The 72,089-nt window shown below is 43.5% G+C and overlaps 1 protein-coding gene across 1 annotated transcript; it reads left to right on the forward strand.

The window, feature by feature from the left end:
• Positions 1-29,112: 29,112 nt before the first annotated feature.
• TRMT9B (tRNA methyltransferase 9B (putative)) lies at positions 29,113-47,261 on the forward strand. Its single transcript, XM_068971808.1, has 3 exons — positions 29,113-29,266; positions 38,200-38,373; positions 45,268-47,261. Exons 1-3 carry the CDS (start codon positions 29,113-29,115, stop codon positions 46,299-46,301), a joined length of 1,362 nt encoding a protein of 453 aa, XP_068827909.1. The 3' UTR covers positions 46,302-47,261.
• The last annotated feature ends 24,828 nt before the right edge of the window (positions 47,262-72,089 follow it).

Below are 72,089 nucleotides of genomic sequence, written 5' to 3' on the forward strand. Positions count from 1 at the left end.
TTCTGCATGGTGTGTGGGTAATTGTGGATACATGACATGTTGCATGTGGCAAAACCCATAGTACACAATTATACAAAGTGTGAAGTCTACTACCTACTATGGACACTTAGTAATAATAATGCATCATGATTTGCTCATCAGTTGTAACCAAAGTTCCACACCAATGCAAGATGTTAATTTTCAAATTACCTAAATATTAAAAAATATATATTAATAGGTACTTCATGTGCTAGAGAAGAAAATGTAGAGAATGTTACCTTCAGTAGGCCAGGTAATGGCATGTCAGGGAACATGGCTCAATGCAGGGAAATTAATAAATGAGAGCATTTCTGTCATTCCAGTCCCAGCTGAAACATTTTATAAGCAGCACTTACCCTAGGCACTGACACTTCACCCAAGCTCTTAGGAGATGAGGAAGATGTACTCAGTGAGACTTCTGAGCAAACTACTTCTTGCCATCCAGTTGAATATGGGTTAAAGACTAGGACCAGAGCCCAGAGAATCCACTGACAGGCCTGAAACCAGAGAAAAGGTCGCTTTTGAAGCAGTCAAGGCCATTCATCATCAAGGCCCTCCAACCTTCTATCATTAATTTTTCCCTCCTGCAGACACTGCCAGGATTCTCCAGGCTGGCTTTCCTCTCCAGGAAGCTCTTGAGACTTTGCATCTAGTTGGCAGAAATGCAAACCTACCTTTTCTTGTTTCGCAAGCCAAGAATGTTATATTTCCCACATGACCATGAAAAATTGGGCCAGACGATCCGCCATTCCCTTAAAAAAGCTACACAGACACACGTGCACATCCATATGTATGCAGAAGATGTATAAACCTCCAAGTGGAATGTTCAGCCAGATATTTTTAAAGTCATTTATGTTAGATAATCTGTCTATTTTACTTGTTAAACCTTAGGCCTTTTGAGATGCAGTGGAAGTATGTGCATACAGGAGAGGTTTATTCTCATTAAGATGATTATATTTTGGATATGTTGATGGTTTTATGTATAACATACCACTTTAGGATGATAGCAAATGTTCAGAAAGCAGAAGTTACTAGGAATCCCACTACAAGTGCTGTTAAAAACAGAAAACGGTATTGTAGGCAAGGTACACCCTGTGGACTCAACTGTCAAGTTACAAACTTTTAACCCCATAGTTTGATGCTCTGAATGATTCCCAGGGTTTTGCGTATTATGATTTGTCCATTAAAAAAAAGGAAATTGAAGGATAATGGAATAATTTTTTAAATGAAGGAAAACTATGTATTTTGACACAGACATTTTTATTACAGGTAATAGTAATCATTAAAGCATTGATTCAAGTTATTGAATACTTTGTGTATCAATTAATTTAGTTAAAGCTGTGACTACCTTAGTTAGAGCTTGGATTTGTTTATTTAAACGAGACCAGAGTGTGGCAGGGTAGACCCCTGCCCTTGCAGAATTAGTATAGGAGGATTTTAGTCATTCAGAAACATAATTATATAGTTTTCTTTTACTTACGCATTGGCTCTCAAGTATTTGTAACGGCGTGCATTCTCACTGTGACCCAGAGCTTAAATAAACCTCACTCCACAGCTGACATTTTCCTCGCCTGACCATGCCAACATCATGTCTTCCCTCGCCGTCCTTACATCCTTCAGCCATTTCCTTTCAAGCCTTCTTTAGCACCCTGAACCCTTCGCTTGAGCAGCACTGAACGGAGGCTTCATGCTGGACAGATGACCAGTGGCTTCAGAAAGAATATATTCTAGTCCACATACTAACAGTGAGTTCCCCAAAATGACCATCCTGTGGAACTCAACCATAGTTTCTCTCCAGGATGGTGTTTCTCTGAAACCGAGCGATGGAAACAGGTTGGCAGGATGACCCAAGAGGCCTTGGTGATGGAGTGTGTCAGATGGCAGCCAGGCTGCGATGGGTTGAGACGAGACTGGAGGACAAGCAGACAGGTGGGATTCATGGACCCCTCTTGAAAAGGGAGGAGGAAGACGAGAGTAAAGCTTGAGAGCAGAGGCAGGGCCTGGCAGGGCTTGCCTTGTGTGTGGCTTTGTGTTTCTGTTTAAGCAGAGGGGGCTCTGTGTGTCTGCTAGCCGAGGAGAGGAGGCCACGGGCAAGAGCCAAAGGCCGGGACAGAAAGAGTGGTGAATGCGGCTGATGTCCCCGTAAAGACGGGATCCATGGAGGAGAGAGGCCAGCCTTGGCGAGGAGTCTGAGGATTCTGAAACAAAAGGGATGCATGAGACTGGAGCACAAAGAGGGAAATGGAAGAGGTTTGCACTTTCTTAGTGAAGTCGGAGCAGAGTTAGCCTGAAAAGGCACTGTTTTGTCAATATCCCTGACTGGCCAGGGAATTAAGATCCTGATGTAAACAATCAAAGTGAAAGCTTTGATTTCACATCCATTTGCCCCCATCTGATCCTAGTTTTTCATGCATGAGCTGTGCAACATCTCCTTTTCTAACAGTTTAGGAGGCCATCAAACAAAGATCTGGTGAGCAAAGTACACTACTGCTTGGCCCTTCTAAGGAAAAGGCTACTTTTAAAAACTCAAGTCATTATTGTCCTTTTTGAGTTGTTATTTAAAAACTATTTATCAAAAACATTATATTCTATCTTTATTTTTCAATATTTCACCTGTCCACGTCATTGGAATTGTACATCTTGGGGGGCTTCCCAGGTGGCTCAGTGGTAAAGAATCCGCCTGCAAAGCAGGGGCCGCAGGAGACGCGGGTTCAATCCGTGGGCCGGGAAGATGCCCTGGAGGAGGAAAGGACCACCCATTCCAGTATTTGTGCCTGCAGAATCCCATGGACAGAGGAGCCTGGCAGGCTACAGTCCATGGGGTCACAAAGGGTCGGACTCCACTGAGTACGAGTGAGTGAGTTCCAGTTCATGACAGACACATCATCGCCTTTCCTGGTAAAATACGTGTGCATGTCACAAAATAGACAGTGTCTTAGCATGGGCTGGCATGACCACGTACCACAGACAGGGTGGCTTAAACAACAGAAATATGTTTTCCCACAAGGCTCCAGCTGGTCTGGTTTCTGGCGAGAGCTCCCTTCTTGCTGGCTTGCAGACAGCCACCTTTGCCCTGTGTCATTTCATGACCTTCCTTCCGTGTGCACGTGGAGAGAGACCTCTCTGGTGTCTCTTACCCTGCTGGATCAGGACCATACTCTTATGACTTAATTTCATCTTAATTACCGTCTGATAGGCCCTCTCCAAATACAGCCACATGGAGAGTCAGAGCTTTAACATGTGAATCCTGCAGATGTGGACACTCAGTCCATGAGGATGCCCCCCTGGATTCCATTAAGTGCTTATCACCATCACCAAGATAAATTGCCACCTTGCCATCAGTGCTTTGTGTTAAATCTTCTGTCTTACTTTTTAATTTAGAATCAAACTGTATTTTTTTAAGTAAATTATGATGAAACTGTGAAGGATACAAACAGTATTTATAGTTTTCAATTAGAAATAATAAACAGAGTTTCCTTATAGGCTTACTGCTGAAGAAACCAACATTGTCATAAAATGGAATATGAAAACTGAAAAAATTAAACTTTCCAGAACAGTCTGGTTTATTCTGGGCACAGACTTAATAACTCTTGCTGCTAGGAGAAGTACAATTTACTGCCATAGGAAAGCTGAAAATGTCAAACATATTGTTATAAAATACAATGCAAGTTGCCTGCAAATTAGACCTCTTTTTTTTTCAGCTGGCATATTTCCTCCTTCTGTGCAGCTTTTATTTCTGTGGCCCTTACTTTGAATTGAATGCCTCAGTGTGTGATGTAAACATTCAAAACCCGTCACGCACTGGCTGGTTTTAGAGGTGAGGGCTGCTGCTGACAACAGAGGGCATTGCAAGGTCTGAGCTATTAAGAAGGAGCTCAGCAGAAATGAGACAGAACTAGCACTGATATGAACACACAGCCAGGAGCTGAGGTCAGCGAGCTCTGGGTAAAAAAAAACAACAAAGTTTGACCATCAGAGGACCAGCGCCCAAGGACTGAGCAGGAGGCCAGTAAGCCTTTCTTAGCTTCCAGTTCATAACCCAGAACCAACACAGTGCAGATGTCATCAAACTGGTTCATCTAAAACTCACGCCTCTAATGACCCAAATGTTTTTTTCTTCCTATTTTAGGTAGATTTCCAACAGGTTTAGTTGTTTGATCTCTCTTAAACTCCAAGCTAATGAAGAGCAGCAAATTAGAAAGGAGAAGAGAGAGAGTGAAAAGTGACTGCCCACAGCAGTGCAGGGCAGAGAAACAGTCAAGACGCCACTCAGCGTAAATGCAGACGCTATGTTAGCATCGCTGGATGCTGGAGAGCACTGCTGCTCTATTATGAAAGGGAAAGGGAAAGTCGATCAGTCGTGTCCTACAGTCCATGGAATTCCCCAGGCCAGAATACCGGAGTGGGTAGCCTTTCTCTTCTCCAGGGGAATCTTCCCAACCCAGCGATCGAACCCAGATCTCCCGCATTGCAGGCGGATTCTTTACCAGCTGAGCCACAAGGGAAGCCCAAGAATACTGGAGTGGGTAGCCTATCCCTTCTCCAGAGGATCTTCCTGACCCAGGAATCCAACCAAGGTCTCCTGCACTGCAGGCGGATTCTTTACAAATGCATTACGTAGGCTCTTTAGAAAGACAGAACGGAATTCCCTAGTGGTCCAGTGGTTAGGACTCCACGCTTTCACTGCTGAGGGCATGGGTTCAATCCCTGGTCAGGGAACTAAATTGTGGGGAAGCTGTGGGGAATGGCCAAAAAGAAAAAAGGCATAAAAAGTATGTGGCATATTTGAAATATTCCCCCAGAAGTGATTAAATAAACAATACCTTGGTAACAAAAAGGGTCAACCTCAGCTGCTTCTAATGTTCAACTATGTGACCCAGTTTTGTTTTTTTTTAAATTAAAATTGGTCTAAATTTTGAGTTTAGTTCAGTTCAGTCTCAGTTGTGTCCGACTCTTTGAGACTGCATGGACTGCAGCACACCAGGCTTCTCTGTCCATCACCAACTCCCAGAGCTTACTCAAACTGATGTCCATCAAGTCAGTGATGCCATCCAACCAACCATCTCATCCTCTGTCATCCCCTTCTCCTGCCTTCAATCTTTCCCATCATTAGGGTCTTTTCCAATGAGTCAGTTCTCATCAGGTGGCCAAAGTATTGGAGTTTCAGTTTCAGCATCAGTCCTTTCAATGCACATTCAGGACTGATTTCCTTTAGGTTGGACTGGTTGGATCTCCTTGTAGTCCAAGGGACTCTCCAGAGGCTTTTCCAACACCACAGTTCAAAAGCATCAGTTCTTCAGTGCTCAGCTTTCTTTATAGTCCCACTCTCACATCCATATGTGACCACTGGAAAAACCATACCTTTGACTAGATGGACCTTTGTTGGCAAAGTAATGTCTCTGCATTTTAGTATGCTATCTAGGTTGGTCATAGCTTTTCTTTCAAGGAGCAAGCGTTGTTTATTTTCATGGCTCAGTCACCATCTGCAGTGATTTTGGAGCCCAAGAAAATAAAGTCTGTCACTGTTTCCATTGTTTCCCTATCTATTTGCCATGAAGTGATGGGACCGGATACCATGATCTTAGTTTCTTGAATATTGAGTTTTAAGCCAGTTTTTTCACTCTCCTCTTTCACTTTCATCAAAAGACTCTCTAGTTCCTCTTTACTTTTGGCCATAAGAGTGGTGCCATCTGCATATCTGAGGTTATTGATATTTCTCCCGGCAGTCTTGATTCTAGTTTGTGCTTCCTCCAGCCCAGCATTTTACATGATGTACTCTGCACATAAGTTAAAAAAGCAGGGTGACAATATACAGCCTTGACATACACCTTTCCCAATTTGGAACCAGTCTGTTGTTGAATGTCCAATTCTAACTGTTTTTCTTGACCTGCATACAGATTTCTCAGGAGGCAGGTAAGGTGGTCTGGTATTCTCATCTCTTTGAGAATTTTTGACAGTTTGTTGTAATCCACACAGTCAAAGGCTTTGACGTAGTCAATAAAGCAGAAATAGATGTTTTTCTGGAACTCTCTTGCTTTTTCGATGACCCTTGGCAATTTGATCTCTGGTTCCTCTGCCTTTCTAAATCCAGCTTGAACATCTGGAAGTTCTCAGTTTAAAAACTGTTGAAGCCTTGCTTGGAGAATTTTGAGCATTACTTGGCTAGTGTGTGAGATGAGTGCAATTGTGCAGTAGTTTGAACATTCTTTGGCATTCATTGCCTTTCTTTGGGATTGGAATGAAAACTGACCTTTTCCAGTCCTGTGGCCACTGCTGAGTTTTCCAAATTTGCTGACATATTGAGTGCAGCACTTTCACATCATCATGTTTTAGGACTTGAAACAGCTCAGCTGGAATTCCATCACCTCCACTAGTATTGCTCGTAGTGATGCTTCCTAAGGCCCACTTAACTTCAGACTCCAGGATGTCTGGCTCTAGGTGAGTGATCACACCATTGTGGTTATCTGGGCCATTAAGATCTTTTTTCTATACTTCTTCTGTATATTTTTACCACCTTTTCTTAATATCTTCTGCTTCTGTTTTGAGTTCAGTACCTGTCTATTTAACACAGGACTTCGCAGACCAGTACAGGAGCTGGCTGGCACATGCTCATACCACCACCCTCCCAGAGGAGGAGCAAAGCAGACGCAGGAGACCAGAGAGGCTAGGCTTCTAGAAACAGGTCCCGTTGGAGGTGGGAGGAGCCTGTGTGCCCTGGAGTTGGCCCAAAGGGAGGTGCGTGGCAGGGGAGGGACAGCTGACCACCTCATTTCTCCAGCTCAGAGGAGCAAAAAATAGAGGTTACAATATTACTTGTTCACCTTTTTCAGTGTCCCTTTTAAGTTTTACATTATGAGATTATAATTCAAAGGTATTTTAGGATCAGGTAGCATAATACTACTGGCTAATACTTCTGAGGTATGGGAAGTGTAAGTGACAAGATATTAGGTAGCATGAAAATTAATTTTTTCACAGTACACAGAAGAATTGGGTTGAAGCAGAAATGTTCTGTGGATTTCATGTGCAAATTCTGTTTAACTCTAGGGCCCAATGTAAATCACTTCCTATATTTGTTTTCTCTCTGAAATAATCATCTAAAGGTATGCCCAGGGCCCCAAAATCTTGTCAGTTAAATTAAATACTAATGTGTTAGGCAAAAGCCAACAAGACTTTTGTTGGCAAAAACCAGGAAGGGTGGCCCAAAACGCCATCTGAGACTTTAGGAAAACATGTTCCATGATGGCACAGACAGCGGCAGAGTGAAAACTTAGGAATTGAGGGCTTCAAAAGCAGGTTCTTAACTCCTGCTCCATCTTAGCACTTCCACACACACACAGGCCTTCCACAGACCTCAGGAAGCCAGAGGGACAATGACAAACATTTGCGTACCCCAGCAGTTCTTCCTGTGGAGTTGACATTAAAATAACTTCCTCTGTTGGCATGTGACCAATTCAGGCTCTCTCCATTTAGATTATTTCGAACATTTTGCCCCTACTGACCTAAACCTTCCTAATTAAAGCAGCTTGTTAACACTCATGATTTCTAGGGAAGGCAAATTCTCCTGAATTTTCCATGTTTCTTGTTAAGAATGAAAGCTGTCCCTCCCACAGTAGAATTACAATCACTAATCAACTTAGAAAGCCAGATCAATACTGAACACATTTTTAGAACACTGTCTTTCTAAAATAGAAAGTAGTGAATGTCCATATGAATGCAATAACTGCTGCTGCTAAGTCGCTTCAGTCGTGTCCAACTCTGTGCGACTCCATAGACGGCAGCCCACCAGGCTCCGGCGTCCCTGGGATTCTCCAGGCAAGAACACTGGAGTGGTTGCCATTTCCTTCTCCAATGCATGAAAGTGAAAAGTGAAAGTGAAGTCGCTCAGTCGTATCCGACTCTCAGTGACCCCATGGACTGCAGCTTACCAGGCTCCTCCATCCATAGGATTTTCCAGGCAAGAGTACTGGAGTGGGGTGCAATAACCTTCTCCATGCAATACCTGGGAGTACGCTATTAGCAGATGATGGATTTCTTTTAAAGCACTGTTGCAAGTTTGACCATTGTCACTGCCATTGTCAGGCTGAATGAATTTGGGATACAGTTTCTAAAAAGAGACACCACCATAGATGAATTTCCGTTTCAAATGAGATGCTACCCAGGTCATAAAAGATACTCATGCTAAGGGACTATACAGGTCTGCAGAATTATGTGCCTTTCCTGGGATGTGGCCTGTTTTATAAAGACGAGGTCAGAAGGGGACAAAAGTGGGCAGAGATTCCTGATTTCTATTCCTTTAATCTAGAAAGCCATGGGCTTCTTCTTCGGAATTTCCGGAAAAGAAGAATTTTCCTTCTTAAACAAACACTGATCCTTTAGCAATTTCTGATGTATTTGTCATAAAGAGCTACTGCAGTGCTCTTAATTACTAGAATCTCTTCATGTTCTCTACTCTGAGATCTGGGTATTTATGGCATGCAGGGTGAGAGGAATCCTGTCAGGGAATCGTCACCAGGAACCCTGGTAATGTTCTGATGTGAGACCTAGAGTCCCTGTTGCCGGGATGTTTCGTCGCCCCCTCTGGGAGGGATCAACCCTCAGGGTGAGGAGCCGAGGCAGCCCAGGGGGTTCAGCTCTGAGTCGCTCACAGGAGGCACCAGCAAGACACCCCCACCTCTCCGCAGGTATTTTTCAATGCAACAATGTCCGCTAATTACGAGAAGAGCCGAGCTGTGATGAACAGAGGACATGCCGTGTATTAACTACTCTGGCCTGGCCTGAGCAGCGTCACAGAGAGATGCAACTGACCTGCCATTCTTCAGAAGCTGTTGCAGAGGCATCTCCTCCTCAGACACCTGCAAGAGCTGGAGTCCCTTCCCCTTCACGGTGACACCCAGCCTTCCATCCTGGGCTGAGACACAGCTGCCTGCTTCTGCATTCACACAGCTTGTGAGTCCACTGTCCTGTTTTGTGTTACTTATATATATAAATACATACACGTACACACATATATATACATATGGAGGAGAGAGAGAGAATTATTTGAGATCCCGGCTTCCTCACTGATAGTGAGCCTCCCTGATGATCAGTCACTACAACACTGCTCGGTTTTCTTCCAGGAATGAAAACTATGTTTTCTTACTCATATACACTTTATACACATACATATTGTATTTCACCTCTGTGAACAAAAATGTAGAAACAGTTTTCTCTGGGTCTCTGTGACTTCATCTTAGATATAAAACAACAACAAGCAGATTCACTCTGTCCACTTTTGTAGACCTGTGCTGTCGTTAACGGAGAAGGCAATGGCACCCCACTCTAGTCCTCTTGCCTGGAAAATCCCATGGACGGAGGAGCCTGGTGGGCTACAGTCCATGGGGTCGCTAGAGAGTCAGACACCGACTTCACTTTCACTTTTCACTTTCATGCATTGGAGAAGGAAATGGCAACCCACTCCAGTGTTCTTGCCTGGAGAATCCCAGGGGCGGGGGAGCCTGGTGGGCTGCTGTCTATGGGGTCACGCAGAGTCAGACACAACTGAAGCGATTTAGCAGCAGCAGCAGCTGTCCTTAAACAGACCAGTCTGTTCTTTCCCTGTCCTTGAACTTTTGACTCTGTGATGTCTTTTGCATAAGCCTGTTTTTCCTCTGTCTCACTGTTTCTAAAGTAGCGTTAGACCGACCTTTATGTTGCACTGTTCTCCATCACACAGAACAGTAAAGAGAGAATGGTTATAGCAGTTGCACACTACTTTGTACTGCACCATTATTCCATTTCCTTCCCAATCCGTTGCATGGACTGTTTTCCAGTTCCATTCATGGATCACTATCCCAGATCGTTCTGTGGACCATTTTCGGGTTCCTTCTGCGGATCATTATTCTGGTTCATTCTCACGGCTCCGTGGATGCAGGGCTCCCTCCCGTAAGCCTGTGCCCCGTTGCTCAGAGTCGGGCTGGTGCATTCTGAGCTGTCTGATCCGTTTAAATGTCAGGGAAAGAGAAGAGCTGGCTGCTCTGACCTGGTCTCTGTTGAGCTATTGCAATGTGTTCCGAGTATCAAATGTTTCATGCAGCTTTCAATATTAACACTGTTCCGCAGATTAGGGCCTTAAAGATATCCAGGCAAGTTTAAAAAGTATGAGCTACAGAAAATTAGAATTTCATCCAGACCTGGAAATAGGAATTGGCACCAAAGCTTTTTATTCAACTGTCAGTCACTTCACATTTTGCCAGGCTCCGTCTATGGAAAGGATACACCTGAGGACAGTGATGAGAAGAAATTCGAGTCTGGGATAGACTCTCAAGGCTTGAAAGTTCTCTTGTGCTCTTGGGATGGTAAAGCACTCTTCTATCTGAAGAATCAGAGTCTTAAATGAAGGAAGGCACTTCACAAATGATCTCTACCTTTTTATATTGAAGATGAAGTCACAGATACCCAGAGAGGCTAAGTGACTTGCCAAGGTCACACAGCAGTGACAGCATGAGCCTAAGTGGTCACCAATACAGTTATTTTTTCATCACATCAAAATTCCCCGAGTTCTCCTTTGGAAGTCTTTTATTTGTGAAGTGTAACGTACTGGTGTTTCGGTTTTCAAACTGTGCATTTTATCGGCTGAATGGATGTAACGGAAGAGCACCCTCGTATGCGTCCCCTCTGCTCTCACACCGCTTCACTGTGGTCCCCAGACGTGGAGCTTTCCCACACATCAGGCACCTCCGCTGCACCAGATGGGTATCCTACAATTTAACTCAATCCTGACACCACCCGCCTGAGACAGACGCGGATACACAAGATAAGGGCTCAGTGCCACAAGACTGCCACCCTCCCTCCCACCACACACACTTCAGATGCCACTGGGGGAGGTTGTCATCCATGCTCTGACTGACTGGTTATCAACTGGTGGTTCCCATGACCCCCTACTCAGATTAATTTGTTGAAGTGGCTCACAGAACTCAGGAAAACATTTTCTTACTGGGTTACCAGCTTGTCTCTCAAAAGGTATAACTCAGGGAGAGCCAGATGGTCGACATGCACAGGGCAAGATATGCACCTTTCAAGGCCCCAAGCTTCTGCCCCTTGGAGCTTAGACCGTGACACCCTCCTGACACATGGACGGGTTTCTGTCCACCAGCACCGAAGCTCTCCAAATCCTATCCTCTGGGGTTCTTACGGAGGAGTGATTGATTAAATCCTTGGCCCTTGGTGTCTGAACTCTCTGGAGGTCTGAGGCATAGGCCTCTAGGTCCAACTCTCTAATCACATGGTCCCCCAGGCAACCAGCCTCATCCTTAGGGACTTTCCAAAGGTCACCTCATTAACGGAAACTCTGGTGTGGTTGAAAGGGGCTTGTTATTTATTAATAACAAAAGACACCCATTTCACCTTTATGCTCTGGAACTATTTCAGGAACTGAGAAAAAAACACATAACAAAAGATGCCTCTAAGGCTTTCATATAGGAAATTATAAGGGTTTAGAAGCTCTGGGCCAGGAACAGTGGTGAATACATATTTCTTAGCATAAATCACAATATCACATTGACTGACTACTTACAGATAACATGCCCTAAAAGTACAAGAAAAATATGGAGGAACCCCCGCTGAGTAAAATCATTAAGCAAGAGAATGGCGGGGTGGGGGGGGCGAGGGGGCCGGGGAGGACATAAAATGGATACTGCTACAATTTCAGAAAGAGGCTGGCAAATTCCAGCTACTTATTTTCCCCCTGGAGATATCTGCATGTATATTTATATATTATAAGCACATTTTCATGACTAGAATTATTCTGGTTTTTTATATTCAAATTAAATATTTCCTATTCATTCATCCAACGAAGATGATATGGGTGCCTGTTCTGTGCCAAACTGTGGTTCACCCTGCATTCACAGGGTGTATAGCTCAGTGAACCAAAAACAACTGATTCCATGGTGCTTACAAACTAGTTAAAGCAGATAGGCAATAAGCAACTGTAGCAGGTTGTTGAAATGGAACACACTCTCTTGTTTTCATTTCTTGCGCAGAAGTGCAGGAATACAGTACTATTGGTCAATATGCTGTCAGGAAGACAGAAACCTCACCAGTTACATTAACGGAGAGAATTTAATGTAAGGAGATATTAAATGTAAGGTTAAACAGATATTAGAGGATCAAAAGTCATAGGGGCAGGACGGTAAAAGCAACTGAGTTGCCACCCTGCATTGGGGGAATCAAGAAAAGCAAGTGGGCTTTTCAGAACCTGGAGTTTTAGAGGAGGGGCTCCTAGAGCAGCAAGCAGACCCCGGGGCCTAGAGAGGGTCTATGGGGGTAGGACCCAGACTCTGGGAAGCCAGCACTGGCCAGCTAGAGCTGTTTCCTCAAGAGCCCAGACAGGGGCCCCTGAGGGTCTGGGAGCAGATCTCCTGGCCTGGGCGCTGCCTGGCATGGAGGGGTCTCTCAGGGGTAAGCAAAGGGCTGAGGTTTGGAGAGTGGAAAAGAGCTGGGACTGACTGCTCCCAGAAACAAATGGTCTGCCAGGGCACAGGGCTGTTGCCGGGTGACACTCGCAGGAACAGGAAGCAACCCGAAAGGGGCTGGTCCCCCTCCTTCCTCTCACCTCCAGGACTCGCTTTGGTGCACTGTGTCCTGGGTGCAAAGCCACTTGGCAAGGAAGAAGTGTTGTCTGCAGAGCCCTCACGCCCACAACACAGCTTGTGGAGAAGGAGGTGCAGGGCCCACAAAGTCACAACAGGCATGGTCCCAAAGACATGAGGGGGCAGTTAGCCTCACGGGCTGAAGCTACTTGCTACAATACCCAAGCAGGTCATGCAGGAGGACGGGCAGAAGTCCATTAAAACTTCCCATTTTAGCCATTTTTAAGTGTGCAGACAGTGGCCTAAGTGCCTTCACATTCCTGTGCAACCAACTTCGAGAAGATTTTCCTCTTCCTAAGCTGAAACTCCCTCTCCATGAAACTGTAACTCCCCCTCTCGCTCTCCCAAATCCCACAGGCCCCATCTCGACCCCCACTCCAGTCTCTGTCTCTATGAATCTGACTGCTCTAGGGAGCTCACAGAAGCGGATCACCCAGGATTTGTCCTTCTGTGTCTGGCTTATATCACTTGACATAATGTCTTCAAGGTTCACCCACGTTGCAGCACAGGTCAGATTTCTGTTCCTTTTTAAGGCTGGATACTGTGAAATTTGTGCTTACCGGGTGGTGCTAGCAGTAAAGAACCCGCCTGCCAATGCAGGAGATTCAGGACATGCAGGTTCGATCCCTGGGTCGGGAAGATCCCCTGGAGAAGGACATGGTAGCCCACCCCAGCATTCATGCCTAGAGCATCCCATGGACAGAGGAGCCTGGAAGGTTACAGTCCAAAGGGTTGCAAACAGTTGGACATGATTGAAGCAATTTAGCGCAATATGAAATTTGGTTTTATGACCCTTAGGGCAACATCCATGCTGAAGGACCTGGACACTGGGGAGACGACTGACTTAGCAATATTGTTTTTACTGTGCTGTGGATACCCACTTTCCTGCGCTATCTCTCTCTCTCTCTCTCTCTCTCTCTCACACACACACACACACACACACACACACACACACACACCCCACCACACAGCATCCTGGGGAAGAGAGAGAAATGTCTGTCTCATCCCTAAGTGGCAGGGTCCATAGAGAAACTGACTAGGGATGGTGAAGCGCTCTGGGGGTAGCAGCTGGGCTCCCTCCTACCACACACACCTCAGATGCCACTGGAGGTCCAGGCTGTCATCCGTGCTCTGACTGACTGGTTATCAACTGGTGGTTCCCATGACCCCCTACTCAGATTAATTTGTTGAAGTGGCTCACAGAACTCAGGAAAACATTTTACTTACTGGGTTACCAGCTTGTCTCTCAAAAGGTATAACTCAGGGAGACCCAGATGGACGACATGCACAGGGCAAGATATGCACCTTTCAAGGCCCCAAGCTTCTGCCCCTTGGAGCTTAGACCGTGACACCCTCCTGACACGAGGACGGGTTTCTGTCCACCAGCACCGAAGCTCTCCAAATCCTATCCTTTGGGGTTCTTACGGAGGAGTGATTGATTAAATCCTTGGCCCTTGGTGTCTGAACTCTCTGGAGGTCTGAGGCATAGGCCTCTAGGTCCAACTCTCTAATCACATGGTCCCCCAGGCAACCAGCCTCATCCTTAGGGACTTTCCAAAGGTCACCTCCTAGGAGGAAAGGGGATGGGAAATGTGTTGTGTTTTTTCCAGTCTTGCCTTTTATGACATCACACCTATCTTCTTCTAAGCTGCTGTTAGGGGGACCACAACCACCCCTCAATTTTAACACAGACTGAGGACTGGTTTTGTCAAACTGACACCAGTAGCAAATGCCTGGGGCAAGTCAGGTGTTATATTTTCATTTTTTCTTAAATCTCATCTTCGATTTTCTTGTTCTTTTCTGGCATTCTCTAATCTACACCATCAAAATGAGTTGTGATGCAGTTATAATAAATACTGCCTAGTCGGTGCCCACAGAGGAGTGGCCTTTGATAACAGATCTCATAATCAATACTGGGCTTTCTTATTTCCTTCTTCTTTGTGTCCTCCTCCTGGAGCCACCCCCACCCCTCACAGGGACACACATTCCTCACCCAGATGTGACCACCTTCATTTCCTTTATTTTTAGATTCTGGAGATACCATTCTGCTCCAACACGAAGTCAATGTAGACGCACAAGTTCTTGAACATTTTCAAGAAAACCAAATATTCTTTGGACTATTTGATCTTTCCCTCATTTTATCCACGTTCTTTTCATATGTATTTCCTCCAGGGTAACCTTTCAGTCCCTGTTGGGATTGCAGAGAGGGTCCCTTTCTCTCAGGGTTACACATGTTATTGTTTCAAAGCCCTCCATTCGTTCTCCTCATAGGATTTCAACCAGAAATGCCAGTTACCTTTGTTCCTACCATTTCTGCTATAAGGAGGTCCTGTGTAGCATCTCTCTCTCTCTCTCTCTCTCTCTCTCTCTCTCTCTCTCTCTCTCTCTCTCTTTAGTTGCTAAGTCGTGTCTGACTCTTGCCTCCACATGGGACTGTAGCCCACCAAGCTCCTCTGTCCATGGGATTCTCCAGGCAAGAATACTGGAGTGGGTTGCCATTTCCTTCTCCAGAGGATCTTCCCAACCCAGGGATCGAACCCGGGTCTCCTACACTGCAGGCAGATTCTTTACCGACTGAGCTACAAGGGAAGCCCCTGTGTAGCATAGGGAACACTAATTAGAGAGGCAGCTGGTTTGCCTGCCTCGTTATTTGGAGGGAGTAATACTCTCGTTAAAGGATCACCACAGAGTATAAAAGCTGGGGCCACTTGCTGCTTTGCTTTTCTATCAGTCAATCATATGTCTGCCCCCCGCCCCCGTTGTCATTCAGTTTCACTGAGTCACTCTTGCATTTGCTTGTAGCTTCTCGAGAATAAATGCCACCCATCCCAGTTCTTCTCAGAACCACCAAAGCAACTGTTGCCTAGTAGTTGCTCGGTCGGTATTTCTTGGATTAAAATAATCACAGTAGAATTCTAATAGCACATGGCTCACCTCTCCTTTAATGCTAATGTGCATGCATTGTTCAGTCGTACAGTCGTGTCTGACTCTGCGACCCCATGGACTGTAGCCCGCTAGGCTCCTCTGTCCATGGGATTCTCCAGGCAAGAAGACTGGAGTGAGTTGCCATTTCCTTCTGCAGGGGATCTTCCCGACCCAGGGATCAAACCTGCGTCTAATGCATTGGCAGGTGGGTTCTTTACTGCTGAGCCACCAGAGGAGCCCGCTAACACGTTGATTACTACTGGTGATCCACGGTCTCCTAACCTCATTACTTTCTTGTTCTGCACAATCTCTTGATTTAATTCACTTCCTTTTTTGTAGTGGGCTGGGTTTTAAATTATAAATATTAACTGTTTCTGGGTGGAAAAGAGTTCCTAATAAACACCTTATTACCTCTTCACTGGACTGGCCCAACAACTTTAACTTGTTGATTGTGCAGTGACTGTCCGTGTAAATAGAGATGGTCATTAACTGGCTCCTCGAGTTTGCCTCTTGGGTCAGTCCACTGGACTAGGCTGGTGCTCAGGAGAAATCTGTTTTTTAAGCTCTCTGAATCGGACCAAACTGTATTTGGTCATGGCTGAACACTATATGCCTTGTCTCTTTGGGAGTAAATGGTAAGAGTTAAAGAAACATCACTGCCAAGTTTTAGAACAATGATTTCTAAATGATCTCTAGAATAGCCTCCTCTGAGCTTCATGTCTGTCTTACTTGGTTGTCCTTCAGATAAACAGAAACACTTATGTCCAAACCTAAACCCTTGCTCAGATGTATTCCTTCTGATGGTGAACTACAGCACCATCTAAAGTACCCTCTTTTTTATTCTTCTCTGCCTTTCTTCGTGTATTTTTATCATAGACATTGACTGAATGCTGTGTAAACTCCAATACCCAACAAGACATCGCGATCGTGAGCTCCACTGTCCATACCTGGAAAATGCTGCCATCAATTACAGACATAATGGATATATACAAACAGCCCAGGCAATAACGCGAAATATAATGTGTTACTGGTCACTATGGCATTTCCATTACCAATACCTAGTCCTTCGTACAGCCTTTTGCCTGCAGATGCAAGTATCCTAAGTAAATTTCTCTGGACGTGTTCACAGGTATTCCAAGGGAAGAGTTTTTCAGGGTTTATATATGGTCATTACCAAAGTTTCCTTTTGTCTTTCATTCTTACTCTCTTTCCCTCTGTTTTAGGATGCTGGTGGTACCTCTTACAGGGTCAGCCTTATCAGTAGCACTGCTTGCTCTTAAGTGTGTTCTTTGTCTTAACTCTTCATCAATTTTCGTTGTTGTTGTTCAGCCACTCAGTCATGTCTGATTCTTTGCAACCCCATGGACTGCAGCACACCAGGCTTCCCTGTCCTTCACTATCTATTGGAGTTTTCTCAAACTCATGTCCATTGAGCCGATGATGCCATTCAACCATCTCATCCTCTGTCGTCCCCTCCTCTCCTGCCTTCAATCTTTCCCAGCATCTTTTCCAGTGAGTCAGCTTTTCACATCAGGTGGCCAAAGTATTAGAGTTTCAGCTTCAGCATTAGTCCTTCCAATCAATATTCAGGGTTAGTTTCCTTCTGGATTGACTGGTTGATCTCCTTGCTGTCCAAGGGACTCTCAAGAGTCTTCTCCAACACCACAGTTTGGAAGCATCAATTCTTCGATGCTCAGCCTTCTTTATGGTCCAACTCTCACATCCATATGACTACTGGAAAAACCATAGCTTTGACTAGACGGTTCATCAGTTAGCAAGTCCTACTAATGTGATGCTCTCTCCTTATATCTCCTGTGTCTCACCCCCTCCTAAGCATCCTTAATATCATTATCTGTCTAAAGGATTTTACTAGGTTCTTTCTCTGTGAACCTGTCCAGGAAATACTAGTCTACACTCTTGCTGTGGATTTCTGGAAACAAAATCCAAATTTGTCTTTTCTCTCACTGGCATAACTGTTGTTCACCATTATGTTCAGGATAAAGATCTAAACTCCTTAGAAAGTTAAACTAGGTCCTGTGTGGTCTGACTCTTCCAGGTTCCTATAGTATCACCCGCTCTCCCTTCCTGCCTCCCTACTGACTGTATAGTTAGGAGTGTGAAGTCAGGAATCTAACTTTCTGGTCTGAAATCCTGGCTCTGCCACTTACTAGCTATGTAACCTTGGCAAGTCACTTGTGTTCTCTGTGCCTCTGCTTCCTTATCTGTAAAATGGGGACATGGTGGTTCCTGTTTGATTTAGTTACTGTGCAGCTTCAGTCAGTTAATATATATGTTAAATGCTTATAACAGGGCCTCGATAACAGCAAATAATTAATGCACATTGTGTGTGTGCATGTCTTGCTATTATCGTTAAGTTACTTGAAGTTCATCGAAGTCTCATTTCTTTTCTGTAGATGATGTTTCTGATAGCTAGAACCACCCACTCCCATTTTGCCTGACTCACCCCTACAGTCTTCTGAGCTGTCAGCCTCTCAAGGGAGACTCACTGCCCCTCCCCCTGAACAGGCTGGCTGAGCTGCCTCACCTACAGTTCCTACAGAACCTGTGCACACCTGGATCATAACAGTCCTCACACCAGGTGTGGGCTCTGGGCATCTGTGCTTTTACATACCTGATGATGGCCCAAAGATCTATGATGTAGTGATCTGTAATAGCCCTGTTTTATCTATTAATTTATCAATCAACTGATTGACCTATCGATCCATAGGTATAACAGTCAAGGCATAATTAGTTTAGGGATTCAGAAGCTCCAAAGCTCTCAGGATGTATCCATGCCAAAAGTGAAAGTAGTACCATATTTTAACTTTCTATTTCTTTGTATGCTTCCTATATTAAACTTTGGATTCCTAAATTGGGAGACTTAAAAAATCTTTATCCCTAAGCACCTGATATATAGCAGAAGTTCAGTTAGTATTTGTTGAATGAATGAATGAATCTTTTAAATTTAATACAGAAATTACTTTTTTTTTTCCCCGAGACATAGTTTGAGGTGCTGAGTCTCTTCCCAGGAAAATACACACACTTGGTTAACCTCAAAATTTCGTAAGGTTTGAGTCACCTTTGTTCTCAAAGATGGTTTCTAATTTATTCAAGGAGAAAAGAAGAAGAAATGCATTTTTAATACTAGATACTCCAAAGATGTGTGGCTGATAAAATGAAAGGACTGATCCAATTCAACTTATTAAAAGAAACTACCTACCCTATTTTGTCTTTGCCCATAAACTTCTTGGAAAAGATAAAATGATTCATTTTTCACAGAGGCAAGTTTGGATCATAATTCAGTAAACTTATGGAAAGTCAATTATCTTTATAGGTGCTTGAGGAATATGATTTGGGTGAATAGAGAAGTTCCCCACCCCTGCTTTCTTTTTCACCCCAGTAGCTCACACATGCCCGCTACACTATCTGAAATTCTTTTCATTCACTACACTTTGTGACTAAGTCTCAGAACACCCTGTCCTCAGTGCCCATCTGAGAGGGTGAATGCATTTGGACACTCATGCCTGAAGGCAAGGTGCTTAGACAGTCAGGCTGGCTGGGGACAGAGCAGCCCCTAGGTCAGGGCTGGAAGGGTGAACCCGAGGTGTCTTGCCTTAGGCTTTGCCACTAGCATGGAGTTTCAGACAACGTCATCTCCTATTCCTTAAAAAACTAGGAATAAAACTGCCATATGACCCAACAATCTCACTACTAGGCATATACCCTGAGAAAATCGTAATTGAAAGAGACATATTTATACCAATGTTCATTACAGCACTATTCACAGTAGCTAGGACATGGAAGCAACCTAGATGTCCACGGACAGATGAATGGAATACAGAAAACGTGGTACATGTATACTATGGAGTGTTCCTCAGCCATAAAAAGGAATGTGTTTGAGTCAGTTCTAATGAGGTGGACAAACCTAGAGCCTATTATACACAGTGAAGTAAGTCAGAAAGAGAAAAACAACTATCATATATTAACGCATATACGTGGAATCTAGAAAGGTGGTACTGATGAGCCTATTTGCAGAGCAGCAATGGAGATGCAGACATAGAGAAAAGACTTGCGGATACAGTGGGGGAAGAAAAGGGTGGGACGAATTGATAGAATGGCAGAGAAGCATATACGTTACCATATGTAAAACAGATAGCCAGTGGGAATCCGCTGTATGATGCAGGGAGCTCAAACCTGCTCCTCTGTGACAACCTAGAGGGGTGGGGTGGGGTGGGAGGTGGGAGGGAGGTTCAAGAAGGACGGGACATATGTACGCATACATACGGCTGATTCATGTTGATGTACAGCAGAAACTAACACAGTATTTAAAGCAGTTATCCTCTAATTAAAAATAAATAAATTAAAGAAAGAAAGAACATGTGACAGACACAACACACATACACACAAAACATCCTCTCCTTTATGGTTAAGGCAGGCTCAAGCCAAAGGAAAGATGAAATCTTTTGACTAGTAACTCTTTCAAGACTCTTTCTAAGTGTTCTTCCTAAAATGCCAACCTTCGTGGCTCTCAGTGGTACAGATCGTATGCCTGCATGTGACTGAGAGACAATGGGTTATATGCACACTCTGAAGACCAGCAATATGCTTTGCAAAGCACATGCAGATCAGTGCTTCTTAAACAGGGGTCAAGACTGAGGTGGGTGGAGAGCCCCAGCAAGTTCAGGGAAGCCAGTACATCCCACCCCACCATCCTGAGAATCACTATGCGTAATAAAGGGGCACAGTTTGTGGTACTGAAGTGCATACGCAAAGGACGCAAAGAACGTGAAGACCAAGGAAAGGTACTGACAACTGTGATCAAGATGAAAGTCCATTTGCCTCATTTACAGATGAATCAGGCCCCCAAATGTTACAGGACAGGCTTTTCCTACTGCACCGGGCATCTCTCCAGACCTCATTTTATACCCCAAGACCTCCCCATTACAGAGGGTTTTTCTGCATATGTCCTCTTTTTAATGTAACTCAGAGTCTTTTGATGAATTTCATGACAAACCCATTCTATTATGTAAAAAGAAAAAAAATAAATGTGAACAGTGAAGAATAACTAGGGGTACTTGTCAAAGTGACATGGAAATAGCTGGTAATAAGAACAAATATCGAACAGTTAAATTGTACTGGGATGACTTAATAACATTTAGTCATATGTCTTAAAAAGTTACAGTAATTAAACCACTGGATTTGAAGTTGACTCTCAGTACTTGTAATTTTTTGAGGAACAAGATGAAATCATCCTATTTAATTTGGGGAGAAAGTACTGGGTGTTTTACAGAAAGCTGAGGGATTGATTCAGAAACTGCTCTTATAGTTCTGGCACATTCCACATATTAACAGTTCATTCTAATCCCTTCTTCTCTGGGTAATTCAGGCATATGTCAAGAGGTCAGCGTGGGCTGTAGCTGGTTCAATAGTTGTATTATGTAAAATGAACTTCAGTACTTGTTTTTTCCCTAACAGAGCCTGTATTCCCCGCGAAGACTCACACAGAGTGGCTCACCGTGTGAAAGGACCTCGCTGTTTGATTCTCCTCCCACCACACTGCATTTACATTACACACTGAGAAAATTATGAGCAACAACTGTCACTCTCTGAGGGTGGAAACTGCCATGAATCAAAAAGACAAGAAGTAATTTTCTGTAATCACAAGATGACTCAGGTTAGTAGCTTTCAGTTATTACAGCAATTCACATAATACAAGCGTATTCAGTAAACCTAATTAGGCCCAATTCCTATCATTTAAAAGTTATGACATTGTGATATAAAGTAAGCTGGAGTTTATTTTTGCGCTAGGTGGAAAAAAGAATTTGAAACTAGTTTTAAAATAACAAGAATGTATTCAATGTTTTATTAGAGAACAAAATGTGTTTCTAGGACATCAGCATATTGTGAAATGATAGTTTTTTATCATACAAAAGTTTGCAGTATAGTTTGTATTTGAAAATAATATGTAGGTATAAGTATCATGCATTAAATTTTTTTGTAAAAGATTAAGTAAACTCAATTATATCATGATGAAGTCTTTTTATAATGTAAGTAAAGTCTTTGACCTGACTTGACCATTTTGTATTTAAACTTTAGAATCACAGTTTGAATATATCTTTGAAATTTAAAGCAGCCCTATGCTCTTTTTAAAATATGTGTCTTCTGTGGCATTTATAATAAGAGAACAATTTACAGTATTTATATTTGTTTTCAGTTATAAAACTGGGGCTATTTTGTGTCTAGGGTATATCTCTGAACAGGCCTCTGCAAGGGAAGGAAATTAGGAAACACAAAACATGACTGAGAAAGCTTATTTTTAGCTGTGGGAGCCTCTGAGAGCCTCTTGGCTCTTATCAGGGGATTAGTGATTTATGACCAAATATTTGAGGACCAGTTTATCTGGAGTAAGCATTGTTGTCTTGCATAGGGAGCTAGGGAAACAGCTCGTTGATTCATTGGTTCTACAGTTAACTACTAAGTGAAAGCACTATGATACATCTAAAAGAGAGGTCCAGTTTCAGTTCTGCCCTCCAGGAGCTTCTAATCGAGCTGGGAACATACACAGAGTTGAGAGTTCAAGACAGAATCAGGAGAAATGCTCTAAGAGTGACACTAATAATAAATATGCAATATATAGAAATACTAGGGGAAATGATTATTTTTATTGATAGCTATCCATAAAGTCTTTACAGAGAAGGGGGAGGCTGAGCTAGACTTCGAAGAGCAGGTAAGATTTCAGAAGGGAAGCACTACAGATGAGAAAGAAGAGCCTGCTGACGTTAGCAAAGACCTGAATGAGGAGCTATAAACAAGGCCCACTCAGGGAAACGTGAGTAGAGTTCTTTGGGTGGAGCTGAGAATTTGAGATGTCGCAGTAAGAGGATATGGCTGGAAAGCCAGACTGAGACCACGTCCTGGAAGCTTCTGAATCCTGGATGGAAGAGTGTAAGCTTTGTCCCAGAGCGATCTCTTGAACGGTTTTCAACAGGGAGAGGAGATGATCAAATGGATATTAGCGGAAAATTATCCAGTACCAGCATGAAAATAGAGATTCTAAACTGCTTTTCTTGAGGTCTTGGAGGGAGATTACAAGCTACTTCCATCAAGCCAAGAACAGCATCATGCAGTGTGGTCTCTGCAGTCACCTTTTACTATAGGGTATGTCTCCAGCCAGTGAATGTTAACTGAAAAAAGAGTGCTGTGACCTCGTCACGTTATGGCTGTATGCGAGGTGACAAGGGGGACAGAGAGACTGACTAGGAAGCTGTAATAACAGCTCAGATACTAGGCTGCGGCCATAAAGAAAAAAAAAAAAGATGTAGCTGTAGCAAAGATGGCGGCAGTACAACAATCTGCTCATCTCTTGGGCTGGCACTGGTTCCAACAGGACACTGCATCCTAGTGTTCCATTTCCAGGACTCCAACCAGAGTCCTTCCATCTATGGGAGCCAAGTCCTGCCGGGCTCTGGAGGCCACAGCACCTCTCTTCCACCGTGGCACCCCCTAAGGTCCATGCTATGATCACGAAGATGCATTCAAGTCTGAAATAACTAAAGTCCTCTGCCTGCAAAACAAACTCTTCCTCAAGCAAGAAGGGATCTGTTGGGAGTCTATCAAATAGCTGATAGAATAGAAAAAAAAAAAAAAAAAACTCAGGAAAGGTAAGACTTAGGAGAAACTGGAGGATATTTCCTCTAGTGATTTGGCTTCAACTATCTCTTGTCAGTTTCCCAGGGGAGAGACAATGATTTTCTTAGATGAGGTCATGTGTCCATCCCTGTCCTACATGACTGGCCGGCTCCAACATCACGTGGAGTCCAAAGGGAGGTACAGTTCCTCAAAGGAAGAGCAGATGGCACAGGTTTTCAAAAGTTTTTAATTTCTAAAATGTCTAGGCCTGTGAATGATGGTCATAAATGCATGGACTCAGGCTTGGGGGCAGATTACATATTTCCTAGAATCTTATATCTCCAAATGTTTTTCCACTACTACCTTTGACAGATCCTCTTACTTTTCAAACTAACATGTTATTGTTAAGCACACACACACACACACGCACGTGCACACATGTTGACAGAAAGTGCTTTCAGCAACACCTTGACGCCTTCATGCTCCCAGGTCCCCAGATATTAGCATCCTCTCTCCCGGCCTCTCTCCTTTCCTTCCTTGGCTCACAGTATTAAGTTTAAAAAGTGGGAGACAGAATTATATTCAGTTTTCTCCCAATTTACTTCTATCTACAGTAATGAGAAAAATGTTACTGTTTATGAAGGAAAAAACAGGACAAACTCACATAGTAACAAGTGATCTTCTAGTAGAACATGGCTGATAGAGTTTACTTTTCCATTATCTAGGTAGATAATCCGCATCTCGTATGATAAGCTGTGTATTGCCCTATTTTTGGCTAAAAACATGCACACTGTCCACCCATCAAGAGCAGTCACTTGGAGACCTGGGTTGGTGCTTCCAGGATCGCAGAAATACACTCTGGCTGGTAAAACTTCTGCCCAGAAGTTTTCCTCTGCCCAGATCTTTTCTGATCACATGTAATGGTCAAAGCATATCCCATGGCTTTGCCTGAATCAAGCTGGGTGGAGAAGTGTTATCCTAGTTACACACCCAGAACAGGAAAACCAAATATCTGTGACCTATTACTGAGCACCCTGTGGCTAGAAGCAAGAAGCACTGATGTTTCTCTGTTTGGTCCTCTATCCACGGGAAACACACCAAGCCACTGACCCCTCCTACTAGCTTCCTAGCCCTTTCTCTCCCCGCTTCTGCTCTCCAGGGAACCACTTTCCACTGCACTTGAAATCCAAACTAGTTCTTGGATGCGCAGGGCATCACTTTCTGTGACTTATTCTTCCTTTCAAGTTTGTCAGCATGCAGATTAGGAGCCTGGCTAAAGCAAACCCCACATCCCTAGCTTCAGCTGGAGCCCTACGCTAGTGCTGTAGTACCAGTCTTATTAGCTTAGTCATAGGACCAAATTCACAAGGAATCTGCATATATGTAGAGTGCAGGAAGGGCTTCCCAGTTTGTATTAATGGTAAAGAACCCACCTGCCAATGCAGGAGACTTAAGAGATGCAGGTTCCATCCCTGGGTCAGGAAGATCCCTGGAGAAGGGCATGGCAACCCCTCTGGTATTCTTGCCTGGAGAATCGTATGGGTAGAAGAGCCTGGCGGGCTTCAGGCCATAGGCTCACAAAGAGTTGGACATGACTGAAGCAACTTAGCATATACACACGCACACAGAACAGTAAACATAAACCCACAGAGTGTCAAGAATGTCAAATTGGATGGCCCCAGCTCTGCAAATCAATTTCACAGTCAGCTACATATTCTGCAGAATATAATCTTAAGTGTAAAATACAACAAAATGGATTTATACTGTTCACATGCTTTCAAACAGCTCTTTGAAGTTACTTGTTTATGATAGAAGCTGGGCAACGTTGGGGAAGAATTACAGAAAGGTCTCCATGTGGTGCTCTTCAAATACTACAGATTCTGAGCTTGCAGATGGAGCCAGCTTGAAGGGAATCAAGCTCATGTTGATTGTCACTTTATCAGTGTGTGTGTGTGCTCAGTTGCTAAGTTGTGTCTGACTCTTTGCGACTTCCTGGACTGTAGCCCACCAGGCTCCTCTGTCCATGGAATTCTCCAGGCAAGAATACTGGAGTGGCTTGCCATTTCCTTCTTCAGGGAAATCTTCCTGACCTAGGGATCAAACCTGGGTCTCCTACGTTTGCAGGCTGATTCTCTACCACTGAGCCACCCGGGAAGCCCTTAACACTGGCACGTGCAATAAAGCAAAACGTATTTGTTCTATAGTTCTCAAGACTGTACTGCCTAATTGATTCCTTAAGGGGGGACAATTTTAAACAAACCTAAGTCTACTGAGATTTTGATCACAGAGAAAAGCATTCAGTGTTTGGGTTTTTCCTCAAGTGTAGGCAGTTATAGGCAGCCATATGTTTACTTTGTATTCTAGTTGAGGGTGTAATATAAGCTGCTTCAGTTTGGGTGGAAGTTTTGTCAGACATCACAAATGAGATTTGTACTCTCTTAAGAGTTGCCAGATTTTTTGCAGGGACTGTGGGCAGGCCCATAATAGTTGAGGATAAAGTGAAAAGTAAAAATCACAAAGTCGTGTTTGACTCTTTGCGACCCCATGGACTATGCAGTCCATGGAATTCTCCAGGCCAGAATACTGGAGTGGGTTGCCGTTCCCTTCTCCAGGGAATCTTCCCAAACCAGGGATCTAACCCAGGTCTCCCACAATGCAAGCAGATTCTTTACCAGCTGAGTCACCAGGAAAGCCCAAGAATACTGGAATGGGGATCTTCCCAACCCGGGAATTTAACCAACGTCCCCTGCACTGCAGGCAGATTCTTTGCCAATTGAGCTATCAGGGAAGCCCATTAAGGATAACCTACTGTTAACTTAAGAGTAAATCCTGAAAAGCTCTTCCTTGCAGTGAAAGGAATGATGGAATGAGAATATCATCATTCTCATCATTTGAGAATATCACCATTCATGAAATAGAGTGAAAGTCTGCCATTTGCAACAACGTGGATATTATGCTTATAATACTCAATGAGAGTATTATGCTTAGTGAAATAAGTCAGACAAGGAAAGATAAATACCATGAGATTTCACTTACACGTGGGATCTAAAAAATTAAACAAACAAATGTACATAACAAAACACACAAAAAACAGACTCACAGATAGAAAGACCAAACTAGTGGTTAACCCACTCCAGTATTCTTGCCTGGAGAATCCGATGGACAAGGGTGCCTGGCGGCTGCAGTGCTTGGGGTCACAAAAGAGTCAGACACGACTGAAGCAACTAAACAACACAGTGGTTAACAAGAGGGAAAGGGGAGGGGCAAGGTAAGGCTATGGAATTAGAGATACAAGCTATGTATAAAACAGATAAGCAACAAGGTTACACTTTAGCACTGGGAAATACAGTCATTATTTCATAATAACTTTAAAAGTATAATCAATAAAACACTGAATCACCATGTTATAAACCTGAAACTAATATAGTACATCAACTACACTTCAGTTAGAAAGAGTCATCAATGGATTGGACGCTGAAGGTGGTGAGCAAGGACTTCGCTGGTGGTCCAGTGGTGAAGACTCCAAGCTCCTGCTACAGGGGGAGTCGGTTCAATCCCTGGTCGGGGAACTAAGATCCTACATGTCATGTACGGTGGCCAAAAAAATTAAAATAAAAAAAATTGGTGAGTGAGATTATGGAAACAATATTTACATGGTCTTTAAGTATCTCTCATCAAGATATTTCTTAAATACAAGGTGGAAGGTGGGCACCTTACAGTGGGGTAACTCCTCAGATGCCATCTGAGCCAAGTGCCTTCTACTCCCCAGAGTGACAGAGACCAGGGAGTCGGGGGTGGAGGGAATACAGAGGCTGGCCAAGGACAGCACCTTCTCTTGCCACATTCCCATCTGCAAGCTTGTGGGTGTGCAGGGTCCCCTCTTCCCACATTCCCCAGGTTATTCTCTTACCCTCCGTACTCAGAGTCCACTCTGGTTCTTTCTTACTTTGTTCATTTATTGAAGGTCTGCTGTGTGCCAACTACTGGGGACTCGGCATTAAATAAGATAAGCCCTTGTTACCTAGGCTCTTCCAGTCAGGGCTACAGGAAAAAAAAACACCTAATAGACTTCAGCCCTCAGTAACCACAGAGGACGCATGGGATGCGAGAGGACAGGGGGTGGGACTCAGCCAGCTGGTGAGCAGCAGTAGGGCCAAGTGAGTTCTTCAGTGATTAAAAATACTTTAATACTGATCGGTACAAAGTCACGGTCTGAGCCCTGGCCGCTGCCCTGGGATATCCTCACTCACGTGCCACAGGAGAATAATTAAAAGGCCAAACCCTAAACAAACAGAAGCCTTGAAGACCTGCTCTTCTACTCTCCCCACTCCTTTTTATTTAAAATTGTTTTCTGTTAAATTTTCGGCTGCGCTGGCTCTTCACTGCTGCCTGCAGGCGTTCTCTAGTTTCAGTGAGTGGGGGCTACTTTCTAGCTGCGGTGCAAGGGCTTCTCACTGTTGCAGAGTCTGGGCTCCAGGCCGCACGGGCTTCAGGAGTTGTGGCACATGGGCTAAGTTTCTCCACTGCATGGGATCTCCCCAGACCAGGGACCAAGCCTGTGTCCCCTGCACTGGCAGGTGGGTTCTTATCTATTGCACCATCAGGAAAGTCCTCTTCACTGCTCTCTGATTGCCCTTATCCTGCATGGGAGGTCAGAGAAGTCCTTCTGGAAGAGGTGATGCTTGGGCCAAGAATAAATAGAAGTTAGCCAGGTAAGGCACAGAATCTGTACCAGCCCCTGGATGAGAGAGGATGCATCAAGTCTGAGAAACCCCGGGTCACTAAGTATGACACGTGCCCCGATGCTGGGGAAGGAAGGTGAGAAATCGCTGCAAGAGGTAAGTGAAGGCCAGATCAGAAAGAGCCATGGATACCCTCCTGAGACACCCGGCCTTGAGCAGACAAGCCATAAAATGCCTTTGAAGAAGTCTAAGATAGGGAGCAATGGCAACCCACTCCAGTACTCTTGTCTGGAAAATTCCATGGGAGGAGCCTGGTAGGCTACAGTCCATGGGGTCGCTTAGAGTCCGACACAACTGAGCGGCTTCACTTTCACTTTTCACTTTCAAGCATTGGAGAAGGAAATGGCAACCCACTCCAGTGTTCTTGCCTGGAGAATCCCAGAGACGGGGGAGCCTGGTGGGCTGCCATCTATGGGGTCACACAGAGTCAGACACGACTGAAGCGACTTAGTAGCAGCAGCAGCAAGATAGGGAGCAGCACAGTTTTATGGTTTTAGAAAAACACTTGTGGCATAACTGAAGGAAAGAGACTGAAGGGACCAAAAAAAACATTTACAGGTGGTTGAAGTAATTGAAACAAGAAATGAGGTCTTTTCTAAAACAGAATCAGTAGGATGTGAAGAAAATGGTTGGAATCCGAAGACATTCAAAAGGTAGAATCAATCGGACTTTGTGATTGGACCGGAGTTGCAAAATGCATGCTATAAAATTTTAATCTCTTTAGCATCCAAGAGAAGAGCTTTATCCAAAGTGAACCACTGCTAAGACCTTTGTATATGTTTCCAAAATTAAGGCCTCATCTTGCACAGAAACACATTACAGTTAGCTCATTCCCAAATGACTGTTTTCTGAAGATGTACAGCTAAGAGCGATGCATCTGCTAGTCTTTCGACAATGCTGGTGAGGTTCCGGTGAAGGCTGTGTACTTTGCAGTTTGTAAGAGAGGGAGGGGGCATATGTATACCTCTGATTGATTCATGTTGATGTTTGGCAGAAAACAACACAATTCTGTCAAGCAGTTATCCTTCAATTAAAAAGTAAGTAATTTTAAAATAAAAACACCATAACCTTGGCAGTCGTAAGTTCCCATTTTAGGAAACTTGCATCTCCATCAGCCATTCCCGGTGCCCACTCTGAACCGCATCCCCTGGCACGGCCCCACTCTCCCCAGGATGGACCATGCAGCCGCCCAGCTGGAGAAGCAGCACGTGCATGATGTGTACGAGAGCACCGCACCCTACTTCAGTGACCTGCAGAGCAAAGCCTGGCCCCGCGTCCGCCAGTTCCTCCAGGAGCAGAAGCCAGGCAGTCTCATCGCCGACATAGGTAACCCGGGCAGGGCCACACAGTCTGATGTGTATATACTCCGTGCCTTTCCTTTTCAGATTCATTTTTCATCTCTGTTCTAACCGGAAGTCTGAAACTGTGTCCTTGGCATGTCAGCACCTAGAATATTCACTTTATAGCAGAAATTCATGAGGTCACACGAGAAAGTAGAAAAGTTCCCCAAATCTACATTTAGACAGAAGCAGTCTTCTCAGAGCCTTTGTGCATATCCTTTCACAAATCAACCCGACCTTGGCTGAATCTGCCTGGACTGAAATGGCCGCTTGTGAGTCTGACCATTTTAAATGTAGATTCCTTCACATGTGGGAGGACAGTGTTTTGGTGGCTCACCTTGAGGGGCTTCCACGCCTTCTACAGAAAAGCCAGAATTGTGTATATAAAAGAGGTTCTATCTGGCATCCCTGGTGGCTCAGACAGTTAAGAATCTGCCTGCAAAGCAGGAGACCTGGGTTCGATCCCTGGGTCAGGAAGCCCCCTGGAGAAGGGACTGGCTATCCAGTCCAGTATCCTTGCCTGGGAAATCCCATGGACAGAGGAGCCTGGAGGGCTACAGTCCGTAGGGTCGCAAAGAGTTGGACACAACTGAGTGACTAATATACACTCACAAGAAGCCCTATCACCTCTTAAGAATCTCAGGAATTCCTTCCCTTAACTATTCTGTAGGTGTTTTATTATTAGAACATAAATTGGATTATATCTTCATAATCCCTGATTTGCTGGGAAGTTTTCGGCTCAGTAGGTTTTGGAATCTAGAAGTGTAGCCCCGGCCCAGGAGAGCTCAGGTTAAGTTTTAAGACAAGGTATGATTCCACTGGAAGCATTCCCACCTAAATCTGCTCTCTAGCAACTGCATGCACACAGGACCTGTATAAATCGTAAGTCTGGAGTCACAAGTTCCGTTTAATTTGACATTCAGTCAAAATGCTGGTGAGAGAAATAGATGTGCCCAGGGCTTTCAGCTTGTTAAAGATGGTGCGAGCAGGGTAGAATTCGAAGAAGGGGTACATATCATGTAGAAGTGGAGAATCTTTAAAAATATCTCTATCGTGTTAACTTAAAAAAAAAAAAAAAACTGGTTTCAGAAGATGCGGTGGGTTTGGAACTCTTACCACTCATAATATAAGCAAAGTACCAGGATCTTAAATCAATTGGGATGAAAAGGTTTGGAGACAACAGAATGTATTCGCTACTTTCTCATGAAAAAAGGTGCGTGTTAGTTGTTCAGTCGTGTCTGACTTTCTGCGATCCCATGGACCGCAGCCCACCAGGCTCTTTTGTCCATGGAATTCTCTAGGCAAGAGTACTGAAGTGGGCAGCCATTCCTTCTCTGGGGGATCTTCCCAACACAGGGATTGAACCTGGATCTCCTACATTGCTGGCAGATTCTTTACTGTCTGAGCTACCAGGGAAGCCTGATTATATCTTACATCAAAAATTCCAAATGGAGCAAAGATTTAAATATAAGAAAATAAAGTGATTAAAGGGCTAGAGGACGACTATGTTATTTTAAAAAATATTTTCAAAAGCCAAAGGCATCTCCATGCATGACACAAGTCAGAAACCATGAAAGAAAATACAATTGATTGTCGTCATTTACAGAAGTCAGATTCTATAAAGCTCCTGTGAACCCAGAATTAGTGAACACTGAATTGGCACCCCAAGGGGAAATACAGGATTAAGTTCCTATGAGCCTGTGGTCACAAAACTGGTCAACACCTAATCTTGTTTCATGTGTGTTTCTGTTTAAAGACACTCATGCACTGTCAGTACAGGCTCTGGCATTACAAATAAACATCAGCAAATAGATGCGCATGCAAATACTGATCTGTGAGTAAGGAAGATTGACTGCATTTAGTATTTTTGACTGCATAAAATTTAAAAGGTTCTACAAGGCAGAAATCTAGACATAAATATAAGGGAAGTAAAAAACCAAAATCAAACTAGGTAAAACTAAGTGCAGCATACCTGATAGAAAAAAAAAAGTAATTTTCTTAATCAACAGAACTTTCTTCAGAGTCAGTATGAAAGACCAATATGATGAAACCATATGAGTAAACAGTCTGAATATTAGGGGAATACAAATTGCTTAAATTTTTTTGATAGGTAATCCATTTAAATGGCTTAGTAACAAAGGTACATAAAAATGTATAGTGAGAATTATCTTCCCATGCCAGCTCCCAGCACCAAGTAACCATCAGAGGCACTATGCTCTTAGCTTCTTGTTTACTCTTGAGAAACTTCACATAAATATAAGCATATCTGTGCACGTAAGTATGTGCCTGGGTAGCCTTACCTTTTTCAATTACACAAATCAGTATGTTATACACAATACAGCTAGCTTTTGTCTCTTTGTATATTGAGATCAAAAGAATCCCCCTGGAATGCAGGAGACACAGGAGATGTGGGTTTGATCCCTGAGTCAGGAAGGTCCCCAGGAAAAGGGAATAGCAATCCACTCCAGTATTCTTGCCTGGAGAATCCTGCGGACAGAGGAGCCTCGCAGAGTACAGTCCAAAGGGTTGCAAAGGGTCGGACGCGACTCAGCACAGCACAGCATAGTGTTTGTTCTATAGCTATTGAGTATGAAAAGCTGCATAGCTTTCTATGCTAGTAACACCACACCAACAGCTATGTATGTTGTTTGCTACATTTTGCTACTACGAATTACAGCACAAATAACATTCTTTAAGTATCCCTGTGCAAATCCATTTAGTAAATTTTGTGTGCTCAGTAGCTCAGTCCTGTCCCACTCTTTGTGACCCCCATGGACAGTAGCCCACCAGACTCCTCTGTCCATGGAATTTTCCAGGCAAGAATACTGGAGCAGGTTGCCATTTCCTTCTCCAGGGGGTCTTCCCAACCCAGGGATCGAAACTACGTCTCTTGTGTCTCCTGCACTGGCTAGCAGATTCTATACCACTGCGCTTGGAAATCCAAATGTTATTTTATTCATCTGCATCTTTTGATTTTTATGTTATTTATAGTTTTTTACTACTCAATAAATAGTAGGATTAATTATACAATGAAAGATAAGTTAAAAATAAAATTGAAATTAAGAAAAATCAATAAAAAGGAAAGAATCCAAAGGGATTAGTAGAGGAAAGGAAGGAGAACAACACTGTTAGTCACTCCGTTGTGTCCGGCTCTTTGTGACCCAACGGACTGTTGCCCTCCAGGCGCCTCTGTCCATGGGATTCTCCAATCAAGAACACTGGAATGGGCTGCCATGTCCTACTCCAGGGCATCTTCCCAACCCAGGGACTGAGCTTGTGTCTCTCACACTGCAGGCGGATTCTTTACCACTGAGCCACCAGGGAAGCCCACAGAACAAGAGAACTATCCTCCGAAGGAAATACTTTTTCGTTCTCGGTTTTCCACTTAGTTAAAAAAATCAAGTCTATGCTGGCTAATTTGACTGGTATTTAGATTAGCAATTTGTAATTAATGATTTGGGCTTCCCTCACAGCTCAGTTGGTAAAGAATCCACCTGCAATGCAGGCGACCCCGGTTTGATTCCTGGATTGGGAAGATCCCCTAGAGAAGGGATAGGCTACCCACTCCAGTATTGATGATTAATAAAACTTTGCATAGGTAACAAACATGCAAGGTAACTGGGCTCCAGTTGCCCACATGGGGATGCTATGCTATGCTGTTTTAGTGGTGCAACTGTTTATTGGCTAAATTCTATTAAGCACATCAATCACCCTGTTCCCCAGCAAAGCTGATCTGCTGAGGTGTACGATGATGATTCCTGAACTATGTCTTCAGGGAGGGATCAGGAATGAAGGGAGAGCAACTGTGTCTAATTATAAAGAGCACTGAAGATTCAAAGATAGCAGAATGAAAGTACCTTTAGGAAATACTGTAGCTTGTACAATGAAGGCAACCTTTTCCTGAAATGGGCTACTAACTTAAGGCCATTAGAAGAGGGTACATGCCAGGGATAAGCTGGGAGAGTGGGACTGACATATACACACTACTGTATGCAAAGTAGGGAACTAATGAGAACCTGCTGAGAAGAGCACAGGGAGCTCTACTCAACAATCGGTCATCACTGATGAGGGAACAGAACCTGAAAAGAAGAGGGGATATATGTGTATGTATAGCTGATTCACTTTGCTGTACACCTGAAACTAACACAACATTGTAAATCATCTGTATTCTGACAAAAAATAAATAAAACAGAACCATATTTGGCTAGCCAATCCCTTTCAGCATAACCTTATCCTTATATATAAAACTCACATTTCTCTCAACTCAACAAAGTCTTAAACTGATAAATTATGAATACAAATAGACTATAATATTTAAAAAGAACATGGTACATGGTGGGTGTTCTTCGGCTTAAAATCTTTACTTTGATTAGTTTAGAAGCAAAATAAAGACCAGAGCTATATTCCTTTCTGTGCAAGGTGACCTTTTTACCTGACATCAGAGACAACTATCCTAACAGTATTGAGATTTTTATTTTTGTACACATAACTAAAACTAATTTTTCAATAATCAAAGTTCCTTTTTGCCTTTTAACTCTCAATTATTTTCCCCATATTCTGCGGTCAGACTTATTTTGCTAAGTCATTCTCTAATTACCATTTCTTCTCTGAGTCAATAAAAATTTAGAGCTCCTACTAAGGGGCAGGCACCATGCCTACAGAACAAAACATATTCCCTCATCTCTGACTTCAAAAGGTTTAGGAGAAATAAATAGGCTGTATTCTTCCTTTTCCCAAAGGAAAAGAGAATTCTCTTTCAGATAAGGTCTTAGCCAAAAAGAAAAGAAAAGGAAAAAAAAAAAAAAACACTTCAATTTTAAAAATGTAGCTCTTTCTGCAAACTTCAGAGGGAACATTCAGATTAATTATTTCTAGCAAGTACTTACTCACCATGGGCCAAAACATCTTGCTGAACTGAGGTAATTATCTGTTTTCTTCCTGAGCTCTACTGTGGTGCAGAATACGGAATAGAGGGGGACGGAAGCACGCAGACACCTGCTATTGTTGCTCTGCAGTACTACAGGAGGTTATCATTTAATGAGATTTTGTAAAGGAGCATGACTGCTGTGTACAGGAGCTGCCGAATCAAAAGCGTTCTGATTTACTTCTTGCTTGTTTAAGATAATGGGGTGACTAGGCTTGGCAGTATTCTTCATTTCCTCATTAGGATAAAATCTCCCCTCTCTAGCACCTCCAGTTCTGCACTCAGGAAACAGATAATTGCCCTGTATTCAGGAGTCCCATTACTATCTTCAAAAATGAATGCCATGTTGGACGAACTGGGAGGGCAGCACAGACCTACATACACTATGATGTGTAAAATAGAGAGCTAGTGGGAAGCTGCTGGATAGCTGAGGGAGCTCAGCTCGGTGCTCTGTGATGACCGAGAGGCTGGGGGTTGGAGGGAGGTCCAAGAAGGAGGGGATATGTGTATACTTATAGCTGACTCACTTCGTTGTACAGCAGAAACTAACACAACATTATAAAGCAATTCAATAGGTATTCAGAACCAAGAAAGAAAAAAGAATGCTGTTAGAAATGAACATGAGGGAATTCCCTGGTGGTCCAGGGGTTAGGACTCGGTGCTCAGGGTTCAATTCTGGTCAGGGAACTAAGATCCCTGCAAGCAGAACAGCACAGCATCCCCACCCCCACCCCCACCCCCCCCACACACACCAAGAAATGAATATGGGATAGATCAAGGGCATCAGGAGCACTGGAAACCCTTCAGGAGACTATAAGATCCAAGAGGACCTCAGTTTCCTCATTGCTACCAGATGCTCTCTGAACACATCCCTCTAGCTCTAATATCTCATGAACCTGTTTTTATTAGTATCTTGGAAGTAATTTCCCCTTTTATTTTTCTAAATGTATCCCCTGAGCCAGTTCAAAACAGCAGAAAAATTTACAAGGTTATTTTTCTTAAAATATGAGCATCATCTTTGAAATGTTCGGGATTTCAATTTTAAAATACTTTATGGATTATATTTTCCCCATGATTGCTCTCACACATTGGATCCTTTTTCTCAAAAGCATTCTTAGGGAGTATGGCTATGACATCTAAAATATTTCTAAGACGTCAGTCATTTAGACTGAAATAATAAAGCTGGAAATCTTATTTTCTATTCACAAGCTCTCCACTGTCTCAGCTGGCATTGGTGAATCTTAATTATGTTTTTAGTGTCTCATATAATTTTGATTAGCTCCTATTAAGGAGTTATCATCGAAGAGTGTTGTGATGTATTTCAAAAGCAGCAACTGAATCATCTTTGAATAGTGGTAGGTATCTTTCAGGCAAAAAAATATACAGCTAATGCCAGTAGGCAGGGATATAAGCTCTACTGAGATCTTTAAATATTTCTGAAAAAAAGAAATAGATGATATGTCTGCGCTAGAACAGAATACTAGACACTAGACCATGGAATGTTTTGTTTCAAGGTGACCGTTTCTTTATGTCACTAGCTTCTTCAGCATAATATCAGGGAAATCTGACTGATCTAAATCTAGGCGCTGTGTGAACCTAGAATTATCTGGGTCTCTGGCACTGGAAAGCAAATGTCAAAACTGGTTTATTTAAGAAAAAATAGTTCTTTGTTAGAGGACTTCCCTGGTGGTCCGGTGGTTGAGAATCTGCCTGCAAGCACAGGGGGCGCAGGTTTGATCCTTGGTCCAGGAGGACCCGACAGGCCGCAGGGCAAGTCATCAGCGCTGAGCCGCTGCTCTAGAGCCCGGGAGCTGCAACGAGAGAGGCCAGCACGGTGAGAGGCCAGCACACGGCAACGAAGACTGGCCCCCACTCTCCGCAAGCGGAGAAAGCCTGCGCTCAGTGACAAAGAGCCAGCACAGCCATAAGTGGACAAATAAAGAAGTTTTTTAAAAATAAACTTACAAGAGCTAGCACTGACAACAGACTGCATAAAAAGATACTGAAACCCTTTTTTTCATTCAAATTTTAAGTTTCTGAAAGGCCCGTTCCATTGTATAACTTATTTTATAAGCTGTTATAGAAATTGAAAAGTTGTTACATAGCGGCAAGTTGTAAGAAGTTTTGATAACACAAGACTAAATGCCCAGAACACATAAATCTAGAGAAATATGTATGTGAAAGTAACTTATAAACAGACTGGACCCTATCACTAGAATACTAGGGAACTGTTATTATTAATAATAGGATCAGCAATAATAGCACTACTATTATTAATAATAGTATTAATGATATTATATATTATTAAAATTTATTATAATTATAATATAATATAAAATTATATTATATTCATGATAAAATTATTATTATAATAAAATATTATTATGTTATTATTATTAAATAATAATACTAGGAACTATTACTATCTGCTGGGGGCCACCTGACATTTCTTGCTTGTGCTAGGGAACTTGTACTAGGGAACTATTATTATTAATAATAGTTAAGATTAACAATAATATCACTACTATTAATAATACTATTAATAATGTATATTATTATAATATTTTGTTATAATTATATTATAATATATTATAAATATAATATAAAATGCTATTATATTTATTATGAAATTATTAAATTTTATTATAATAATATTGTTATATTATTATTATTAAATAATAATACAAATAATATTACTATCTGTTGGGGGCCAGCTGACATTTCTTGCTTGTGCTATCATGTTAAGAAACCCCTATGGACATGACCTTATTCAGTCAGTTCAGTTCAGTTGCTCAGTCGTGTCTGACTCTTTGCGACCCCATGAATCTCAGCACGCCAGGCCTCCCTGTCTATCACCAACTCTCGCAGTTCACTCAGACTCACGTCCATCAAGTCCATGATGCCATCCAGCCATCTCATCCTCTGTCGTCCCCTTCTCCTCCTGCCCCCAATCCCTCCCAGCATCAGAGTCTTTTTCAATGAGTCAACTCTTCGCATGAGGTGGCCAAAGTACTGGAGTTTCAGCTTTAGCACCAGTCCTTCCAAAGAAATCCCAGGGCTGACCTCCTTCAGAATGGACTGGTTGGATGTCCTTGCCGTCCAAGGGACTCTCAAGAGTCTTCTCCAACACCACAGTTTAAAAGCATCAATTCTTTGGCGCTCAGCTTTCTTCACAGTCCAACTCTCACATGACCTTATTAAATAGTCAATAAATAATATTTCCTTTTCCTATTTCCATCTCCTTTTCTCTATGTATGAACACATCCATGCTCTCTGAAGGCTCTTCATCTGCCTGCCTGCAATCCATGCTGGGGGTTCTGTCTTGGTTGGTGAGACCTCATTTTATTGCACTTCCCAGATACTGTGTTGTGTTTTGCACCAACTGAAGGTTTGTGGCAACCTGGCCTTGAGCAAGTCTACTGGCGCCATTTTTCCAAGAGCATGTTCTCACTTTGTGTCTCTCTGTCACATTTTGGTGATTCTCCCTGTATTTCAAACCCTCCACCAGAAGAAACACTTACACCTTGCTGAAGGCTCAGATGATGGTAAACATTTTTCAGCAATACCCTATTTAAAAAATGAGGTATGTACATGGTTTTTGTAGACTTAATGCTGCTGCATGCTGAAAAGACTGCAGTGTAAACACCATTTTTAAATGCACTAAGAGGCCAAAAAAATGTCACGTGACTCACTTTATTCCAACACTGCTTTAATGCCATGGTCGGGAATGGAACCCGCAATATCGCCAAGGTTGGCCTGTATCAAGTTATTGCTATTCCCTAAGACAAAGTATGGAGAAGGCAATGGCACCCCACTCCAGCACTCTTGCCTGGAAAATCCCATGGATGGAGGAGCCTGGTGGGCCATAGTCCACGGGGTCACACAGAGTTGAACACAACTGAAGTGACTTAGCAGCAGCAGCAGCAAGACAAAGTAACTGGTAGTATTGCATTTTCCACTAAGGATAGCGTGTAACACAGATTTTTCTCTTACAGGTTGTGGGACTGGAAAGTATCTGAAAGTGAACAGTCAGGTACATACCCTGGGCTGTGACTACTGTGCACCATTGGTCGAGATTGCCCGGAGCAGAGGCTGTGAAGTCATGGTGTGTGACAACCTTAACCTCCCCTTCAGGGATCAGGGCTTCGATGCCATCATCTCCATAGGTGGTAAGGCAACCCCATCACAGGGTCGCTCTTCACCGTGAGAATAATGTTACCTGGTTGAGGACACTCTCACAACTCAACATCCATTCTTTGTAGAAAGATCCATGTAATTCATTTAATCTAATTTTTAAAAATATATTTCAACTGAATTATTTAATTTTAAGTGTACTTACAGTGGTACATGAGATTCTTTTATCTAGTTTAACCTTCAAACTGTTGCTTTCCTCTTTTGGATGACTCATTCCAGTTTCTTCCACTTATGAATGACAAACTATTAGGGCTGTACTCATTGAAAACAGTACTTTGCTCTACTGAAATGAAGCCAGCTTCTTACAACATGAAGTAGATCTCTAGAAGTCATACTACTTTTTTCAGCCCACAAGTGTGGCCTTTACTAGCAGAATATTCTAAGAGTAATGCACTGACTGTCACTGGAAGGATGTCACCAACCTGCCACTCATGGTACAGAAGTCTCTGGGGAAGACAGGCCCGCCTGGTCACAGGCTGCCCTGGTTTTACATTGCCCCCCTGTTCTCTCACTGTCAGAGATCATTCAAAAATCTAGGGAATACACCAGTCATATTCTCCCAACAAGTGTGCCCATAAAATACACATGCCAAAAATGAAAAGAAACAGCAAAAATCCATGCCTGAGGTATGTACAGATCGGGCTCATTTTCCTAGAGGAGGAAATGGCAACCCACCCCAGTATTCTTGCCTGGAGAATCCCATGCACAGACAAGCCTGACAGGCTACAGTCCATGGAGTCGCAAAGAGTCAGACACAACTGACTGATCACAAGGCTCATTTTACCCAATACATGTATTCCTGAAACCTAGTATGTTGCTCATATTTAAATATGCTAGGGAATCATGCTATGTAAGGGAATATTATGCCAAATTCTTTTCCAAAGTGAGAAATCTTGTGCAAGGCAAAGTATTTCCTCCAACACACTTTTAAAATAATTAACATATTTGAATATAACAAGCTTTATCAAAGCAAAGTGAATCTGTACAAAACTGACTGCTAGCTATTAATAAAGATACAGAATACGACTATTTGCTCTCTCCTGAAATAAACAAGAAATCAATTTATTAACACTAGTTGGGGACTGTATATTTGCAAAGTGAGGGGATGCAGACCTGGATGTCATGACCTTGGAACCAGTTAGGACTGGCAAGAGGTGGTTGCCATGGAAACCTGCTCTTTGACAGCCCTGCTTCTCTGCTTTTGAAACTGTTAACTCCATTTGGTTGTAAGAATTAAGAGAAGGGATTCTTGTTGAACCAAGAAACATTACACTGTCCTCTGAATCTTCAGTAGGAAGTTTTTGGTTTGGTCACGCCACCTGAAGAACTGGAAACTGCAGAGAGGTCAGAGAAGTGCTCGCTCTTCTTTTGCTTACGTTAGTTGTAGAGTTTCTGCGGCCAGCTACCTACAAACAGGCTGTGCTGCTGAACCACTGCTGGTGCGTGGGACTACTGACCAACTTTGCTCTTTCAGAAAATGCTCCATGTTGTACATTGTTGAGTCCTTCTTTTCGGTCAGCTGAAGTCTCTTGCCTGAAGAGGAGATGAGAACAGCTGGCTGCCATCTTCCAGTGAAAAATGCTTCCTTCAGTGGAAACCCAGCATATGTTTTTATGAACTGTGGTCATTTTCCAGTTAGTTTTTACATTTAGAACTAGGGGAAATTTCACTAAACTGTCTCTCCTATGTCCATATAGATTTACTTCCCTATTTAGAATATGTATGTTGGCATTTCTTGCTTAACATGAAGAAATATATTTTTACTATTTTTAAATACATAAATATATATTTTCCATGTCTCTTAATAATAATATGAGAGGGTAGGCATCAAACCCAATTATACATTCCTTATGTTTTACTGACAGATAACAAAAAGAAACAGTCTTTCTACTTACTTTTAGAATAGAATGATAAAATTTTTATAAAAGTTTGTCCATATATTCAAATGGTGTAAACCAACTTTTCATGTCGGTGGTTCTCAAATTGAGATTATACTGTACCCCACTCTCAGGGGATATCTGTCAACGTTTGGAGGCATTTTTGGTTGGCACAACTGAGTATTGTATGCTCAACTGTTGTCTACTTGGTCCCCACTGCCTTGCAATAAAGAATTACCCAGCTTGTTTAAAAATGCCAATAGTGCTGAGGTTGTAAAATTCTGCTTCATACTAAACCCATAGATTCTGAATAATTATAGTCAAATGAGACACACCTGAAAAACTAAATAACAATACATCATAAAATACCAAGATATAACAGGACTTTTAAGATGACTACATGTAACCTCATATGATTCTGGAATCCAATCGCTGAATTCAACCTACCCATGTGTTCAATCAACACCCTATCCTACAGGAAACATACACCAAGTGCTACTTTTGCCTTTAAATTATGATTTTTAAACAACAAGGGACTTTTCTATTCTTTAAAATTCAACACAGTTTCCTGACATTGATAATTCATATAAATACATCTTTAAGTCCCACTTATTTACAATGTTTCTTAACAGAATATGTGTGTACAGGCATGTATAATACATTTTATATGTATTATGTTTCTTTTTCTGAAACATCTGGCTTAAAAGCTACTTAGTATTATATGTTAAATCTATAAAAGATTCAGATATTTCCTGGGTGAAATTATGGTATTAAAATGGATTATCACATAAGCAATATTAAGGAATGAAAAGTATAAAGATATTCTTCCTTAAAAACAAAACTTCTGAAGCCAAGAATCCTAAAATGTTGAAGGCCTATAAAGTCTGCTAAAAAGACACTACTGTATTAAAATCATCCTATTTTAATGGTGTTTTTCCCCTCTCACAGTCAAAACACAAGAATACAGTCAATTCTAATTATTCACAGAAGTTATCTTCTATAATGTCCTGTGAACACTGAATTAACAAATACCAAACCATTGCTCCCAGGGGAAATACAGGATTAGGTTCTTGTAAGCCTCTGGTCACAATATTTTTTGTCAATTAGTCAACAGAGAAATCATGAACAAAAACACAAAAATGCAAAACACACGGCACTAAATAGACCGTGAAGAGGACACTTGCTGGCACTGCCGGAGCGGAGACAGAAGGCGGAGCAGCTCCTCCTCAGGCCCCAGCTGGGAACATGTGCCTGAGGACGCTCAGCTTCTTGGTTGTTCTATGCACGTCAAGGAATGACCACAAAAATGCTGAGCATGCAGAGTTCTGAAGTTATAACATATTTTAGTGAGTGGGCGAATCTGTGGACACAGAATCCACAGGTGACAAGGATCAACTGCGTTTAAAAAACACACCCACGGAAGCTTCAGGGTGAATTAGGTGCAAGCCATGGGAGATATTAACGACCAGGGGTAGTCACAGATCTGAATGTTAGTGCTCGCCTAAGTCTGACTCAATCCTGACTTCCCTGCCCCCTTTCGGCTCATTGACCGAGACACTACTCAAGAAGTGTAAGCTTGGGGCGTTACTTTCTGGTGGCCCAGTGGTTAAGATTCTGCACTCCCAATGCAGGAGGCCTGGGTTGGAGCCCTGGGTGGGGAACTAAGATCCCATAGGCCCTGCTTGCTGCATGGTGTGGCCAAAAAATAACAAAAATTTTAAAAGACGTCAATAAATTTTTTTAAAAAAAGAGTGTACGCTTTCAAACTGAACTTTGCAAAGGGCTCATTCTTCAGTGTCACTAGCCTGACACCTAGTGAAGTAAAGTGATCAGCCAACGATCACAAAGCCGGTCACTGCTAGATCCAGGACAAAATACGCTGGTGTCTTGTTCTCTAAATACATCTGAGGGTTTCCCTGGTGGCTCAGTGGTAAAGAATCCGCCTGTCAATGCAGAAGACACAGGTTCAATCCCTGATCTGGTAGGATCCAACATGCCAGGGAGCAACTAAGCCAGTGCACCCAACTACTGAGTCTGTGCTCTAGAGCCCGGGAGCTGCGACTACTGAGCCCGTGGGTCACAACTACTGAAGCCGCAAGGCCCGGAGCCTGTGCTCTGCCACAAGACCACCACAATAAGCAGCTTGCGTGCTGCAACCAGAGGGTAGCCACAACTAGAGAAAAACCCATGCAGCAACCAAGACCCAGCACAGCTGTAAATAAATAACTTACATGCATTTGAACCTCGTGCCTCTAGGTGTCTGCATGGCATAGTAAGAGAAACCAGGGTTTGTGCTCTGCTGATGGGAAAGCAAACCTGACTGGGAACAACACAAAGTGTACCTCTTGGATAATCTCGCTTTGACAGCTCTCTGTGCCGTGTAAACTAAAGAGATTTATTTGTACTTCTGCATTATGCTAAGGCTACAGGCACTGTTTCACCCGCTCTGCACTCACATCTGAGCAGCAATGTCCAGACTCTCTTTAGAGCCAATTTCCCACTCCAGCATTCTTGCCTAGAGAATCCCAGGGACAGAGGAGCCTGGTGGGCTGCCGTCTATGGGGTCGCACAGAGTCGGACACGACTGAAGCAACTTAGCATGCATGCATTATGCTAAGGTTACAGGCACTGTTTCACCTGCTCTGTACTCACATCTGAGCAGCAATGTCCAGACTCTCTTTAGAGCCAATTTCCTACCTGAAATAAGTGATAAGCTTGTGTGAGGAAAAATAATGTGATGTTTCTTCTTGACACACTGTGATTAAACTCTAGGAGCTCACAGACTGCTGCTGCTGCTGCTAAGTCACTTCAGTCGTGTCCGACTCTGTGAGACCCCACAGACAACAGACAAGTACTTTCTAAATACTGTTTGATAAAAATGCATCTAATAACCCCCCTAAGACTAGATACAGGCAATCCCACTTGACTCTCATTTTAACTTGCAAAGAACTGCAAGTAAAACAGTGACCTGTAAGCTGCTTTTTCTTAAGTAAATACAATTTCATATTATATTAACATTATGAAAAATTATAAGGAATCATTTGGTCTGGAGGTTGGACGGCTTACCTTAGCATTTTCTAAACAGAAATTTTTTTTAACATTTTCTCTACTTACACTTGCTTGATTAACTTATTAACCAACTGTATTAATCAACCAATGGTATCAATCTTAATAACAATGACTGGCTCAGATGGTAAAGCATCTGCCTACAATGCAGGAGACCCGGGTTCAATTTGTGATGCTTCAGAAGTACAAATCATTCATTAAAACAACAAGTTATTTCATAGAATTCTACTAGGGAACATTTACCTAACTTAGGGTTAGCTCTCCCTTTCAAATTTTATTAATTCACACTGGTCATTTTTCTGGCTAACAAAATTCACAGGATTCTAGAACTGGAAGAGGCCTTACAGATTGTTCATTCTAGGTGTCTTCTTATACATGAAGAGACAAAGTCCAGAGAAGTTAAATAATTGTCCAAGATTCAGTTCAGTTCAGTTCATTTCAGTCGCTCAGTCATGTCAGACTCTTTGCGACCCCATGAATCCCAGCACGCCAGGCCTCCCTGTCCATCACCAACTCCTGGAGTTCACTCAGATTCGCATCCATCGAGTCAGTGATGCCATCCAGCCATCTCATCCTCTGTCGTCCCCTTCTCCTCCTGCCCCCAATCCCTCCCAGCATCAGAGTCTTTTCCAATGAGTCAACTCTTCACATGAGGTGGCCAAAGTACTGGAGTTTCAGCTTTAGCATCATTCCCTCCAAAGAAATCCCCGGGTTGATCTCCTTTAGAATGGACTGGTTGGATCTCCTTGCAGTCCAAGGGACTCTCAAGAGTCTTCTCCAACACCACAGTTCAAAAGCATCAATTCTTTGGTGCTCAGCCTTCTTCACAGTCCAACTCTCACATCCATACATGACTACTGGAAAAACCATAGCCTTGACTAGACGGACCTTTGTTGGCAAAGTAATGTCTCTGCTTTTGAATATGCTATCTAGGTTGGTCATAACCTTTCTTCCAAGGAGTAAGCGTCTCTTAATTTCATGGCTGCAATCACCATCTGCAGTGATTTTGGAGCCCAAAAAAATAAAGTCTGACACTGTTGCCATGAAGTGATGGGACCGGATGCCATGATCTTCGTTTTCTGAATGTTGAGCTTTAAGCCAACTTTTTCACTCTCCTCTTAGAGGCATATCTCATTTTATTGTACTTTGCGGACACTGCATTTTTACAAATGGAAGGTTGGGGCAACCTTGCACTGAGCCTGTTGTCTATTGGCACTGTTCTGGCAACAGCGTTTGCTCACTTTGTGTCCCTGTGTCACATTTTAGTAATTCTGGTAACATTTTCAACTTTCTCATTATCATTATCTTTGCGTGGTGACCTGTGATCTTGGGTGTACTGCTGCAAAAAGATTATGACTTACTGAAGGCTCAGGGGATGGTTAGCAGTTTTTAGCAATATTTTTAAATTAAGGTACATATGTTGTTTTTTAACACATAATGCTAGTGCACACTTAACTGATTACAGTATAGTGTAAATATCACTTTTATATGCACTGGGAAACCAAGAATTCGTGTGACTTTATTCATTCCAGTAGTCTGGAAGCAAACCCACAGTATCTCCAGGGTCTGCTGATATAGGAAACAAAGTTAAAAATTATGCTTCTCCTGAAACCAGGTCTGCGCTATTTCTACCATCTGCCCAAGCTGCAGGAAATAAGAAGTACTTACCACATGTCAAGGGCTTCTCAGGTGACAGTGGGAAAAGAATCCACCTGCCAATGCAGGAGATGCAAGATATGCAGGTTCAATCCCTGGGTTGGGAAGATCCCCTGGAGGAGGAAATGGTAACCCACTCCAGTATACATCAAAAATGCATCACTGTTATACGGAAAATACTAGTCTATAAATGTGTAGACTAGCATTTATATAGAAAATACTAGTCTATAAATGTGTATACACACTGAGATCCAGTTTCTTCTTTTTCAGTCATACATCATTTTTCTACAAAACAAAGAAGAATCAGAGCCATAAAAGAAATGGCCAGGGTCCTGGTTCCTGGGGGCCAGCTGATGATTTATGTTTGGGCCATGGAACAGAAGAACCGGCACTTTGAGAAGCAAGATGTGCTTGTTCCCTGGAACAAAGCCTTGTGTTCCCAACCCCTCTCGGAATCCGGCCAGCCGGGGAGAAAGCAGCCGTGTGGGCGCCCAGAAAGAGGCCATCCCTACCACCCACCCTGCTCCGCCTGCCCCTGTTCCGTGTGTTTTGAGGGGCGCTGCAACTCGAAGCGGTCCCACAGTGTGGACTGCGACTCTGTTCTGGCTGGCACCTGCTGTGCAAATATTTCCAAGGAAGGCGAGGAAGAAAACGGATTCTATAACACACTGGGGAAATCGTTTCGCTCCTGGTTTTCCTCTAGATCTCTGGATGAATCCACTCTGAGGAAGCAAATTGAAAAAGTGAGACCCCTGAAAAGCACAGAAAGCTGGGCCAATAGCACAATATCCATCCAGCCTTCAAGACACTCAAGTTTCGACTTAGGTCATCCAGAGACTTTGTCAGCAGGAGAACAAAATTTAGATGAGGAAGTGTTTGTGGAGCCGTCTCAAGGACCTCTGGAGTGGCTGAGGGTGCCCACCACATGCAAACAGCTAAACGGAGACCATCCCGGAGTCATAAGGAGAAACGGAGATGGGAATTTTCTGGGTGGCACCAATGCTAAGGAGAGCTGCGTGGATGAAGATAACTTAGAAGAAAGCACCACTTCTGGTAGTAAATCATGGAGGAGGATTTCTGCAGCAGATTCCACAGACTCCAACCCAGGGGACGCCATTTCTGTCGAAGAACAGCAGCCCAACGTTTTGGATTCCAGAGCCTTTATGCGTTACTACCACGTGTTTCGAGAAGGTGAGCTCTGTGGCCTGCTGAAGGAGAGTGTGTCGGAGCTCCATATTCTGAGCTCTGGGAATGACCATGGCAACTGGTGTGTCATTGCAGAGAAGAGGGAGAGCTGTGACTGATGGGATCATCTCAGACACGCCCTCCAAAAGAGGAACCCCGTTCTTCTCACCGGGTTTGTGATGTGATTCCTGGAACTGGCATCCAATGTTGTTATTTGGTCTGCGTTTAATCCATTTAGATTCTGGTCTGTAGAGACTATGAATTCAGCATCTTTTCAGTCAAGCACAGTGCTTGGCTATCTAAAGCATCTGACAAAGTCTTTGTGGTTAAAGGTTAATAGAAGAGATCTGAAGAAACACTAGAACATGAACTCCAATATGGGCGAATTGCCCCAACAATACATGTGTACCTGTTTTTCAGTATTATATTGTGATTTCAAAAGATTCTGCATTTAAGTATACCTTGTAAAAACATCATTTGTATGCAGTAAGGGGGTAATTCCTAGCTCTAGTTATAATTTACCGCTGCACAAATGTGATCAATGATTTCATGGCCAAGGCCTTGCTTCTGCTTAAAGTCTTTAGAAAGGTGAGAGATAGTGGAGAGAGACAAGCAGGGTTCTGAGAACTTTTCTAAATGATAAGCGAACTTGCTTCGAGGTAAGTAAATAACAAGGTTTCTGATGTTGCCCAGAAGGCTTTTAAAGGCACTGTCAGCATACCGAGTAGATATGTGGGCACTAGAAGACGTTGCAAGTCATCCAGGAGGAATTTTTCCAACCTTATTAGAAGCAGGAGTATCCAGTCACGGAAAGTCCAAGACTGACTAATGAATTTTCATCTGGGAATGATGCTTTTCTTATGCACTGAAGGGATATTTAGAAAATAAAAATCTGGTTGAAGCAGCATTTTATGTTGGTTCTCGATACACGTAGATCATTAAGGTACAAGATATTTGGACTTGGTGGAGGGCTAACTATTGGATTTTAAAAAATAATATCTGGGCATTTATCCTCTTGAAAGGGACTACATTTTAATGGTTGTAGTAAGAATTTAGACAATCAAATCTTACTAACTAAAGGTTCAGTTTCTGCCACTTTATAGACAAATGGATAGGTGGGCACTGCCTGATCACCACATCTGTCTACTTTTAACCATGGATCTGTTTATATCCATGTCGTGGATACTGAGACATAGCTATGATTAGGCAAAGCAGGCATGAGTTGACCCAGGAATACAGTCTCAGACAGTTCCTTAAGAGGAGAGAATCAACACTTGACAAAGCCTTTTTACTGTATGGGCTACTGTAAACCTGGAGGATACCCAATTCTTGTTTTGCTTTCCACTGAAATCACTACAATAGTATAACTTTTTCTCTTCAGTGATTGTGCTCTAACTAAAAATACTGATGATACTTTCAAAGAAGTTTAAAGTGTTATTTTTAATGTGCATCTGAAAGTACTGAAGTTTATTACTCTCTTGGCTTCAAAATAAGATTGTGTCATCACCTTTTCGGTTGATGAGGTTGTTGGGTGGAAATGAGATCTATGATTTGTATTGTTCTGCACACAGTCTGCATTAGAGGGATGATAAAAACAGACATAAAAGTGGAATATAAATTAAAATTTAATTTAATGTCTTCCATTTCTTAAATGAGGATATTAAGCCATGAGTATAAGTGGGGTTTTTGTTGGAAAGAAATGTTCTCAGAGTCAGAGACATTCTTACAATTAAGGCTTGATGACCCTTCTATTATGAGTGGATTTTTCCTCTCCTTGAAGTCTGTTGTCACATACATCTTCATTACCAGCCTTGCTGCTTGAAATCTGTTTATAAAGCCATGGCTTTCTGGGAGGAAAGCCACCATGTAAGTTCCACCACGTATGCGGAACTCAGATCATTAGACAGCGCCAGAAAAGCTTTGAGCAAACCTTTATGTGCAACCTCCTACACACACACACACACACACACACACACACCACTTTGTATAAGCTAACTCTCTAGAATGGTTTTTGAGAGAGGAATATTTTCATATAATTTTGATTTGACAAGATATAAATAAAAAAACACTAATACTACCAATCTTTCAGTCTTCAACTGCTGAGCACAAAGATTCTATTCATCCAGACTATTTTGTATGCAAACAACTGACTTTCCAGTTGATAATCTCTCTTTGTTATATTCATGTGAGAAACACTCTTAAATCTTACTTCTGTCTTTGGAGAGGTATGTATACACACACACACACACACACACACATGTGTGTGCTAAGTCACTTCAGTCTTCTTTGTCATTCAGCGGACTATAGCCAGCTAGGCTCCTCTGTCCATGGGATTCTCCAGGCAAGAACAATGGAGTGGGTTGCCATGCCCTCCTCCAGGGGATCTTCTCGACCCAGGGCTCTAACCCACATCTCCTGTGGCTCCTATGTTGCAGGCAGATTCTTTACTTTATATATATGTGGGCTTCGCTGGTGCCTCAGACAGTAAAGAATCCACCTGCAATGCAGAAGACCTGGGTTTGATACCTGTGGTTGGGAAGGTTCCCTGGAGAAGGGAGTAGCAACTCTCTCTAGTATTCTTTATAGTCCAACTATAAAGAGTGGGACTATAAAGAAAGCTGAGTGCCAAAGAATCGATGCTTTTGAACTGTGGTGTTGGAGAAGACTCTTGAGAGTCCCTTGGACTACAAGGAGATCCAACCAGTCCATCCTAAAGGAAACCAGTCCTGGGTGTTCATTGGAAGAACTGATGTGGAAGCTGAAAATCCAATACTTTGGCCACCTGATGCGAAAAGCTGACTCATTTGAAAAGACTGATGCTGGGAAAGATTGAGGGGAGGAGGAGAAGGGGACGACAGAGGATAAGATGGTTGGATGGCATCACCGACTCAATGGACATGGGTTTGGGTGGACTCCGGGAGTTTGGTGATGGACACGGAGGCCTGGCATGCTGCAGTTCATGGGGTCACAAAGAGTCGGACATGACTGAGCGACTGAACTGAACTAGTATTCTTGGGGCCTCCCAGGTGGTGCTAGTGGTAAAGAACTCTACTGCCAATGCAGGATACATAAGAGATGTGGGTTTGATCCCTGGGTTGGGAAGATCCCCTGGAGAAGGGCACAGCAACCCACCTCAGTATTCTTGCCTGGAGAATTCCATGGACAGAGAAGCCTGGCTGGCTGTAGTCCATGGGGTCACAAAGAGTCAGATACAACTGAGCAGTGAACAATTTCACTTTCACTTTCATATATATGGATATAATATATCCTTATACTTCATATATACATGATACATACATGTAAATATCTTGATCATTTAAAATTTTGTTCATCTTAGGACTATACCCAAAAGGAAATACAAATCTAAGTGAGTTTAAACACATACACAGCATTTGTGAGTGTTTAGTTGGCCTTGACTTGCTCTATTATAGATTTTACTTTTCAATTCAAAGTACACACTTTGAAAACTTAGATTCCAGTATTAACACTGGAGTGTCTTTCCTGCTTCTCCTTTACTTGCTGGCATCATTGCAGATGCCACTATCTGATGTAGAAGGAAGCATGTCGGAAGGTCCTTAGAAATAAATCTCCATGGGCTCATCAATTCCTTGCTGGCCTACTTAAGGAATTCCACATAACGAAATGATCTGGGAGAAAGTGCATTATCACATACAAAGGATGCGAGTAAGAAGCAAGCAAGTGCCCCATTTAAATTTTTACTTTTAAAACTGTCACTAACATGACCAAATGACACCAGCATGTCACTAACAAGCCATCTAACACATCCTGGAGAATCAATTCGGTTCAGTCCTCCCCTTCACCACACATTCCTATACACAGGATGGTGTGTGATTCCCGTTTTTAGTTTGCCTTTCTGTGTCCTTCCAAATTCTAAACATCCGGACTTCCTCTGGGTTTTAACTGACCATCTGTTGAATGGGCAAAAACTGGCAGTAATCCAGAGAAAAAATAATTCCAATATAAATCAGCCAGGAATGTTAATGTACTTGTATATTCATGGCCACAAAAAGAATAAGCCCTGTTAGATTTTTTTTTAATAAATAGTCTTGGAGGAGGACAGAGGATCTACCCTCTAATAGTTGTTGATCTTGGTGGGGGAGGGTACTTTTTTTTGGTAGCAGTTTTATTGAGATGTAATTCATATACCACATCATTCACCCACTTAGTGAAGTCGCTCAGCCATGTCCAACTCATAGCGACCCCATGGACCACAGCCTACCAGGCTCCTCCATCCATGGGATTTTCCAGGCAAGAGTACTGGAGTGGGGTGCTATTGCCTTCTCCAAATTCATATACCACACCATTCACCCACTTAAAGTATATAATTCAGAGGGTTTTAGTATATTCATAGAGTTGTACAACTATCATTGTAATACAATTTAGAACATTTTCATCATCTGCAGATGAAAGAAACGTATTCTTTAGCTATGACCCACCCAGTCCCCCCAAATTAAAGTAACCACTAATATGCTTTCTGTCTCTATAGATTTGCTAATTCTGGACATTGCATTTAAAAAGTATCATAGACTATGTGGCTTTTTTTCTTTATCTTCACTTACTTTTTAATATAAATTTATTTATTTTAATTGGAGGCTAATTACTTTACAATATTGTATTGGTTTTGCCATACATCAACATGAATCCGCCACAGGTATACACGTGTTCCCCATCCTGAACCCCCCTCCCTCCTCCCTCTCCACACCAAACCTCTGGGTCATCTCATAGTTGCTTTACAATATTATGTTAGTTTCTGCTGCACAGCAAAGTGAATCAGCTATATATATACATACATCCCCTCTTTTGGATTTCCTTACCATCTAGGTCATCACAGAGCATTGAGGAGAGTTCCCTGTGCTATCCAGTAGGTTCTCATTCATTATCTATTTTACATATGGTCACATATATGTCAATACCAATCTCTCAATTCATCCCCCTAGTACCATCCTGTGTCTCTATTTCTGCTTTGCAAATAAATGCATCTGTATCATTTTTCTAGATTCTACATATAAGTGATGAGAGGGTACTCCTTAAAAATGAGCTGTGAGCTGAATTCTACCAAAAATTTAGAGAAGAGCTAACACCTATCCTACTCAAACTCTTCCAGAAAATTGCAGAGGAAGGTAAACTTCCAAACTCATTCTATGAGGCCACCATCACCCTAATACCAAAACCAGACAAAGATGTAACCAAAAAAAGAAAACTACAGGCCAATATTACTGATGAACATAGATGCAAAAATCCTTAACAAAATTCTAGCAAACAGAATTCAACAACACATTAAAGAGATCATACATCATTATCAAGAGGGCTTTATCCCAGGGATGCAAGGATTCTTCAATATTCGCAAACCAATCAGTGTGATACACCACATTAACAAATTGAAAGATAAAAGCCATATGATTATCTCAGCTGATGCAGAGAAAGCCTTTGACAAAATTCAACACCCATTTATGATTTAAAAAAAAATACCTCCAGAAAGCAGGCATAGAAGGAACATACTTCAACACAACATAAAAGCCATATATAACAAAGCCACAGGAAACATTATGCTCAATGGTGAAAAACTGAAAGCATTTCCCCTAAAAGCAGAAACAAGACAAGGATGCCCACTCTCACCACTACTATTCAATATAGTTTTGGAAGTTTTAGCCACAGCAATCAGAGAAGAAAAAGAAATAAATGGAATCTAGATTGGAAAAGAAGAAGTAAAACTCTCACTGTTTGCAGATGACATGATCCTCTACATGCTGCTGCTAAGCCACTTCAGTCGTGTCCGACTCTGTGTGACCCCGTAGATGGCAGCCCACCAGGCTCCCCCATCCCTGGGACTCTCCAGGCAAGAACACTGGAGTGGGTTGTCATTTCCTTCTCCAATGCATGAAAGTGAAAAGTGAAAGTGAAGTCGCTCAGTCATGTCTGACTCTTAGCGACCCCATGGACTGCAGCCTACTAGGCTCCTCCATCCATGGGATTTTCCAGGCAAGAGTACTGGAGTGGGGTGCCATTGCCTTCTCCAGATCCTCTACATAGAAAGCCCTAAAGACTCCACCAGAAAATTACTAGAGCTCATCAATGAATATAGTAAAGTTGCAGGATATAATATTAACACAGAGAAATCTTTTGCAATCCTATACACTAACAATGAGAAAACAGAGAAATTAAGGAAACAATTCCATTCAATTGCAATGAAAACAATAAAATACTTAGGAATGAATTTACCTAAAGAAACAAAGACCTATAGAAAAGTTTCTAGAACTTTTACATGTTTCTATATGTATTTAATATGTTTCTATAGTTTATAGAAAACTATAAAACACTGATAAAAAAAAAGATGACACAGATGGAGAAATATACCATGTTCATGGATCAGAAGAATCAATATAGTGAAAATGAGTATACTACCCAAAGCAATCTATAGATTCAATGCAGTATCTATCAAGCTACCAATAGTATTTTTCAGAGAACTAGAACAAATAATTTCACAATTTGTATGGAAATACAAAAAACCTCGAATAGCCAAAGTAATCTTGAGAAAGAATGGAACTAGAGGAATCAACCTGTCTGACTTCAGGCTATGCTACAAAGCCACAGTCATCAAGAGAGTATGGTACTGGCACAAAGATAGAAACATAGATCAATGGAACAAAACAGAAAGCCCAGAGATAAATCCACGTGCCTATGGACACCTTATCTTTGACAAACGAGGCAAGAATATACAATGAAGAAAAGACAATCTCTTTAACAAGTGGTGCTGGGAAAACTGGTCAACCACTTGTAAAAGAATAAAACTAGAACACTTTCTTACACCATACACAAAAATTAACTCAAAATGGATTAAATATCTAAATGTAAGACCAGAAACTATAAAACTCCATAGGAAAACATAGGCAAAACACTCCAACATAAATCACAGCAGGATCCTCTATGACTCACCTCCCATAATATGGAAATAAAAGCAAAAATAAACAAATGGGACCTAATTAAACTTAAAAGCTTTTGCACAATGAAGGAAAGTATAAGCAAGGTGAAAAGACAACCTTCAGAATGGGAGAAGATAATAGCAAATGAAGCAACTGACAAAGAATTAATCTCAAAAATATACAAGCAACTCCTGAAGCTCAATTACAGAAAAATAAATGACCCAATCAAAAAATAGGCCAAAGAACTAAACAGACATTTCTCCAAAGAAGACATACAGATGGCTAACAAACACATGAAAAGATGCTCAACATCACTCATTATCAGAGAAATGCAAATCAAAACCACAGTGAGGCACCATCTCAGGCCAGTCAGAATGGCTGCTATCAAAAAGACTACAAACAAAAAATGCTGAAAAGGGTGTGGGAAAAAGGGAACCCTCTTACAGTGTTGGTGGGAATGCAAACTAGTACAGTCCCTATGGAGAACAGTGTGGAGATTCCTTAAAAAACTGGAAATAGAACTGCCATACGACCTGGCAATCCCACTACTGGGCATACACACCAAGGAAACCAGAATTGAAAGAGACACATGTACCCCAATGTTCATCGCAGCACTGTTTACAATAGCTAGAACACGGAAGCAACCTAGATGTCCACTGGCAGATGAATGGATAAGAAAGCTGTGGTACATATACACAATGGAATATTACTCAGCTATTAAAAAGAATGCATTCGAATCAGTTCTAATGAAGTGGATGAAACCGAAGCCTATTATACAGAGCGAAGTAAGTCACAAAGAAAAACACCAATACAGTATATTAATGCATATATATGGAATTTAGAAAGATGGTAATGATGACCCTACATGCAAGACAGCAAAAGAGACACAGATGTAAAGAACAGACTTTTGGACTCTGGGAGAAGGCGAGGGTGGGATGATTTGAGAGAATAGCATTGAAACATATATATTATCATATGTGCAACAGATCGCCAGTCCAGGTTCAATGCATGAGACAGGTTGCTCAGGGCTGGTGCACTGGGATGACCATGAGAGATGGTAAGGGGAGGGAGGTGGGAGTGGGTTTCAGGATGGGGACACATGTACATCCTTGGCTGATTCATGTGAATGTATGGCAAAAACCACCACAATATTGTAGAGTAATTAGCCTTCAATTAAAATAAATTTAAAAATGAAAATAATTTTTAAAATGTCCAGTCTTCAACACTTTTCAGAATAAAAAGATACAAAGGGCTTTTCTTTGGGGGAGAGGGGATGGCTAGCTACTGAGAAAACAAACACAAATAAGCATAAGGAGAAAATAAAGAGTACACCTAATCTATACTTCAACATTTAATAAACCACCTTAAATTTAAAAGAAAACATGAGCTGTGAGCACTCAGTTCGGGGGACAGAGGGGTAAGTGGGGTATAACCACTGGCCAGGCAGCTACAGTCTGGGAAGAACAAATGAGCGCAAGCCTGAGCACTTCTCTCCTATTGTAAAGGAAACAGGAAATAATGAAGAGAAGCTAGCTTCTCAAATATCTAACAGGTATTATTTTATCTGTAATCCTGACCATAGCTAAGTATACTTATTGTTCCCATTCTACAGATTAGGAAAACTGAGTCAGAAAGAGATCAGTTAAATTGTCCAGTGCCACATGCATAGTAAGAATCACACAGCTAGTAAGGGGCAGGGCTGAGATTCAAACCCAGGCTGTTTGCCTCCCAGTCTCTGCACTTGCCTGTAGCACCACACAGCACCAGTCACGGCACCAGGCAGACTATGGGAGCCTTTCGAGGGAAGTGTGATTATCCCCTTTACAAATAAGCTTTGGTAAGGTTAAACCAAGATTCCATAGTTAGACAGTAATTGGACAGGAATCCCTTAGATATTTCCCCTGTCTTTTACATTAACTGTTCATTTGTAAATCGCTTTCCATTTGATTTTAAGTTTAAAAAAATTGTCACAAAATGCTCTGTGACCACTTTTATCCAACTCTTTGATCCTCTGAAAATTGCTGTTACTATTTTCTCATTTCATAGGTGAGAAAACAGAGGGCTATGCAGATATTTCATTTCTTCTGTTTACTGAACCCTGCTATGTGCCAGACACATAGGATACAAGGAAATGAATATCAGGGGCTTCCCAGGTGGCACTAGTGGTCAAGAACCTGCCTGCCAATGCAGGAGACATAAGAGATATGGGTTCGATCCCCAGGTTGGGAAGATTCCCCAGAGGTAGGCATGGCAACCCATTCCAGTATTCTTGCCTTGAGAATCCCATGGACAGAAGGGGCCTGGCGGGCTACAGTCCATATGGTCACAAAGAGTTGGACATGACTGAGGTGACTTAGCACACATGCACGCAAGTATACACAGAATATTAGAATTAACTAAACTGAAAGTGCCAGACTGGAGCAGTTTTCATATTCACTATGTACCTACTACCGCATTGTATTGTTTTGTTTGAGAAAAGCAATCTACAAAAACCCGTCTTAGAGAATCACAATGCATATGAGCGTATTTAAAGCTTCCCCTAGGTAAGCTGGGATTTACCTGAGCTTGCCCTCGACATGTTAACATACTCCAGCACAAGCATTCTGTGGAACACGTTTCATGAAATAACTCACCCGAAACAGAACTCACAGACGCAGAGAACAGACTTGTGGTTGCGAGGGGGGAGGGGGAAAGAAGCCCTGGGAGTCAGACGTTGGAAGATGCAAACCACCACATATAGAATGGATAAACAACAAGGTCCCACTGTAAAGCAGAGAACCTTCCTCCATATTCTGGGATAAACCATAATGAAAAAGAATATTCAAAAAGTATGTATCTATGGGTATAACTGAGCCTGAATCACTCTGCTGTACAGCAGAGATTGGCACAGCATTGTAAATCAGTTGTACTATAATTTAAAAGAAGCAACTTATTCAAGAGTAAAATTAAAACTTCTCAGGATGACCTGTACATGCCCCCCTGCATAAATTCTCTTAAGTATGTTTCAGTCTCATCTCCTGCTATTGCAAAAAATTTTTTTTCTGTTCTGCAATCTGCTGTTTTAAACAATACTTTCATTAGGGTTTACATAATGACAAGTAATTATCACTTCCCCTGGATAAAAACTTGGATTTTAAACGCCAATGGTAATCCTTCTCCAAAGAAAAATGCATGGAACAGGCATCATTCTGTCAATTCAAAGGGCATCTGAGATACGTGTTATCACACATCCATCCGGCAGATGGACACACCATGGGAGTGAAATTACAGAAGCATCAGCAGACCCCAAACCAGGATGCTCAACTCCTCTCATCCCAGTCTTAAGTCAAATTTTTTGTATGATTACTGATTTGATATTATAGACTCCATATTTGTAGTCACAATTGTCTACAAAATTGGAGTGGGGATATTTTAAAAGGACTCTCATCAACCCAGGTTTGAAATGATACTGCAGATAGAAAGCATTTGGCATGGCATGGGGAACGTCAACACAGAAGCCTGAGAGCCAATCAAAGAGAAACACTCACTGTGAACTGCCCTATTTTTCATTCACCACGGGTCCCACAGTCGGGATGTGAATCATTTCAGCTATAACCCACATTCTGTCCCCCAGTTGATTACGCACTTGTCATCATTCTATCTGGGTGGGTGTATGTTAGTCACTCAGTCATGTCCGACTCTTTGTGGCCCCATGTGGCTTGCCAGGCTCCTCCATCCATGGAATTCTCCAGGCAAGAATACTGGAGTGGGCTGCCATTTCCCTCTCCAATTTGGGTTGGAGCAGAGCTGTAATGCAATCTGTATGGCCAATCTGATGGACCGTTTGTGAGAGCTGATTGTCGAATTGGATCTCTCATGGGGCAAATCAGTACATGTTTTGTCTCTTCTTCAACTAGAGCTGGGAAAAATATAATTCACTCCAACTCAATTGGTTATTAATTAACATACGTGTAACTGCATTTCCTCCACACAAAACATTTATTTTTCTCTAGCTATTACCCCGGCACAGAAAAGACACAGGGTCTCTGTCGTGAGTCTGCAGCCAGTGTCACTGAATATTGAACTGCATGAAGAAATTACTACCTAATTTTATGCCCACCACGGGATTTGGCTAAATGATGGGCATTTCTCTAATGAGCTAATCATACCACTTTCCTTAAGAGTTTCTATTAATGCATGTAGATGGACACCATTAGTAAAGGTTTGCTTTTCTGCTCATTTACACAGAAACTAGCAATACTTACGGCACACTAACATGTACCCCAGTGAAACTTCTGAGATGCTTTAGCTTTGTTTGTGAAAGCTGTCCCATTTTCTTTAGGTGTTCTCTTAAACATGTATTATGTAAATATATATGTATGTGTGCATATATATATATATATATATATTCCTAGATGTCTAGCATTTGCTATCACTAGTGACCTTTTTATGTATATGTGAGATATTAAATTAGCAATTACAGTCGAAATGTATTTCACTGAATAGATTTTTTTTGTTTGGGGAACTATGAAGAGAATTGTCTTTTATTATTGTGCCTCCTCTGATATTGGTGTGTATTTGTATCAAAAGTGCAAAAATCCTACTCTTGCACATTATACAGTCAGTTACTTTAGCTTTTCCTAGAAGAAACTAGCAACAATTTTAAAAGCGCGTGTGTGCATGCTCAGCCATATCTGACTCTTTGCGACCCCATGGCCTGTAGCCTACCAGGCTCCTATGTCCATGGGATTTCCCAGGCAAGAATACTGGGGTGGGTTGCCGTTTCTTTCTCCAAAGGATCTTCCCAACCCAGGGATCGAACCTGTGTCTCCTATAGCTCCTGCATTGGCAGGCAGATTCTTTACTACTGAGGCACCTGGGAAACCTTTAAAAGCACAAGTTGATGTAAAATATCGTGACTGTTCTACAAACCTGAACATATTTTATTTGCATTAACCAACAAATGTTTAGGATCTTTTGCAATAAGTATTATTAAAAATAATGTGATTCATGTGCTTATGAAATGTTTGATAGTTTCAGTTATGTCTACATGTACTTAACAAAATCACCTTTCATTTCTACTCTGAGTGTGCCATGACAGGTATCACCCTCTTTCTGTTCAGACAGCCACCTCTCCTTGGACATACAGAAGTGGGCAAATTTGTATTTGGATTCTGTTATCTTTGTCTAGAAGAAACCAAGCTAGGAATTTAATAACAGAGTGTCATTAATGGGTTAATAAAAGGCTGTTATTGACTAAAACAAAGGACATCTTTTAAGATGGAATAAAACTATTAGACTATCTGAAAGTGGGCATGTGTGAAAAAACAGTATTAATATTGAAAAGCATCATTTTTTACATTTTAAGAATGCAAGCACTTTTATTCTTTTTCCTGACCTGCTCTGTCTGCAGCCAGTCAGCTCATTGGCAGAGCTGGGGTGAGGGTGGGTGGTGGGCATGGGGTGAATGAAGTAAGAGGGGCCTGAGGCCAGCCCTGCTGTGGCTCCAGTGCAGCTCAGCAGGGCCACATTCTAGCAGCAGACGGCACCCTGGCTTGGGCAGCGCTGAGCACCTCCCATCCCTTCCCTGTGATGGAGGAAGCTATGGCAAATCTCTGAGCATCCGTGCGCTGGTGATAGCTGATGATGCGGGCTTGGTCCCTGGGGGTCATCGGTCAAGGGTTAAGAAGAAAGCCAATCATCCAGCCATCAGTGTCGAGCCCCAGCCCAGCTGCTTGGGAGACAAAAGTGAAAAGTACAACAAATGAAATACACTCTGCGCCCACCTTTTGGCAAGAATCAATGAAGTTGAGTGTACTCTTTGGTGGAAATCTCTCAATTTAAAAATCGTCACTAGTTCTTGTCTCTAGAAACCATCACTTCTTTCATCTATGTGCTCATCTTGGAATTTTCGAAATATCTAAGTGTAAATTCAGCTTTAAAAGCCCTATGCATCATGGGTTTGTTAGCAGTTTCTAGCATTTTCTTGATGATCGGAATCAGAAGGAAATAACCAGTTGCAGTACCTTTTTACTGTGCTCATCACCCCCGGCCCAGTCCCCGGGGAAGGACACAGAAGACAGTTCCCAGGATGACGGTGCACCTGTGAACAGCCGCAGGGTGGGGGGCCGTCAGATGCTGGAGCTGCCAGAGCCCCCAGCTGCCACTGAGCCTGAGGAGGAGGGACTCGCCCAAGCCAAGAACCACGCCTGCGCTTCCCACCACACCAGCCCCCACTCCTCCGGAGTTCCAGGCCTCTGTGTCCATCCAGAAGTCTGTCACACTGCAGCCCCCAGCCCAAGTCCATCTCCAGGGAAATCACCCCAACCTGCTGCTCCACGTTGATTTCTTCCTCGCCATCCTGCAGCCCTGTGCATTTAGGATAGCTCAGCAGTACTTGCTGCATTCACTTTCAGCAAAGAATCTTCCTGCAACCTTCCTGAACCAGCTACAATTTGGTCTCCTCCTGTCTCTCCAGTAAAAAAAAAAGCGAGTTGACCACCACCTTCCCAATTCCACTCACTTTTCTGCAGGGTCTTTCTCCTCCGTGCTAACCCCCACTGTGAGCTCCAGAAACCGACTCTCATTTGCCATTTTAAAGAGCAGCCGTAAAGGGACATAATGGAACTCCCCCACCCACTGGCGACTCCCAGGCTGCCTTCCCAACTTGGGGAAGGTAGAGTCCGGCTCTGGCCACTGGAATTCTGCTTGTGGGCTCAGCTGGCCGGGGAGGCCGTGTCTCAACTTCACTGACTCCCTGAATTTTGAGTCTCCTCCCAAGATAACTTCTCATAGGTCTCATGGTTCCAAGTCCTTTAAGACTCCCCAGGTGGGAAGAGTTAAGTATTCACTTATTTGTGAGATTTTTCTTTGAGGCCTGATGACAACTGATGTTGTGGGCTTGGTCCTTGGAGTTCACTTATCAAGGGTTAAAACGACGGTCACCAATATTTAAACCATCAATTACTAGCTTTTTCTTTCTCTTGAAAGAGGCCACCATATTTGGCTAAGTGCATACAATGAAGGGGGCTTCCCAGGTGGTGCTAGTGCTAAAGAACCCACCTGCTAATGCAGAAGACAGTAAAGAGTGGTGAGTTCGATCCCTGGGTGAGGAAGATCCCCAGGAGAAGGGCATGGAAACCCACTCCAGTATTCATGCCTGAAGAGCCACAAAGACAGAGGAGCCTGGCGGGCTACAGTCCATGGGGTTGCAAAGGGTCAGACATGACTGAAGCAACTTAGCATCCCTGCAAACAGTGAAGAGTGTGAGAGCTGAAGATACTGATACAAAAGTAAATCCCTTCCTTCCCACAAGTCACTCCTGAAAATTCAGGGCAGCCAGGCCTCAGTGTATAGAACTCTCTTAACCATGAACTTAACCCGATCCATGCCTTTGAGCAACCAGGGCTCAGTAACTGGTTGATGGAGATGCCATATGATATGCAGGCCGGAGCAGTCCCACTAGCAAGAAGCCAGTCTGGGCCCCCAACACTGCCCCATGGAGGCAAGGAACCTGCCTGGGGGTAGCCCCACGTGTACCATGAGCCTGAGCGCTGGCCCCACGTCTGGGAAACTTGGCAAAGATTCCTGGGCCCACGCTTCAGGCTTGCTTGGCATAAAGTGGGTGGAGCTGCCACTTCCCAATGAGCTGCCATTTCCATGGGTCCTGTTCCTGGGCTGTAATGAGAGACCACCGTCCCTGCCCAGACAAGGTGGTGGTCTGCTTGTGTGCGCCCACATCAAAGGCATCTAAAGTTTTCTCATCAAAGAAATGCAGTTGAATCCCCAAAGTTCCACGACACAAGATGACTGTATGGACGTTGATCGTTAGACTGTCATCATCCAATCCTGCACCCCTCTATTTTATCAATTGGGGGCCCTCAGTGTGTGGGCTGAAGTGACCTGCACACCTCCTATAGGCAGAGCTCCTTGGTCCAGGGGGAGGCTCAGCACAGCAGTTGGAAGAACCGCACCCGTTCCATCTAGTGAGGCCTCCGCCCTCAGAAGGGGGTGTCCATGGAGAACCTGCCTTGCTCTCACTACAGAGATACGTTGGTACAGGCAGACCGCGTGTGCCTGCAAGTCACAGATGCTGCCTTTTTTACAAAGGGAAGGTCTGTGGCAACCCTGTATTGAGCAAGTCTCTCCAAGCCATTCTGTCAGCTGCATCTGCTCACTTTGTGTCACATTTTGGGACTTCTTGCAGTATTTCAAACTTCTTCATTATTCCTGTGTCTGCTATGACATCTGAGATCAGTTATCTTTGATGTTACTATTGCAAAAAGATTATGAATCACTGAAGTCTCAGAGGATGGTTGGCAATTTTTCAGAAATAAGGTATTTTAAAATTAAGTTCTGTACAATTTTTTAGATGTAATACTGTTGCACACATAACAGACTATTCTCATGGGCCTTGAATGCCTCCCTGGAAATTCAGACTTCAAACTATAATATCAGAAAGCATGGGAGGGGTTTTGACTAACTGCTTGGAAAGATTCCTCTGGAAGGCCGTAGGTGTAGTGGGAGGGGCTGAACTTTCCAGGTGGCACCAGTGGTAAAGCATCCGCCTGCCAATGCAGGACATGCAGGAGACACAGGTTCAATCCCCTGGAGGAGGAAATGGCAACCCACTCCAGTGTTCTTGCCTGGAGAATCCCATGGACAGTGAAGCCTGGCGGGCTACAGTCCATTGGGTCCCAAGGGTCAGAAACATGAGCAAACTCGTGTTCCGATTCTGACAATGGAGCAGATGGAAATGAAAATAAGATACAGTGCAAAGTTCAGAAAGAACGAGCTAGAATCTGATCCGAGAGTCAGGGAGACGAAAAGGAGGAAAAACAGAGCCCCGCGGGGGAGCTGAGACTAGAGGACCCTGCAGCGACGGTGGAACTAGGGCGCCCTCTTCTGGATGTAAAAGCCGGCTGTGAACCACGCCGTCAGCACACGCCAGCACCACCTAAAGGTCTTTCCAGAACTAGCTGATGCTGAGTCAACACTAACTTTCAAACACCTGCTGCTGCTGATGCTGCTAAGTCGCTTCTGTCGTGTCCGACTCTGTGCGACCCCATAGACGGCAGCCCACCAGGCTCCCCCGTCCCTGGGATTCTCCAGGCAAGAACACTGGAGTGGGTTGCCATTTCCTTCTCCAACGCATGAAAGTGAAAAGCGGAAGTGAGGTCGCTCAGTCGTGTCCGACTCTTCGCGACCCCATGGACTGCAGCCCACTAGGCTCCGTAACTAACAAATTGGTAACTCAGTAGTAATTCAGACAGATCTATGCAAACAGAGGCTGTCCAAGCCAGCTGCTGCGTCTTCTAAAGCACACTGCCTCATACTCAGATATGTTTAGTGATAACAAAGGATCACACTGGACAGAAGGCAGAAGAGAATATAGTCTGTGGGAGAAAAAGCAAGGAAGGTCTTTGGGGGAATGTTAAATGTGATAAAGGGCTGAAATGGTGATCTTTAGCTGCTAAGGCAACACTGGAATACTTCAGGCTACTGAGTGTTGAAATGTGGAGGGTCTGAACAACTTAAGAATACTGCGCATGCAACCTGGCAAAGAGAACAGCAGAAGGAAACCGGGCTGCATGGGTGTGAAGTGACTCAGTGCAAGGCCTCTGGGGCTTCCTCACGAGGTACCCCCAGCACCCTGCTAGGCTTTCACCCCGCACCAACTCCCTGATTTCCACATCCATCCTACGATGCACACATGTCCCGCACAAACAGAAAAGGCTGCTCGAGCCTGAGAGGCGTGAGAAGAGAACTGTCAGCAGCCTTCCAGCGCCCACTGCACAACCCCCACGCCCTCCAGTCTCACCCCCCACTCGGCGCCCGGGTGCCCCCCGCTCTGGCCTTGCTGCCTCCCGGCTATTCCTCACACAGCTCAGGACACAGGGGCTCCGCACTTGCTGTTCCCTCTACTGAGAATGCTTTTCCCTGAAGTACAAGCAATGGCCCCCTCACTTTCTCCCAACCTCGGCTCAGATAGCACATCCTCAAAGTCGTCTCCCTGATCACTCAATTGTACACATACACACACCACACACACACCACACACATACATACCACACCACACACACACCACACACCTACATACCACACACACTCACACACCACACACACACCACACAAACACAGCACACACATACATACCACAGATGCACTCACACCACACCACACACACAACACACACCTACATACCATACACACTCACACACCACACACACACCACACAAACACACCACACACACACCACACACACCTACATACCACACACACACACACCACACACATCACACAAACAGCACACACATACATACCACAGATGCACTCATACCACCACACACACACCACACACACACCACACACCTACATACCATATACACTCACACACCACACACACTCACAAACCACACACACCCACAAACCACACACACCACACATAGCACACACATACATACCACAGATGCACTCACACCACACCACACCACACACACATACATACCACACATGCACTCACACACACACTCACACACCACACATACATACCACACACATACCATACCATGCACACACCACACACACACACACCACACACACACCACACACATACCACACACCTACATACCACACACACATCCACCACACACACATACCACACACTCACACCACACTCACACCACACACACACCACACACACTCACACAAACATAGCACACACATACATACCACAGATGCATTCACACACCACACACACACACCACACCACACACACATACCACACATACCACACACACACACACACACACACCACACACACCCCATATACACACACCACACATACCACACACACACCATATACACTCCACACACACACATCACACACTCCTTACACATATCACACACACACACTCTTACAACACACCCCCCACAGAGACCCCACAAACACACACGTTCCCCTCCAAGCTTCGTGTTGGCCCACAGCCCTCACCATCTTTACATGCTACATTTTCTCTGTGTACATTATCTCCTCTCCACGCCCCAGGACGCAGGGCTCTAAGAGGACCTGGATTCAGTTTTGTGGTTGCATTTTCTGTCCACGGGCTTAAGCAATCGGCTTGACCCATCCTGAGCCTCAGCTTTCTCATCTGCACAATTTCCTCGCCAGGAAACTGAGGTTCATGCTACCAGTTCCAGGCAAAGTGAGTAAGACACAACCTGTGTTTGAGTTTCAAAGCATCAGGAAAAGCAAGGGCTATCGAGGAGGGCCCCCGGCACAGGGTGAAACCTAACATCCTCTCCGAACAGGTGGCCCAGACATTGTTTAAAAGGACAAACAGGACAAGAACAACTGCGAGTAAGGAAGCTGAGACATTTGCCCCATTCTACCTGTAAAAAGAAAACATTAAGAGTTCAGTATTGGTTAGAAGGATACAAACGAAACTGAAAGAAATAGAGGAAGCAAGCATTTCCAACATCAACAGATCAAATTCGGAATTTCTGATTTATACAAAGGCATTTTTCCCAGGAACATATCCAACTAGGAACAGCCCAATGGTGTCAGGCCCAGGTCAGGGCCACGCTTAGGAAAGCCGGGTAGCACACCCACTGATTTTCAGTGTCCCCGCCTCACTTTGTGCCCACTCTGGTCCCTCCATATCCCCAGCTGGCCTTGGTGGTCCATTCCATGGCCAGGAGCCCAGGGACACGAGGTGTCCTGCAGGGCATCCGTCCCTGGAGGACATCCCAAGCCCAGAGTAGGAAATTTCCTGAACCTGGCTGTCCCTTCTCCAGCTAGGCACTCGCGTTCCCTTGGGCCCGGATTTCTAACCCATGTTAACTCAACAGCTGAAGGAAATTCCCACAGCTCCCGGTGAACTCAGGCCTCCTCCTATGCGGCCCCATCCACTGCAGCTCGCCGCTACCATCAGAGTCGCCTAAACCTCCCCCGGCCCCCCTTCACTTACAGAAGTGGTTGGCAGCCCAGCCGCGGTGAAAACCGCAACATCCCAGTGAACACCATCCACTCCGAACCCACCAGTTCAGAGCTCGTGCTTCTAATTCACCTTGGATGTGCAGTCACAGTTGGGCAGCTGGCCCCTGGAGTCCCAGAGCCTCTCCTGGCCACAAGCCCTCCTAAGCCAGGGCCTCTCTCTCTCACCGCCTCCCTCACCACTGTCCACACAAACACCTAGGGGATGCTCCCCAAATACACCTGACCACTTTATGCTGGGGAGGTTTTGCATGTCCTCTATGGGTCGAGGACCTCATGACTCAACAGTGTGGTCCCCAGACCAGCGCCAGTGTCACCTGGGAACCGAGAACGGCAGGATAAAGAATCTGCATTGCGGCAATATCCCCTGCTGATCTGCTGACCGGTGGTGGTGGTAGTTTAGTCGCTAAGTTGTGTCTGACTCTTGCAAGCCCATGAACTGTAGCCTGCCAGGCTCCTCTGTCCATGGGATTTTCCAGGCAAGAATACTGGTGTGGGTTGCCATTTCCTGCTGATCTGTAGCAACATTCAAGTTTGAGAGACAATCTAAATTCTTTCCCAGCTCGCATCTCTGCAGAATTCACATCACACTTCTCTCTCTCACCTGAGTAACTCTTCTGGGAAGCTCCTCTCACTTCATCCTCTTCCTTCTCCAAAGAACTAACCCTCCTGCTTCATGATTCCACATCTGTAACACCCAAGTACTGAAGCCAACTTCAGGGAAGCCATACTTCCCTGTACCTTTGTTAAATGATGCTAGGACCAAACAAAATAACCAAGCTATTCGCTTCAGGAAACACATGTTCCTAGAAGAAAACCCTGATGCAACCAGACAGCTGACTCACCAAGACTCAGAGCTGGTGTGTAGAGAGAGGCCCCAGGCCCCCACCTCACCATGCCCACCAGTCCAGAGAAAGCTGGGAAGGCGGAACCCGGCCCAAACCCGACCCCACAGTGCAAGATGCACCCGAAATTCACCCAGCCGAGCCCCCGAAACTATACAAATACCCAGCCCTAGCTTCCTTTTCGGAGACACTACAAAGACTGTCTAGGTGATGGTCCCCCTCATGGCGACAGAACTAATAAACTTAGCTTTGTAAACAAACAAACAAACAAAAAACTCAAAAATGCCTTTTTAATGAAAAAATAGCAAAGAAGTGAAATAAGAGGAAATCATCTAAGTTTATAGTCAATCTTAACGTCACCATTATCACTATGACTGGAGAGAGTCTGAAGTAATTTTCTGAATATTTTCAGTAGATACTGGTTAATGCCCATTGATTCTACTCTGGGTCCTTGAAGTAACACCCACTTCCTAATCTGGGCTTTTCTCCCTCATAGTTAATTATACATTATCCAGCTTCCACTTCCAGGAGACAAGAAAAGACAGGTCACTAACTTTTTTTGATGAGAACAATGCATATTGTCTCTGAACGATGTCGCTCATTAAACAATGCACCTTAATGTTTAAGACTAGTTAGTGAATGTAGCAACTCTGTTAAAAAGAGCAAGAGAAAGATTTAGGAGGCTTCCATTCGGCCCATGAGTGATCACAGCAACTATAAGCCCATAACTAATGAGCACACTCTTTCTTGAATCAACAAGTTTGTCTGGTGGCCTTTTAGACGGTCGACAGGCAACACACCAATCACAGAATACAGCAGTTATTGATCAGTATGGTTGCTCTCACCCCATTCCCATGGCAATGCCCCTTTATCCGCTCAGTTTCTGAGGCTCAGGAATTCGGAGGTTTTGCTGGCGGGTCTGACCCCGGGTCTCTCAGGAGGCTTCGATCAAGGTATCGCCTGGGGCTGTCATCTGGAGATGTGATGAGGCTGGAGGACGTGCTTCTGAGATCCCTCTCTGACATTGGCTGGTGGATAGAGGCCTCAGTTTCTCATCACGTGGACCTGTGCGTGCTTAGATGTCCTCATGACATGACAGCTAGCTTTGCCCAGAGTCAGTGATCCAAGAGCAAGCAAGCAAGAGGGAAGCCACGAAGTCTTCTATGACCTAGTCTCAGAGCTGACAAAGCATCATTTTTGCCAGGTCCCCTGGTCACGTAGAACCACCCTGAAATGATATGGAAGCAGCTACACAAGAGCATGAATGCAGGAGGCAGGGCTCCACGGGGGCCATCCTGGAGACAGGCCAGCACACAGCCTGATGAATTAACTCAGAATCTGAGCCCAAGAGCACTGTCTGAGACCCCGTGACAGCATCTAGTGACGTTTCTGCCACTCTACCAAATGAATGATGATTGAATGATGGTGACTGACCAAGAGGATGTGTGTGAAAAGAGCCCACAGACATTCAGGCATTGCTGACAGATGTTTATCTGCAAAGGGCACTTTGAAGTCACCTGGAGCTGGCAATTGTGGTCTTGAAAAAAAAAAAAAAAAACACTGGCTTGCTTTCTTCCTTGGTTTGTTTACTCAGCTCCAAAAAGAGTACAGTGAGAAATTCTTTGATGACATTTTATAGAGATTCAAAATTGGATGTGTAAGGCAAGCAGCAATTATTGATCAACTGATAAAAAATAACTATTGTAAAAATTACTTTATAATTCATGATAGTGTAGGGTAACCATCTGAGTTGATAGACGTCTTTCAGTTTTTGGAAAGAAATTTATAGATTCATAAAAAATAAATCTCTCCCATTTTATAACCACATATAAATCTCTCCCTCATATAACTACATTTCAGAAAAAAAAATCCATTCCCCTGCAACTCGAACACAATCTCATCACCATCTTTCCTTCCAGCCTTCAATGCAGTTTTCCCGTAACTGGAGTCAAGAGTGTACATAAAAGTTTGCTTTTTGTTTCTTTCACTCTATGTCTTAATACTGAAACTTCATACAGAGTTTTAAACAGAAGTGGTTCACAATGTGTCATACTTAGAGCAGTCAGCTGAGGGTGGAAGTGGGAGGTGAGAGTTGGGGGTGGAGGATAGAGGGGAGGCATCCCAGATCAGTCAGTGCTCAAGAAGGCTGTGTCAGGATCAGCTGAGGTTCCGAGGAGGAGAAGTCCTGGAAGTTATAAAAGGCCGCTGAGGCAAAACAGCAGGAGGTGCTGAGAGATTCTGGAAGTTGTGGTCTAAGGGGGAAGTTAATTACCTAACCAATCTCTGATCCAATTCCTCTTCTATAAATCCTAGATGTTACATGCACCTACCTTTATAGGGTTGCTGGTAGAAGGGTTAGTCAAATTAAAATATGTCAAGTGCCCAGCATATGGGAAAGATGTTATTACTAAAATGGTAAGATTCCATGAATCAAGAACTAGGATTTACCCCAAAATGTTTGGTAGCCATTCTTAAGAGACCTCTTAAGCATACAGTTTATGCCCTAAAATAAACTAATTGATGGCTAATTTCTATTGTATAATATAGGACAGTCCGTCTGGACATGAGGTCAGTGTGGGACTGATCATTAATCAAAATCATTGATAACAAATGCCAATGTCAATAGGGCTTCGCAGGTGGCACAGTGGTAAGGAATCCCCTGCCAATGCAGGAGACACAGGAGACGCGGGTTTGACCCCTGGGTGGGGAATTTCCCCTAGAACAGAAAGTGACAACCCACTCCACTATTCTTGCTTGAAGAATCCCATGGACAGAAGAGCCTGGCAGGCAACCATCCACGGGGTCACAAAGAGTCAGACACAACTGAGCATGTACACGCACGGCAATGCCAACATGGACCAGGAGAGTAACCTAAGCATCCCAGCAACAGGATGCTGGGAGGAGCGTGAAGCCTGTAGGGTGCAACCCCACCTCCGGGGGACAGCAGCTACTGGGCTCACTGCTCTGCAGGAGTGTCCACCAGGTTGCCAGGTGACCACGAGGGAACATTTTCATCTTTCATCAGAATGGATGTGCTATCCACAAAGCAAAGTGAGGCAACAGGGACGTTTTTGGAAACCTACACGCACATGAACTAACCAGTGGTTAGCTACCGGGGTTCCCAGCACAGGAAGAACAGTTACACTTTCCTGCTCATCCCCAGCTGTTGAGGGTTACTTGATTTGTATAGTAAAATACAGTTAATGTAGGACTTGCCGGGTGGTGCAGTGGATAAGAACCCACCTGCCAACGCAGAGGACATGGGTTTGATCCCAGGTCCGGGAAGATCCCACATGCCTCAGAGCAACTAAGCCCGAAAACCACAGCTACTGAGGCCACAGCTGCAACTACTGAAGCCGGAGCACCCTAGACCCTACGCCCCACAAGAGAAGCCACCACTGTGAGAAGCCCACACACCACAACAATATACAGTTAATTTAAAAAAAAATTTTAACTACATACTGACTTCCCATCACTTCATCACAAACACAAGGGGAAAAAGTGGAAGCAGTGACAGATTTCCTCTTCTTGGGCACTAAAATCACTGTGGATAGTGACTGCAGCCATGAAATCAGAAGACTATTGCTCCTTGGAAGAAAAGCTATGACAGTGTGTTAAATACCAAAGACATCACTTTGCTGACAAAGGTCCACATAGTCAAAGCTATGGTTCTTCCAGTAGTCATGTACGGATGTGAGAGCTAGACCATAAAGAAGGCTGAGTGCCGAAGAATCGATGCTTTGGAACTGTGGTATTGGAAAAGATTCTTGACAGTCCCTTGGAAAGCAAGGAGATCAAACCAGTCAACTCTAAAGGAAATCAACCCTGAATACTCACTGGAAGGACCAAGGCTGAAGCTCCAATACTCTGGCCAACTAACGCAAATAGCCGACTCATTGGAAAAGACCTTGATGCTGGGAAAGATAGAACGCAGAAGGAGAAGAGGGTGACAGAGGATGAGATGGTTGGATGGCATCACCGACACAATGGACTTGAACTTTGGCAAAGTCCGGGAGTTGCTGAGGGACAGGGAAGCCTGGGCATGCTGCAGTCCACGAGGTTGCAAAGAGTCAGACGCGACTTAGTGACTGAATTTGTTGTGGTGCATGGGCTTCTCACGGTGGTGGCTTCTCTTGTGGGGCGTAGGGTCTAGGGTGCTCCGGCTTCAGTAGTTGCAGCTGTGGCCTCAGTAGCTGTGGTTTTCGGGCTTAGTTGCTCTGAGGCATGTGGGATCTTCCCGGACCTGGGATCAAACCCATGTCCTCTGCGTTGGCAGGTGGGTTCTTATCCACTGCACCACCCGGCAAGTCTTACATTAACTGTATTTTAATATACAAATCAAGTAACCCTCAACAGCTGGGGATGAGCAGGAAAGTGTAACTGTTCTCCCTGTGCTGGGAACCCCAGTAGCTAACCACTGGTTAGTTCATGTGCGTGTAGGTTTCCAAAAACGTCCCTGTTGCCTCACTTTGCTTTGTGGATAGCACATCCATTCTGATGAAAGATGAAAATGTTCCCTCGCGGTCACCTGGCAACCTGGTGGACACTCCTGCAGAGCAGTGAGCCCAGTAGCTGCTGTCTCCCGGAGGTGGGGTTGCACCCTGCAGGCTTCATGCTCCTCCCAACAACTGAAATTAGCTGCAGCTAATTTCTTAGCTGACTGCAAAACATTTCAAGCAGTCTTACACCAAAGCCAAGAAACCCATTAACTTTATTCAGCTCAGCAGTTTTCATGCTGTTTGATCTGAAAGCTTTGTTTGCCTCATAAAATGTATTAACACCCTAGAACTTTGGGGAAGGCTGCTCAGCTTTCAAAAAAGAAGACCCAAGCAAACCAATTAACAGAAACACATAGGAGGCTGCCACAGTGCCATGCTGGGGCACCCAGAGCTATCTCTGTGATGGTGCTGACGGACCTCTGCCACCTGCCATCACTGCGCCAGCAGCCCGGACACAGCAGCTACCCCTGGGGGCCTGACCCTCCGTCTCTCCTTACTGCTCAGCTCCCAGGGAAGAGGGCTGAGTACCATGTTAGCACTTAAAAAGGCGACCTTCCCCCTGAATCCTTGGAAAACTTTTTTTTTTTTTACTATTTCTCCAACAATCACTTTGTGACAGAAGCTTTATGAGTATGTGAAAGATAAATATCTCCTCTTCTGATGAGGCCTGAATACACTTGGTGTTGCGGGAACCCTGTGAACGGTGTTATGATGAATTATAATGACAACAGCATATTTTCTCACTTGTTTCTCTTTATCTTCTTTACCCATTTGTTGGCACAGAGAACAGGCAGCGGGAGCCTTAGATTCCTTGACTGTGGTATGAGCATAATAATGTTCATCTTACAGAATCTGTCAGTGAGATCTTTTTAACTATTAAAAAGGCAAATGTGTGTGAAGTTCCTAAAACAGTATCAGAGATGCAGAGGAACCCCATCAATGACAACTATTAGCATTCTTGCTACACTTCCTCTCGGAAGATGGAAAGAACAATGGGTCCGAAGTGTGTACAGTCACAAAGATTGCAGTGCCTGTGGTTAGATGACATTTCTTAAAGGGCTGGAAGGATTTTAGAAATGATCTTTTACTTACAGGTGAGAAACAGGGACACTGAGGCTGAGAAAAATCAAGCCAGTTACCCATGTTTTTCACAGGAGTGTAAATTCCCAAACTTGGACCTCAAACTAAGAACACAAAACCTCACTGAAAAGTTTACATCTGAACAAGACTCATCTCAAGGGAATGCGTTAGTCACTCAGCCGTGTCTGACTCTTTTGCTACCACGTGGACCGCAGCCCCGCCAGGCTCCTCTGCCCATGGGATTCTCCAGGCAAGAATACTGGAGTGGGTTGCCATTCCCTTCTCCAGGGGACCTTCCCAACCCAGGGATTGAACCCGGGTCTCCTGCATGGCAGGCAGATTACGGTCTGAGCCACCAGGAAAGTGAAGATGCCCACAAATCTTCACTTCTCACAGCCCCAGAGATTCTGTACTTACACACATTTGCATGGTTAATAACACACTGGAACTTCCTGGATACTAAGTGACCTGCTGCAAAATGTCCCCAGTATTTTAAGGTCCTGTTTGCCTGTGTTTCACAGCCCACGGGTTTTCTTGGGCAGGCATAGCAAGAATCGGGCAGCAAAGC

Source organism: Capricornis sumatraensis, chromosome 4 (assembly GCF_032405125.1).
Source record: "Capricornis sumatraensis isolate serow.1 chromosome 4, serow.2, whole genome shotgun sequence".
Lineage (NCBI taxonomy): Eukaryota > Metazoa > Chordata > Mammalia > Artiodactyla > Bovidae > Capricornis > Capricornis sumatraensis.

Excerpts from the sequence above, each read along its gene's own strand:
- TRMT9B (XM_068971808.1), top strand. The coding sequence starts at position 29,113 with ATGGACCATGCAGCCGCCCAGCTGGAGAAGCAGCACGTGCATGATGTG. Across the intron at positions 29,267-38,199 it reads CAGTCTCATCGCCGACATAG|GTTGTGGGACTGGAAAGTAT; the intron begins GTAACCCGGGCA and ends TTTCTCTTACAG. Across the intron at positions 38,374-45,267 it reads TGCCATCATCTCCATAGGTG|TCATACATCATTTTTCTACA; the intron begins GTAAGGCAACCC and ends CTTCTTTTTCAG.